The 72089-nt window shown below is 39.6% G+C and overlaps 1 protein-coding gene across 1 annotated transcript; it reads left to right on the top strand.

Annotated features, from left to right (window-relative positions):
- The first annotated feature begins 63309 nt into the window (after window positions 1-63309).
- Window positions 63310-66681, top strand: SMIM30 (small integral membrane protein 30). The gene is made up of 2 exons (XM_058804702.1): window positions 63310-63448; window positions 64229-66681. The coding sequence occupies exon 2, from the start codon at window positions 64289-64291 to the stop codon at window positions 64472-64474; it is 186 nt and encodes a 61-aa protein (XP_058660685.1). The 5' UTR covers window positions 63310-63448; window positions 64229-64288; the 3' UTR covers window positions 64475-66681.
- The last annotated feature ends 5408 nt before the right edge of the window (window positions 66682-72089 follow it).

The following is a 72089-nucleotide window of genomic DNA, read 5'->3' as shown; positions in this document are numbered from 1 at the left end:
CCCCATCCACCTCAACAGAAAAATTTCTGTGATAAAGCTGTTTGTCATACTTGTTGCTTTGTCACAGTATAGCTCCATTTAAAGCAGCACAAAATAAGAAAATGAAAATGACAAAATGTACTGAAAGGATTCACAATGTGTGCTGCTGTGTAAGTCTGGGCTGCAATTACAGAGTTTTATGAGAACATAAAACCAGTTCAGGGTCACCATAATAATGATGCTGCCAGTTCTTTAATTGCTCTGCTTTTCATCGGTTCAGAAAGGAGTTGAATTAGACCCTCATGTTGCATCATGAGGCAAAGCCACTGGACCTTGTGTTACATCAATTAACACAAATAAACTCTCCCTGGAGAGTCAGGAGTCACTGAAGTGCTGAGAGCCTTCAGTGCCACCATGGCCCCTGGGAGAATTTTGCTCCCTTTGGCCCATGTGGTGCCACTTCTCAGTGCTGCCTGCACGGCTCCCTCCTCTCCTTCCTGGCTTCAGGCGAGGACAAGCAGAGGTCCTGAGCAATTGCTAGGATGTTCCAGTCCTGCTTTGTGGATTGGCCATGCCCTGGGGCCAGAAGTGCTGTGTCATTTTGTAGCTCACCTTAGAAACATCTATCTCCAAGAAGGTTAAGGCAGCTGCAACTCAACATAATTTCCAAGGCAAATTACCCGAGGAAAGGAAACATCTACAGCCTTACTTGATCTGAATAGCACAAATGTAAAAGCTCTTGAATGCTAAAAAGGTTTTGCAACATTTTAAAGAATTGCTCATCGGAAAAGCAACTTTGGAAAACTTTTTCTTGCAAAATAAAGGCTCTCCACTGCCAGCATTCTGACAGTTTAAGTGTGCTTCTTCTCATGGTAGTTTATTGCTAGTGGCACTAATGGCTGCTGATCCACCAGTCAATATGCACATCACGTTTCCCTTTGGCAGTGGCAGCCACATAAAAGTTTGGCTCATGTATGAATTTTTATGTTACAGAGAAACGAGCTACTGTATACCTGCCTTATTCTTCATCTCGTAAAGCCAATGTGCAAAACACATGTAAGCAATATCCAGTACTGCATATTAATCAATGACCAAAGCTGACATAGAGAGCTATTTTCTTCCTTAATATTTTATATGAAATCACTATGAAGAAAATAGCTTACTAATCAAATAACATTTTCTATCACCCAGAGAAGAAATAAAAAGTGTCTTAATCTCTACTCCATCTATTGAAAATTTAAGATACTTGCCCTTAATTCTCCAAATACTTTTCTAACCCAGCAGTGAATATCTGCATCACAACATACCTATTCATGCTTTTTTTCAGGCCATTGCAGGTCCTTCATTGAGCTCTATAAGTCCTATGTCTTGCCACAAGTACCTGTCCCACTCTGAGTCCAAGGCTGCAGTACTCTTGCCCTGCTGTCACTGTGGTAAGAGGGCAGACACAGATTTCCATAATTCCATTCATTCCATGAACACAGCAGTCCAACTTGATACTGCCAAACTCAGGAGTCTGACCAAAATAATATTTTGATTTTCAGCAAACACACACTAACTTCAAGGAAGTGTAAGGGAAACTGGAGCCATTACATGTAGGTAGGTATTCATCTTTTTCTTCTTTGATCATTAGAATAAGTAATAATTTAATATTTATTATGGTCTTGTACCACAGAACATGAAATAATTTATATGATTAACTGATAAAGAAATTATAGACAAAAGAAGTATTCAGAGATGAGTAGAACACACTTTCCTAACTGAAAATCTACCTCATATGCTTCAGTGATGGAAAATACGTCTTATTATCCCTGCTTTTGGCTACCATAGCAAAAGTCAGAAGATTTAAATATAATCTACTACCCATTAAGGAAAAAGTGTAATAATAATCACTCAACCCAGGTGACCAGCAGAGTGAAATTTTGCAATTCAAGTTTTAATCACTTTTCCCTTTTTCACTTCTCCATGCTGTCCTAGTTCATGTCACCCCAAGCCTCTAATCCATCTGGCCTATAGGTGAACCTATCACTGCCATCCATCATTTGTGACAATTTCATAAAAGTTGTGGTATATATAGGAAGAGCAAGAGAAACCAACATAAGTGAACTCTGGTTGTGTTTCCTTACTGAAGAATCAAGAATAACTTAATTACTGACTCTTCCTGCTTTCTAAATAGAACAAAAAGAAACAAATGAGAAACATTAATTTTCTTTTTCTTCAAAGACACATTCTTCAGCAAAGTAAATTCCTTGTTGGATCAACAGCTTGGAATGAAGAACAAAAATGGTGTTTGCAATACTTAATTGCCACCAGGAATTCTTGTTTGGTGAATTCCACAATTTTTTCTCTTGTGTGTTTTCCCAGATTTCAGTGAGGAGTGACTTCAAATGCATAAATCTAAAAAAAACAAAACAAAAAAATGCAAAAACCCAAACAATCAAAAACATACAAAGAGAAAAACAAAATAAAACAAAACAAAACTAAAAAAAAAGAAGAAGAAGAAGAAGAGAAGGTGCCACTTCATTCCCCAGTCTTCTCACTTTATATTCTCCAGCCCCTCTAAGCTGGCCATCAATGCCACTATCAGTGAAAGTGAGAACCACAGGGCTGCTGATGCTAGCATCTCTGTGTCAATTGCTGAAATATCCAGTGCCCTTGGGATAAGAATATTTCTCCATTAATGCCACTGTTAAGGGTCCTCCTCAAAGAGCCATTGACACAAAAATGAGAGTGCTCTTCCTAAAGTCAATAAAAAAAATGCAGCATATGGGAAAATTAGGTATTTGCAAGAACAGAGAGGCACATTTAAAATATGATTTAACCCCTTGGGTATCCAGCATAAGTACTGCACCTGTGAAGAAAAGCAAGAATTGAGATTCATCTGAATATATATAATATCCCAGTACTTGTCAAAAATTTTGCATAGAAATGTGTGCACCTGAGGTTCTGTTTATGTAAACTCTTCAAGATGTACAGTTCTGAAAAAAATGTAGGGATTAATCTTCCATGGAGATCTCTAGATTTCATGGTCTTTACTACAATGGTCATAGCTTCTTGTCTATCTAGTACTTCAACCCAGTATCTCAAAATCACAACCTGTATTAAAAAAAAAAGAAGAAACACCCTAAAATACTGATGCTGTTGGCTATCTTCCTGTGATAATGTGATAATGTCCCCAGTTTTCATTTTCTAAATCACCACTAACAGGGTTGAATAGTCACTTGGAGGATAACCTCATCTCAGGTCATTTTCTTTCACTAGAAACCTTCAGGATGGAGGAGTGGAAAAATATAGCAAGGAACTTCTTCAGTCTGCAGGTGAGAGGTAGGTGGAGTTGCCATTACCTAAATCCACAGAGATTAAAGTATACTTGTTACCTATTAATGGATAGCAAGTAATTATGCTACAGTTCATTGACCATGAGAAAAATCTGATTTTGGAAAAAAGCAAAATTATTTCCAAGTTCCCCCAGCAATATAGGTTTACAGCTGTGACGAATTGCCTGTCTATCTGAGCATTCTCTTAAATCAATCAGTGGTTCTTTCACTTATTTTGAACATTGATATAAATCAAAGCACAACTGCTTTATCTACATCTCATCCTGCAGACACAATGTTGATAAACACAATATACAGTCTGGACCAAATAACACTGATTCCTTCTTCCCATTCTCACTCTTCCCAGAGAAAATAATAAAATGTTGGCTCCTGCACTACAAATACTAAATACAAAGAGATGGATTAAGAAAGAAAGTCTTTGCCAGTATGCCTTTATAATTTATTAAGTAAGGCATGCTTTGATCTAGAATACTGAATAACAATAATGCATTTACAAACATCATAATTTTTTATGAATGAAATGTATATAATAGAAAGTAATGGAAAATGTCATTATACAATGCATTATGAATTTGCAAAAAGACATTACATGAGGGATAAACATAAAATTAAATTGAGTGATAAGCTGCATGATGAAATTTAAGTTAAACTTAGATCCTCTAAACAAAGGAAATTAGTATACATCATGAGCTGAATATTTTAATATGAATTTAGTAAGAAAATTTATTAGGGATAGAGAAAAAAATATTTTTTACTCTTGATAATGTAATTGTTATATCTATTTTTTAAAGAGTTCTTAGAGAAAAAAAAAGCCTAAAATTAATGTCACAAATTATGAATCGGAAATCAAACTGAAAAAGGGGGGTAGGTTCAAATTTTATATTATGAAGGAATTCTTTCCAGTGAGAGTGGTGAGACAGTGGACCAGGTTGCCCAGAGAAATTGTGGAGCTCTGGAAGTGTTCAAGGTCAGGTTGGATAGGGTCCTGGGCAACCTGGTCTAGGGCCTGGCATCCCTCCTCATGGCAGAGGGGCTGGAACTGCATGATGTGAAAGGTCCCTTCTGACTCTATACCATTTTAGGATTCCATAAATCCAAATTCTACTTTACAAATAAAAGCACTGGTAGTACCATTTCTTTCTCTGCAAGCCATCCTTAAACTAGTTGTTTCTGTGAAGAAATTTTCTTTTGTGTGTATTGTCCTGTAGTTTTTTCCAAGATTTCCAGCACATTCCTCTGAAACATTTAGAATAGGCCAGTACTGGAAACAAGATATAGGTCTTGATAGCCTGTTCCTTCTTGACAATTGATCTGTGCTGCATCACTGTCTATCAGGGCATGGGACAGCACTGGAAAGTACATCATGAACACAGGATGTATTTAGCCCTTGCTGACATTCCATCCATATCCTCTGCAGCTGTTTCTGCAACCGCCTATAACACAAACCTGCTATATCACACCCCTTAATTGCTTCTGCATGGGTCAAAATTATAATTATATGTGGCTAGTATGAACTAAAGTCTTATGAAAAAGTTCTCACAGTGAAGGGGGGACAGGTAACAAAACTCAGACAGGAGTCTCAGATCTGTTGCTTGGGCTTATCTATACTTTGTTTAAATATTTAAGAACTCCTGGATTAAGTGAGAAGCAATGGATGTGTAAAAAATGTTATGATCAATAACAAATGAAAGTAGAAGTCTCTCAGATAGGAATAATTGCAGCACTGGAACCTATATGGAAAAACAATTACTGTTTAGACATACTTATATTAATAAACTTTCTCAGTGATATCCAGGAAAACAATTATTTTTCAAAAATAAAAAATATAAGTTGCTGACTGGAATTCTCCAGTTCTAAAATAAACTAAACTTTCAAAATCAATTATTACTCACCCGTTACTTTGCAATCCAGATGCCTTAGGGAAATGGAATACATGCTGTTCTGATAAATCAGGTAATAACTGCAGGACTGGCAGATCTGATGGAAGCTATCATGATTAGCTTTATCTATGTTTTCTTGTTTATTACAGCCATTTGCTTCTTCAAGAAAATACCCCTGTCTGCCTGCAGCATAGCTTAGAGCTACAATAAAAGTAATCTGGTTTTCCTCACCATACACAAGCAGACTAACTCAACAGTCATTACACAGAACAGGCACGGAGAACAGTAACTCAGAATGTCCCATCAACAATGTCACATTCTCAGTTCCTGTAAATCCTTTTGAAAAGGATTTCTACAGCCAAAAATAGCCAGTTCGGGGCTTATGGAACCCTTTGAAGCCACATCCTGGTAGTTTATACTGATTTCTAACCTATCAATAATTGGTAGCTCAGTTACTGCAGAGCCAGTGCTCAACAAGCATTTACAATGGCACTGTGTTATTTCATTTACGGTACCCCAGGCTAGAATTCTGACAAAACTCACGGGAGAAAAACAAAGCAGAAAGTTCTTGAAGATCCTACTGATACCACCATCAGGAAGCAGGTGAGGCTCATTATCCATTGCAGTCCTGTGGATCTGAAAGCAGCACTGGGGAATGGCAAAGAGACCACAGGTACCTTTGCAAGGACTCCATCACCTACACAGGGTGCCCAACATTCAAAGGGACCTAAGATTTACTCACTCTACCTCTTCTCATTCTGTTTGATTGAGGCAGTCATTAAGCCCCTTGTTGTCAACCTTTTATCATCAAGATGCAGAGAGGATCCCGTGCTGCCTCTCTTTCCTTGCATCCCCCCACCCCAGCTGGTGCAGAGCATCCTGTGATCCCAAACCTCCAAAAATCATAGAATACTTCTTCAATGCCTTTTTTCCTGGAAATCTCTGATCAGTTCTACACTTTAACTTTCCTTTCCAGTTGTCATAGTCTAAACATTATGAGATAGTTCATTGTTTTACATAATTCAATAGCCATAAATAATTAGCATTTTTGTATGACCAAATTTTGCTTCTATTAATCATATTTCAGAAGGACATTCTGCATAGTTTTTTATTTGAGACTGAAAACTCCCATTTTTTCCCAAGAAATGTATTAAGCATTTTCTTCAATATGCAAGATAACTCATTATAAAATATTTTTTACTCTGTAACATGATTTCAGAAGTAATAAGCCACAAATGGATACTGACTGTTGCAGTCTAGTTTCTGCTGGATTGACTTCCACTCATTTGAATAACCTTGATTCCTACTGAAGCCAAATGGAGATTCCAATGTTAAAACCCTTGAAAAATTAGGCCACATCTAAGAGTGTTGATATTCTCCAATCCTTCCTGTCCTTGCTTGCTTCTTAATTCACAAAGGGTAGAGCAATATCTTTGAACACACTCTGTAGATTTTCTGGTGATTAGTTCCCCAATCACAGTGTTTCCTCTGGTTATATGTCAACCATGGACTACATCTGAAGTGTTAGTACAGGGGTGTCAAGGAATAGAAATATGTGGCAGCATTTGGCATCCATAAAAATCAGTTTATGGATGGTGTTTTGACCTTTGTTGAATTCCAGGTGCCCCCAAAGGCATGGTGTCACTCCCCTCCAGCTGAACAGGGGAGAAAAAAAGAATTAAAAGGTTCCTGGGACAGGATAAGGATGGGGGAAAATCATCCATTGATTACTGTCACAGGCAAAACAGACTTGACTTAGGCAATTAACTGAACTTATTACCAATCTAATCAGAGAAGAATCATGGGAAGTTTAAAAAAAAATCTTAAAAATACCTTCTCCCTCCCCTTTCTCCTTCTTGGACTCAGCTTTATGCTTTATTCCCAGTTCTCTACCTGCAAACCCTGCAGAGGTGCATTCATTATTTACAATATTTACCTTCTTGAGCAACCACTACACCTGCTGAAGCCCTGCTTCCCACATGCTGCTGGGAAGTACAGATTAAAATCTTTAAAGTCTTTAGGGCTTTTACCTTTGCTTCTGCATGCAACATTTTACTTTAGTAAACATTTTATCTCAACCTATGTGTTGTTTTCCATCTTATTTTCTTTCTTCTGCTCAGCTGAATAGGAAGAGTGGTAGAGCATCTTGGTGAGGACTTGGCATCCAATCAAAGCCAATCCTCCACAGTCCTTTTTGCTGCCCAACACGAGGTGAGACCATGGCAGTTTTATATTAAACATGCTATAGGTAACTATCAAGTAGAATGTACATGGAGTTTGTCAGCTGCAGAGCTTATTTCTTTATTTTGCTGAGTTTGGGAACATATTAGTTCAAGCAATGGCTCTGTGCTTTGCCCTTACATTGAAAGCCTTGCTGTGTTGGGGGAGCTATCTCGGGGAGGTGCTGAGTGAACACATCTCTCTCTGTACTCAGAATGGACATTGATGGTTTTTTTAATGCAGGTTCCCATGATCCTTGTTCATATTCTTAGCATATTACAGGGCTTGTGGAATATGGTGTCGTCCTGGTATAAGACAAAACAAATGTTGGGTGAGAAGATATTGAAATGTGTCCTGAAGTGGGCAGTCTGTGGGTGGCAGAGTGCGAGGGAGGATTTGGGCAGATTCCTAGGGTGGTTATCACCTCCCTTTACCTAGGACTTAACACCTGGACAGATGCTCAACCCTGACAAATTGACCTGACAACTGCTAGAAGGGTGCCTTGCCTAGCCCAGTGAAAGTCAGCAGCCTCCAGCCCTGCACTGGGGCCTGGCCTGTGCCAGTTCAGAGCTCTCAAGGCACCGTGGCTGAGGCAGGAACCCAAACTGCCTTTGAGGACACTATGGCTGAGATAGGGATGGAAACAAGAACAACTGCAGCAGCTGCTAAAAACAGAGCAGGAGGAGAATCAGGAAAGGAAGGATCTGATCAAGCCAGTCATTCAATAAAGAAATTGAATAAAGTAGTGAGACAATTCAAAGAGAAAGTCGGTAATTATCCAGTCCCTGACTTAATCAGAATTCTCTGACTATTTATAGCAGCAAAGCTGGAAATTGCTTGAACAACTACAATGTTTCGGTAATTGTCTCATAATCTCACTTGCAAAGTGTTAAAATAACTCAGCTAAATAGTAATTTTTATGTCTTATTTTGTTATTCTATCTTTCTATCTTCATATATGACATGGCTGCCAGAACAACATGTGAAAATAAATAGTCTCTGTCAAATATACCTTCAAATCTTATTATCAAATTTAGAGCAAAATACTACAATGCCTGAGGAGACTAGTATAAAACACACACTTCAACTTTTTTTTTACTTTTTTAATGAACTAAATTTTTATACACTATTTGCCTGAAGACAGAGAGAGGATTGATGTCAGTCATTCTCAGATGTGGTGTAACACTTCAAATATCTTTTGCTGAAATGCTTTTACATCTTTTGAAGTAATGTTCATCTGATACATATGAACTCTGGACAGCACTGCAGCATCCAATAAGGCCTGTGAAAAGCCAGAGAAATGCACTACTGCAAAAGTTGCATCTGTGCTGGCATTGTATAAAAAAGGAAGTATGAGAACTCTGCATTGATAATGAGTACAGAACCCCTGAATATCAGCAGTCAGTAGTTAATAAAAATTCAGAGTTTTGTTTTCAGTCCAGTGGAGGCTGGATGACAGAAGAAGTTATGACAGCAGGAAGAGAAGCTGTCAAAGGAGCACCAATGTGTAATGAGAGAAGACATTTCAGAAAATAGAATATGCCTCCATTTCTGCTTGTCAAGATTCATTGGGGCTGAATAGGTCTGAACTCGCTGCTCAAAATGGACAGTGCACACTGATGACTAGTAGCAACCAGCCGTTCTTCAGCTGCAAATTCACCTCGGAATGGAATGCATGGCCAAGCACTTCCAGAGCCCTGTGTCTGGTTGCATAAGACTCTCCTTAGAATCTCCTTTCATGGTGATTAACATGATTGTCAAGCATTTACCAGTGCTGGCACTGTGGCCCATTTACAATGGAAATGGAAAATGTTTATTATTGAAAAAAAATTTCTCCCATTTTTATAGCATGTGCTCAAAAAGGAGTTAGTGCTTCCTTTTTTTTGGCTTGCAAAATTGATGTGTCCCTTGGAGTAAATTCATTATTGGTAAAATATGGAAACATGCCAAGAAATACACAGAACAGTTCCTAAGACTAGAGAGCTATAGACTATTACATGTGTCAGGAAAGTCCCATTTGAGGTAAATATAGTGTAAATACAATTTAGTTTTCATTGTGTCTTTCAAGTAAAAATCAAGAAAATACATGTTTTTTTCTCTATGTTCCTTTAAGAGACCTGTCTCTGGTGAATCACAGCTAGAGATTCTTGGAAGCTGAATGTCTACAAATTAGTGTATATGATGCTTTTTTTCTGCAAGGAAACCTCCAAGGCCAATTGTTCTAATGTGCTGAATGAAGTTTTACAGACACACCACAAAGATGCCTGTCCTAAATACCCTGATACAAAATACTTCCTTCCCAAATCTCACATGCAGACCTTAAAATGCTGTTGTCTTAGCTAAAATTGTTTACAATCTGAGTCCTGCTACAAAAACTAATGAGAGATATAGAGTAAAGCTCATGCCATTTTTGTTGTTGACAAAGCTCTATGGCCTACACTGCGTCTTGTCTCCACCATGAGCGAGCAGAGAGCAAATCCCTCTGCATTAGGTCAGAACTGCACCAGATCAGCTTCTGACCCTGTTAGTTCAGTGCTCCCACACAGATTTACAAAGGCCTCTGCAGACCTGCATGTGATTTTGCATTTGGCAGCTAAAGGTGGTCCCTCAGCTTGATTAAAAGACATACTGCAACACCATTGAATCCCAGCATGGCCATTTTCCACCCCGCAGAGAGAAACAAGACATAGAAGCAGCCCAAGCAGCCTGGGAACTCCACAGAATTCTCCTTTCTAACAAGAGGAAAAGGAGATGGTAGGCTTATAAACTGCAAAGACTGGGTGAATATTTGGGTAGCCATATGCTCTCTTTCATCAGTGATAAATGAACATAATTCATGCAACTACTTTGTTTGGGGGAGGAATGTTTGGGAAACTTTGGATGTGAATCATATTACAGAATAAGCAAAAGGCTCCAAGAGAGTCAGCAGTGAATAATAAAGCAGAAGACAGCAAGTTCAGAAAATAAACTGTTGGAGGTCAGCATATATCTCCTATAAAGCCTAAACCTGCTCAGGAAAATCTCCAAAGCTCTACATGGGCTGGTCCTAGAGAAGGCCAGACACTCCAAAATGAAGTTACATGGTGAAGTCTGAATCCCATCCCTCTGAGAGATTCAGGACTCTGTAATAACAGGCACAGCCCAGCCATATCCTTAGCTCAGGCTGTAAAGGAAATTGTGAAGTTGTGAGAAAGAGACCTCAGAAGATATGCAGAGCAGCAGCAAAAAAGATAAGGAAGCTAAAACTGTACACACAGGGATAGTGAGACAGGTTGTTAGCATTTCAAGGAGGAAAGTTCAACAGGAAAAATATGAACTCTAGAAGGTACAAAATCCTAAAGGAATACCCAGGGATTTGAAGAGAAGCAGCTCATCATCTCTGAGAATGCACTCCAGTGAGTAGGAAGTCCAGCCTGTAATCATTACCATCTTGTACTTTTGTTAGCCACTAAATAATGATTCTATACTTGTAAGTATATCCTGTTTGCAGCCTCTTTGCATATGGTAAGAGGTGCCTGACCTGGAAAATCACAACTGACAAAAAGAATATGAGCAATTAAAAAAAACCCTAGAATGAGGAGTAGGCAAAACTGAAAACAAAGTAAGTAAAATATGACCATGAATAAGCCATGGATGCGTGCCTACAGCCTATTTAGCAAATGCTACCAAGAGAGAGATTGCTGTGACTCCCTGCTGTGCATGTTCTCCGCAATACATGATATTTATTTAAAAATAAGTATGCCCCATCAGGAGGTGGATTTCCAATGAGTACAATAATACCAAATAAAATCAGCATTGCATTTCAGCTTTTCATATACATGAATCTGACATTAGCTATGCCTGCGCTGCATTTGCAGATTGACATCATGGTATCTTGTACTGTACTAACTAGCCTGAATGTGGAAGTTTAACTTCAGCAGAAAAGAAGGGCCTTTTTTCCAGCAAAAGCTGACAGATTCTGCCATGTCCATCTACTGAGTACCATGATACTGCAGCTGCACTTCTGCTAATGTTTGAATAAAGCCTACATTGCTGCAGCCACACTGCAAATAAATTATTTTGCTCAAAGAGGGGACCAAGACTACCAAAAAGAGCCACTTAAATGAAGCATGGAATGTAGCTGAGAATGCTGCTGATCAACAGAGGTTTGTAGAAAAGGATTTAGGAGACAGACTGCTGGCACACTAGGGATGGACCCCAAGGAATGAGTGCCACAGTGACACTGAGAGAGACTCAGACACCACTCAGACCTTCCCAGACCTGTGGCAGAGGAAGGAGTCAGGCTCTTTTCTGAAAAGGGGTAGCATAAACCTTGGGTTCTAAGAAAAACACTTCACAGAATCATGATGTCAAGAAGAAAATAATAACAATCAACAAATCTTATTGTTAAAAGAAACTATACAAGTAAGATGAAGAACAAAGAAAATTCAGAAAATAGCTAGAAAGAGTACTGAAGCCACACTACTTGAAACTTGGCCAGATGGTAGGATTTCATTAAAAAAAAAAAAAAAAAAAAAAAACAAAACCAAAAAAACAACAACAACAAAAAAACAAACAAACAAAAAAAACCCCCAAAAAATAAATAAACCAAGCAAACCCCAGTATAGCTACTTTGTTTTTAATAGCTTTCCCATTTTCCCTTCACCATTAAGCTACTTGGATTGATTCTGCACAATGATTAGCCACAGCTCTTTCATTTTCATCTTTGGACCTGGTGTGGTTTCAACAGCGGTCTCCAAATGCTTTCCAGCCAAAGATGGGATCCAGTACTCCCTCCTTGTTATCTTTGAAAAGTCAGCCCACTCTGGCACTGGTTTTCTAAATTTCCATGTTTTTATCTAGTCCTTTCTCTTATCTTGTAGATTATAACCTGCTGACCTCTTCAGCTAGTTGGAAAGAATGATGAGATGCTCCAAAAAAAGTAAATGTATTGTTTTTGTGATAATCTTTGTCTGGCACTTTATACTAAGAAAGAATTTAATTAATAATAACACAGTTTTCTCTATTAAAAAAAAACTTATTTGCTGAGGCAAGAGTTTTATTTTGTTTGGCAAGCAGGAAGAAATACAGCAGTTTAAATTTGGGTTCTCATTACATAAGAAGGTTTTTAGATGAACTATGTTTTATGTTTTTCTATTTTCTACAGTTTTCTGTTATTCCTCACTCACTGTTTCAATTCTTGTTAAGCTGTCATTTAGCATTTCTTCCCTCTGGAATGACAGCAGGACATGCTACTTACACTGGCTAGACAGATGCCTACCCCAGAGAGTGAGTATATCAGTATCTGGGCTGCACAGCCTGTACCAACATGGTGTGTATTCCTGACATTAGATCTTTGGCATTAATGTGTGTCAGTGACAAGCTCGTTAGCAAATCAGGTGGTGCAAAAGTTATGCAATGAAAAAACCAAAGAGCTAATTTTACCCCCTGAAAATAAATTAAAACTATTTCTGGTTACTGTATAAATTGTTGTCTGGTAATTAAAATCAAAAAAAGTTCTGCAGATATTTATATTGTTAAAATTTTCTTATAAACCTAGAATTACTGAAAAATACTACAGTTTAGCCTTATTTTGAACAATATTTAACAGGTGCCCAAGAATTGCCATTGATGTGCTTAGAGCACCAGCATAAATACAACTTCTGCTGTGGGAGGGGATGCCTTCATAAGGTTTCATGTTTCCAGAGTCTTAGAGGAACATTTTTCAGGACTTTGAAACTTTGAAAAGATGAAATTAAGCTGCTTACACCAGCATTCAAGCCATACAAGAAGAATGAAGTCTCTTTGCCAGTGCTCAAGCTGCAGGAGTGGCTGCAGGGGTGGCTGCACCCTGAGCTTTTTCATCCTAACCTGTTTCCCTCATAAATGCAGACATTGTTATTATGCATTATGGGCCCTCATTTCCCACTTTCACTCCTGCATTCAGTGTCAGCACAGCAATATCTTAACCAAGACTTGACATTTCTCAAAGGAAAGGAAGAAGACAATCATCCCAAGCCCTCTTGAAGGAGTGTTTTGACCAAGTGCACATAATTATACAAGATATAAAATAATTTAAAGCAAAGGGTTCAATATCACACTCAGAGTAACTTTGGATTAGGTGGCATTCCATAATATGCAGTAATTTTTGTATATAAATACAATAATATAAAATAAATACAGGTTGCAACTGATCCACCACCAGTTTGGTTGAAATCACCACACTTATGCAGAGATGGGATTATATCCATCTGATACACCATTAAAAAAGTTTACATGTAGATATCTGCAACTATGTTGGACTTGTAAATATTACCCTTTATAGAGGGGAAAGAGGCTCTTCTGCACTGTGATTCCACCCATCCTAAAGTATGCTTACAAAATACATCAGAAAACTTGCAAGTGCATCTATTTCTCTACTGACTATTATGGGAGTTAAGGCTGACTACATCAAAAACAGTGAATCCCACCCTGGTGTCTGGACACCTCAGTCAATGGAGAATTATTGAGGTTAATTTGCATGATGGTTTTGGGGTTGTTTTTTTGCATTTCCCCTTGGAGAGCAGACCGCTTCAGTTTTTTTGCTTGCTTATGCCATGGTCAACCAGCACTATCTGTGCCATGGAAAAACACACTGTCCTATCTTACTGCCAGTTGGAGAACGTGTGAATGGAACATCTTCAGACTTCAGAGTACACTGTAATGTGAATTTCAAACAGCAAAGATCTGGCACAGTTCTCATTTCATCCTAGTTGGTTCTCTCCTCCTGAGGTTCAGGTAGGTTGTCAGCCTTCAAATAGGATGAGATCCATTTAAAAACTGTGGCATTGCAGGTGTCAGAAAAATTGCAGATTCTACTTGAAACCAACATTTTTAATTACATTTGGCATTCCCATGCATATTACTGTCACTTCTCCACCACTGATGGCAATAGGCTAGGGAATGTTCAGCATAATTAAAAGCTTTCATTTCTAACACATTCTGTGACTTCTGTGTACTTTCAAACCTTAGGAGTCCTGTACTGAGCAAAGTGGAAGGGAAGCTATTGGAGTCCTGACACCTCAAACACCACATAGAAAGTAAGATCCTGCCCAGGTACTGCCAAAAAGTGTCTGCCAAAACGAATCATCAGGAAGCAGCTGGTTTTATTCTGTCACCTTGCTACAGAGCCAGAGCCTTCTTCTAGTAGTAGCTGCTTCATTGATCACACTTAGTTTTGAAACCAGGCCTGAAGGAGAGGTAATGATGTTGGTGCTGGTCTCCACATTCTTCAGAATAGCACTGTGGCACTCTAGAATGTGGAAAATGCATTTTAGGCTCTCTTCCAGGTGACAGATTTCAAACTTCTCCAGAAGATGAAAACAACAATAGGTTAAAATTGCTGATTCCCCTCTTCTGCCAAAGCAAAATCAGTATAGAAAGAAGGAATCAATAGTCTTGGTACCAAAAGTTGATCAAATAAGGAAGGTGTCAGCACTGTGATTTTGTGATCAGGGCACTCATTTAAGATAGGGTAGGAATGAGTGGTCCTGCTCCCTATTCCCAGAAAAAGTTGTGCAGCTGGCAATCAGGTGGAAAAACTGGCATGATCCAGAGTGAAGAGTGTTGAACTTTTCATCCTCCCTTCTGAATTACCTCATTCAGAAGAAAGGAAATCAGCAGCAAAGGTTTTCAAGGCTCTTCTAGATCAACTTGAGAAAAAACTCTCCCAAGCATATACATGAAGAGTACAAATTCCTTCCTCCACCCTCTTAAAAAGCACACACATCCATCTCCTACAATACAATCCTTCTCTCAGAGCAAAGCTTCAGATCCTGAGGATATATATTGCAATATATTGTGTCAGGTGCTAACTCTTCCAGCTCCACAGGGCACCTAAAGGAGAATTCACTTATTGTTGCTGAAAATGAGTTGTAACATAAGCACCATGTCTGATTCCTTCCTGAAGCAATTTAGATGATCTCTTAGGTCAAATGGCACGGTGGTATTACTCACAAGTTCTTCTTACAATGAATTAGGGAAAAGGACAAATTGGAATGACAGTGCAACACATGCCTCCTGTCCCATGATGTGACCTCCACGCAGCAACATTTTAGAGCACCCTTAACTTCAATATCCCATCCATAGCAGTACATCCAGTGTAGAACAACCACACATTTTGCCTCTAGCATTTCTATGACAGTGAGTCAAAGATCACCTGATATCATACATATTGTAAAGAAAACCTGGATTTTGGTCTGAAGAATGGTACTAAAAATTAATGAAGGCATTTCAGAAGATTTAACCATTGGATCGCTAGACATTTATTGAGTTTCTCTTAAATCGGTATGTGGAAAAAAAGTTCCCCCTGTGTCACTGGTGTGCAAGCCTGGGAACATCACATTTTCTACTTCCTCTTCAGTCATGTTTATTTTAATAAATTGCAGTGGTTCTGCCACCACTGAAGGAGAAGTCCAAAATCAGAAGAGTAATTTATCTTTATTAGGAGATACAAATAAGAGTACCCAACTTATTGTTGGCTGTTCACTCTTCCAAAGGAGTTGCACAACAGCAACTCAGGACTAGCCTGAAAGTTTACAAAGCAGTGATCCAGAGTTAAGCAATTGGAACATAATTTTGAATGAACTTTGCATCCTGTGATTAAAGGCCTCAGATAAAAAAAATGCTTACAGTAAGATATTGTCTGCAAAGTTATGAGTCACAAAAAAAAAAAAAAAAGAATAAATAGCCAGTTGTCTGGAAAGACATTTAACAAAGTTACAAAGGAATAATGCAGAACAGTTTATCAGACTGTTTTGTGTAAGTAAGCTTTTAAAAGTCTTGTGCATCATCAAGATAAAATTAGACTATTGTGGACATTTCTAAGTGCATGGAATACAAATCTCTCCAGCACATAAAAAACCAAGCAGAACTAAGCAGTTTGGTGCAATAAATGCTGTCATATGTCTGCTATCCTAATAATGTAATGGTTCACATGCTATCACTTAGAAGTGAAATGACCAAACAAATTTGTTCCTCAATGCTTTAGAAAGATCTATTTTATAAGCATAAGTGATTTTTATTCACCTTATGTCTATATCAACAAATCTAGACAGATAGTCACAGACTTTTTGTTTCATCTGCTTTGGGAAACTGTTGTCATGGCATACTAAGAGTTCTGATTGTTCACTGGTGCTTTACTGGATGCTTTAATCTCTTCCAGTAAAAGTTCTCCATTTCTAAAGGAGAACAGTAAGTGGTGGCATTTGTCATCCAAACATCATATTTGATTGGCTGTTATTTTAGCAGGCAAATCTTTCTGCAAAGAAAAGTGGCGGGGAGCAGTGTTGCCCTTGGTGTACTGCCTTAACAGCAGCAGACTCTGAAACCCTGACTCAAGATTCTGAAGATGTTGAGTGGCCACTGACTCCTGAACTAGCTGCTGAGATCCACAAGTCTCTGCCCAGAGTGGAAATATGGTTGTGCAGTTATGAATGTCACAATCCAGTTCGTGCCAATCTAGTTTCACGTGAAGAATGGCAAACATGGGTGTTAAATTCCTCCTATAGATGTTCCCTAGGCTCAGAAAGCAGCAGGCTTCAGCTACGTAAATCAGCAGTACAGAAAATGCTGGTCGAGTATCTGACATTAATTCAATAGCCCGAGGCTGCTTTCCTGAAGCAGAAGAAGCATTAACAAAACACGGGATTGCATCTGCAAGGTATTTCAGGCAGCTTCTGTCCACATTCAGAACATTAGCACATGGCAGAGAGATTTCATGTGTTTGTTGGTTAGAAGGGGAACTACAACAGACCTTCACAAAATGTCTAGCCTTTCTACATGCTTACATCCCATGTTTTTATGGAATTTATAATGAAATGTGTAGTTTATGGGGTTTATGCACAGCAGTGAGATGAGCTTGATTTGTGTATTTTAAAACTTCATAATTTTTTTTAGGTTTTGTTTTCAGCTGCATTTGTTTTGTTTAGGTGATGTGAACCATGTTTGAAATTGCTTTTATGTCTGACACCGCCAACTTCATTTAGATAGTAAAGGACTAAGTCTGATGCGAGTAGTTACTATTCTCTGGTAAGAAATGCAATTATTTTCAATAACATGTTCAAAAATTTTAATAACATATATTTCCAATAACAGAATAACTCAAACAAGCAATAATCTAGAGGTTTACACAAAGTTCTGTGGAGTTTTCTTTTTATTTTGTCTTTTGAATTAAATTAATAATGTTTACTTCTAACAGTCAGTTTAAGAACCAAAAAAACTTCTTCAGTAATGTAAAGCCTTTAACAAGTCCATTTTTGAAAAGGAGTGGCCTTTTCTACCAAAATGGTTAAAAAATAACACACCTCAGACACTGCAGAGCTTTTTGACATTCATATTGAATTTTCGGTTTCAAAGACTTTAATCCAAAAATGAAAAGTAACTGAAGGCTTATTCGGGGTTTGCAGAGAAAGCATGAGAAAGTTCAAGGATGAGCAAGATGGTAATTCACTATATAACGAGAAGAAAGAGCAAACCAAGTTTATTAGTGAGGTTATTAAACAAAGTAGAGTGAATGCCTGAGGACAGGTCCTGCACCTCCATAGGGATCCTGTCTCATTCCCCCCTCCCTTACTACTGCCAGTTCCTCTTCCATCAAGAAAGACAGCGATATTTTCACCATGGGCAGCAATGCTTGCACTCCTTTCTTCAGTGTAACTTTTCTCATCTCTTAAACCGACCACATCTTCTTGCTTTACTACTGGGATGTGCTAAGCACATACAATGAGCAGAATATGCCAAAGATCTCATTTCCTTTAACACTTAAACACCACTGTTGCTTCAAGATTCCAAAACGTTATAACTTTCATTGCCAAGCTGTGTTCTAATTTGCAATGCACATGAAACACTCACAGCAGGTTGGCCATACAGTCAGGTAGACCCTTTTTCCTTCCTTTTGTAGCAGGGAAGACATCAGGTGCCCCAGTTCAGATTCACTTCCCTGATTGTAGAACATGACCTCATTAGAGATGAGCTTTGGTGTGGCATCTCACTTGCCAGTGTCAGTCCAGGAGGGCAAGAGGACTGTCTGAGGTAAAGCCTCCTGCAGATTTCTTGGAAATGAAAAATATCTTAAATGGCCATAAAAAAGCATGTTTAAGCAGCTGGATGCATACTTCCACTGAGGAGTCCATTGGAGACTGACATCTAAATCACAGTTTGGTAGGACAGTGAGATCACATGGTAGGGCACCTGCTAAAACTAATGTTATGCATATTAGAGTCACAAACTTATCCCCATTCTTATTTAGGGGCTGAAACCTTGCAACATTAAGGAAATTAGGAGATATTATCACCTCTATTATGTATGAAGTGAACAGGATTAAGGGCTGGGCTTTGATTTCATGCTGGAGCAGTGCGTTTCTGAAAGACAAGCACCATGGTCTAGAGAGGGCACTCCAGCCTCAGGGCTCGGGTAATTATCCAATATTTTAGGACAGTACAGGACACTGCATAAGCAGAAATCTTTTGCCTGTCTAGCAGTTGTGGATATCCTGAAATTTTTCTCATAGTTATCATTAAAAGTGTTTGCTTCATTTCTACAGTGTTGCTCTTTGGACTGTTGTTGAATCAATGGTGTTTTGACATAGTTGCTAAGCTTCTGAGTGTGTTTAAGTATTAAACCCCTTGTTGCCCATGGTGTCCAGGCACTGGCCATGGGTGCTGCAGAGCAGCATCTGTGAGGAGAGGCCAGGGCTGCTCCAGGTGGGACACAGCTGGTTCCAGATGGTTCCTGCCCACCCACCCCAGGCAGGGCACAGCACAGCCCCCTGGGCACGATGGTGGTGGTGCCTCAGGGAAACAGATCCAAGAAAGGGCACAATGCCTGATGAAACAGAGTGAGACACAGCCTTGCTAACAACCAGGTCAGAGACCCATGTTTGAGAAGTAGGTGAAGAACTACATTGACAAGGATTTAAATTAATCTGCCCCAAGTCTGTTTTGTCTGTGACAGCAATTGTTGTGATCTCCTTACCCTCTCAACCCAAGGGCTTTTATTTTATTTTGTTTTCCCTGTCCTGTTGAGGAGGTGCAGTGACAGAGTGCCCAGGTGGGCATCTGGCAGTCAGATCAGGTCTGCCCAGCACATGTCTGTAGTGAGTGGTAGTTACACTGACTGCATTTAGGAACTTGATCGCAGCAGAGATTTGATGAAAGCTCAACAGAGCAGCTGCAAGTCCCCAGATCATACTGGTTACTTGTAGTTGTTTAAAATGATTGTCGTAGATCTATTTTCATGCACATGCATCAGGTTCCTCTAGTTTGACGTATATTCATGGCCCCACCTTCCACAAAACAGTTTCACCTGCACCATGCCAGCTGCTAGCTCTGCAGTGCCCTGTAGTTGTCTCTGCTCCCTAGGCATGGTACTCACAGCCACTTGGTTCCTATGCCCCACTTTTGCTTCTGTCCTCCAGCCCCCAGCTCCCTTTCCTACCCTAGATGAGCTCTTCTTCCCCAGCTATTCTGCACTGCAGCCAGGCAGACCTGTGCACAGGGTCTTTGACCAGTCAGAGCCCAAATTGAACAAAAAACTCTTCAGATCACGTATCAGCCTGTGTAGGCCTTTAAATGGATGTTTGCCAGCGTGGGCTTTTATTCTGATGCCATTCCTCTACTCTAGCCCTGCTTTTTATGATATTTTTAAGAGCTTAATGTCTTCAAGACTTCATTTCAGTAAAATTTTGGGGAAATTGGCCAGTCACTTCAAATATATTTGTGGTAGGGGAAATGACTTGCAGAGAGAGACAGAACAATCACAAAAAAAAAAAAAGGAAAGCAGGCTAACAGTCTATTGAGCTATAAGTCTTTTCAATTTTAATGCAGAGGAAAAATCTGCAAAGGCTTCAGAGACAACAGGTGCCATCTACAGCATTTCATCTTGATCTAAACAGCGTGAAATTGTATATTTGTACCTGTGACTCCTGCCATCTGCCCCTGAGATCAGGCTGAAGCATTATATGCTGGGACTGCATATTACATTGTGAAACATTACATGCAGCAACCTTCAGTCTCCAGGGGCCACACTTCCGTTATTAAAGATGAAAGTGGCAACAATCTTCACCATTTGATTTCTGGCATAGAAACTTCTCCCTGTGCAAGGGATTAACAGGATTTCTAAAAATTATTTTCTATAGCTGTTATGTATGTATTATGTCAACTTGGTGGAATCATTTTCTTAAGGAAGAATGGAACTATGCATTAAAACCATGTTGAAAGAACAAATTCAAAAGTAATTTTAGAATTACTTTTGAATGCCCATAAAAGGAGAAGTGCCTTTTATGCTGGGTGGGTAAATAATAACCTTTCCAAGAAGACTGCCTTGGGAATATATTAAAATATGCAGCTGGCATCTCAGTGCTTCCTCCTCCACATTTGAGCCAAGAAACTATCTGTGCCCTTTAGCCAACTCATCATGCATATCTGAGAAAGTGTCTTTCTTCCTTCTGAAATTTGAAAGCAAGATTACGAATATGAACGTGCTGTCTTTTTATTGACATTCCATTTCTATTAAATACTGTCTGCAAATATTAGTGGGAGAGAAGTTCTTCCACTGGTAGGGAATTGAACTAAGATCCTCACTTTGTCCAAACTCCCTCAGGCTAGTCACAGAATCACAGACCCATTCAGGCTGTGCAGGAGCTCAATGCTCTGTGCTCAATGCTCATTAGCAGCAGGATGTACCAGCTCTGGAGAAGCTGGGTGGGTAGCAGAGCTGCATGGCTCTGCTCTCCAGGCTGGCACAGATGGCTCCACAAACCATCCTTTGTGCTGCACAGTCATATCCTGAGAACCCCTGTCAACAGAAGAGGGAAAAACAGTCCCCTTTGGAAACTGGTTACAAGTCAGAAATCCAGCCTTTCTTAATGCAGAAATGTGTTCCATTCATACTGCTGTATGCATGCAAAATGCAGGACAGTCTTTTATATGGTGACTTGACAGATGTCACAAAAGTGCAAAATGGTGATTTGCCTTAATAGTCCTGCAAACTGCCACAGAATTTATAAAGTGAGATCTAGACCCAAAGGAACACAACAGTTCTACGGGATTTCAACATTTCAAAGATACCAACACAGCTATATGTATACTCTAATTTGCACTTTCCCTAATTGTTTCGATTTTTTCTTCCCCATCTGTCCCCATCATATTTTCTGAAAAATCTCTTTGCCCAGGATTCTTCTTCTGGGAAGCCGAGAAGCCTCAGAGAAAAATGGAAACAATAATTTTCTGATGTGTTTCTCCTGTGTTTTGCTGCTTTTTAATGTGGTTTGGACACTGTTTACCAATAGGTGGTTGTTTGATTGGTTTCATGTGAATTGTTTTGACTTAATGACCAATCATGGTCAGGCTGTGTCAGGACTCTGGAAGGAGTCACAAGTTTTTCATTAGTATCTTTTAGCCTTCTGTCTCTATTCTTTCTGTATTTTTTAGTATAGTTTAGTATTCTTTAATATAATATCATAAATAATAAATTAGCCTTCTAAGAACATGGAGTCAGATTCTCAATTCCTCCTCCATCTGGGGAACCCAGAAAATATCACACCTATCAGAATTAAAGTTTCCCCCTTTGAGAGCTGGTAGGACCTTAAAGAAATTAGAAAATATCACAGAAAATTTTTAGAGTTTGCTTAATGCCCATTAAGTGATTTATATGTTTCCTACCTTGAGTTTAGAAATGGGAGCTGAGACTGAAAGGCCAATTTTATCACACATTAAACATTCACTGTGTTGGGAGGTAGTCTGTTCCTTTCATTTCACTGGCAAAAAGGAGAGCAAGTCCCTTGAGATTCCTAAAGCAGGCCTGGGCTAGTAAACAACCTCAGAGAGGTGAAATGAAATTAAATTAAAGTAAAAGTGAATTCTATCCAAGAGTGCTCCATCTTCACCCACATACTTTGCAGTCAGAAAACCTAGCCAGTGTGAGCAAAGCAGTGAACCATTATTTTTTAAGACATGCTAGAAATTTTCTTCCTGTTTTCTCTTCCCCCCAACATATGAGCAGAGGAGGATGCACAATGATGCACAATGCCTCTGCTTTTGTGGTGCTTCAACCGGTGCCAATTGTCTTACACAGGGCTGTGTCTAAAGACACAGACATGCCAGAATGGCTAGCAACAAACATCAGCATTGTAGTCAGGCATAAGAACATTAAACTAACTGAAAACACCATGATGGCTTCACTGACTGAGATGAAAAAAATATGAACTATGCCTAAAAATTAATTTAGTTTGCAAAACATATTTTAATGTAACAAGACCATTATAGGCACTGCATTGTGTTGGCTATCACACAGGGAAGGTATTTAAAATATTATTTTCATCTTCATCCTTTTAAACCTTCACATATGGACTCCACTTGCACTGTTTATAATAATTTTGATCCTCAGGAAAAGCTCTACTTAGATACGACTGCAAATAAGGCATAGGAGCAAGCAATTCCCCAGCAGTTCAAAACGTTTTTTCTCTCTGTCCTCCCCACTCCAAAATCTCTTCAGATTATGTGTAGAAATGGAATGCAGAGTGTCTTGTGGTATGGACTCTCATTTAATCTAAAAAGCTAACACCTGCGGATTTTGGCTAATAAAGCACTCTACTTTTGCCAAAATATCTGATCTCTTAGTACCCTTCTTGAGACAGATGTAGAGCCTCCAGTAGCGTTTGAGTGCTTCAGATGTATGAGACCATGAATTCTTTAAAGTGTACAGATTCCTCCAATTTGAATGAGTTAATTAGATACACTTAAGGAATTGGAGTACAACAGGACTACAGGTGAAATAAAAAGGTAAAGAGGCTACAATATGAATGGTGTACGACAGGCTGGGTTCTTTGAAGGTTCAAATGCAAGAATGGAGAATGTGCACTTCTGCTCTCTATAAATTTGAGAAAACTAATTTAATATTTACCTACCTATTTTAGCTTCTGCTGCACATAAATGACTATATATTATTCATAATATTTCCTTCATTTTGATTTGATCTTCCCACTCGACTCCTAATAAGTCTTGGTTTTAATTAGGCCAGTTACATCTTGTAAAGTAATGGAGGCACAACTTTAAAACTATGAATTCCAAACAGTAAATGCAGCCTCACATGAAGAAACTCATCACGAAAAATAATTTGACAATAATGTTCAAAGCTTTGCATTTCTGTAATGTGATAAGTGAGAATAATTTCCTCTTGCTGTAATTCTTATAGGACACAATGTTCATTTAATACAAAATTTAATACAGCAGAATGTGCTCATGAAATGCGAAAAGATTAGAAAAAGTTATGCAGCATGCATTTCAATGCAACTTGTCCCAAACATCTATTTTAGTTATTGCAGACCACCTGTTAACTAAATACCTCATGTGACTAGACAAAGTAAAATGTATCTGCTGTGGCTGTGCCATTTTGAATATTAAGGAAGAATAACACTTGTCATTTACATCATTAATTTGACAGAAGATAGTAGTCCAATTTGCTGATAGCTGGTATATATCACTAGGACAGGATTCACTGCTGAATTGTCATTTGTCATTTAAAGACACAATAGTTATTACATTTCTTGTTTAAGCATTTGAGGGGTACCCTAATGATGTGTAAGTAACACCTAATCAACACATTGAGATTCATAATGATTCACCACAAACAAATATGCTTCAAATAAGTAATTTATTTGCAAAGACACTCCATGCAAACTAAGACTAGTGAGCTCAGTCCACATTCCAAGGTAATCTTGTTTCAGTTGAATAAACAAGGATCCAGACATGAATAAATAGAATTCATGAATAATAACAATTAACAAACAGTATTCATTATCTAATCATCTACAAGTTGATGAAATGCAGCTAGATCTCTAAACTGCAAATTGTGAAAATTACAGAATGACAGAATAGTTAGTGTTGGAAGGGATTTCTGGGGATCCTCTAGTCCAATCCCTCTGACAAGGCAGGGTCACTAAGAGCAGCTTACACAGGTGGGTTTTGAATGTCTGCAGGGAGGAAGACTCCACAATCCCCCTGGGCAGCTCATTCCAGGGCTCTGCCAACCTCAGCACAAAGTTGTTACTCATGCCAAGGTGGAACTTCATGTGTTTTAGCTTATGGCCACTACTCCTCATCCCGTCACTGAGCACAAATAAAAAGAGTCTAGAACCATCCTCTTGACACCTGCCTTTGAGATATTTGCATGCCACAGTGTTCTCTAGACTAAACAGGCCCAGCTCCTACAGTGTCTCCTTATAAGAGAGATGCTCCAGACCCCAAATGATCTTTGTGATCTCTTGGGCACCCCTTCCAGTAGCTCCTTGTCTTATACTGAGGAGCCCAGAACTGAACACAGCACTCCAGATGCACCCCACTAGGGGTAAATAGAGGGGCAGGATCACCTCCCTCGACCTGCTGGCAATGCTCTTCCTAATGCACCCCAGGATACCATCAGACCTCCCTACAATTTGGCAAAAACATTGGTCAAAATGACAAGTGCCAACATTTGTCAGATTCAGTAGAGTTGAAATTTTGAATTGTCTTTTTCTATATTACAAAGTCTGTATAATTCCATGGTTTACTCACAAAATACTTATCTTTAAAAATTAATAAGAGCATGCTATGTACTGAATGCATTCATTATTGATTTATTTAATAACTTTTTTTCAAAGCAAGAATTACATTTGTAAGTGTGCAAACATGAAACAAGACGTGATTATGTGAAAACACCAAGGTTTGGAAGATCATCCTAACTGGATTAAAGAAACAGAAATGTCTGATGTGAGATAAATCTTTTTCAGTATCAATTTCCATTGCTGACAGATCTTACTTAGTTTCAAAACTGTTTCCTACTTCCATATCACTGCATGAAACCGTCAATTAATTTTGAAATTTTCCTTCTTCCATTTTTAATTACATGAAATAAAACTATCAATATGCTACCTATCACTCAGTAATTGGAACTGTTAACATTTTAAAGTTTGCTTGTGAAATTACTGTATAATTACTTCTTACTCTAGCAGAAGAATTTAAATATGTTCCTCTGTGAATCTGCAACAAGTCAGAAACTTTGACACAATAGTGTGTAGCTACTGCAAAGTTTGAATACATATGAAATAATTTTCTTTACCTCTGTGCTCCAAAGTTGTTTCTCCAGTTAAGATTTTGACTGAGCATTGCATGATTCCCTCCCTCTCATACCTTTTCCCAGTCCAGAACCACAGCATTTCCTGACTGTCCCTCATTTATAACTGTTATGAGTTTGATAGAAGTCTCTGAGGCTGTAGTGGTTTGACCCTGGCTGGATGCCAGGCATCTATCAGAGCTGCTCTACCACTCCCCTCCACAACTGGATGATGTTGTCTCAACCCAAACGATTCATGGGTTGAGACAACATCTGGGAGAGAGATCACCCACCAAATACTGTCATGGGTAAAACAGACTCAAGGATATAAATTAAATTCATTACTAAAAAATCAGAACAGAATAATGCGAATTAAAATACATTTAAAAAAAACTTTCCCCCCCATCCTTCCCAGTTCTACCTCCTCCTCACAGCTGCACAGGCAGACAAGGAATGGGGATTACAGTCAGTTCATCACATGTAGTTTCTGCCACCCCTCAGGAGGAGTCCTGTCCCTGCTCCAGTGTGGGGGCTGTCCCACAGAAGACAGTTCTCCATGAACGTCTCCAACATGAGTCCATCCCACAGGCAAGAGTCCTCTCCAAACTGCTCCACTGTGCCTCACTCTTCCCCAGGATGCAATCCTTCAGGCACAGCCTGCTCCAGTGTGAGTCCCCCATCAGGCCACAAGTCCTGCCAGGAACCTGCTGCAGCACGGGCTCCTCTCTCCTGGGTCTGCCAGGAGCCTGTTCCAGCACAGGCCTCCCACAGATTCACAGCCTCCTTTCAGGCACCCACCTGCTCTGCTCTGGGTCCTCCACAGTCTGCAGGTGGATCTCTGCATCCCCATTCTCTGCAGGAGAATCAGCTCTGGGACTTGGAGCAGCTCCTCCCCCTGACCTTGGTGTCTGCAGGGCTATTCCTCTCACATATTCACTTCACTGTTCTCTGGTCTCAGTTAAATCTGTGCAATAGTTTGGGGGTTGTTTTCTTCTTAATTTTGTTATCACAGAGATGTAGCACTAATTCAGATTGCCTTGCCCTTGGCCAGCACGGGGTCTGTCTTGGAGCTGGCTGGCATTGGGTGAAGCTTCTGGAAGCTTCCTACAGAAGCCACCCCTGTAGCATTCCCACTTCCAAAACTTGGTCATTTGAATCCAGCACAGAGACATTGCTTCAAGCCCTTCAAATATGCTTCAAGATATTCCAAAGTTTGCCGAGATTTGGCATATCTGAGCATCCTTACTCCTTCATGAATTGAAAAGCCTGATTTAAAAGTCCCCCAGAGACTTATTATCACTGGTAATCACTGACACAATAAACCAGAAGCTTTCAAGGAACCATTTGGGTCAGTCATATTGCTTTGTGCACAGCACCTGGGGAATCTTTAACGTATCACTTATTGACATAATTCAGAACCATGTCAGATTACTCAGGCTGTGCTTAAGGAGCATTAAGACAATAAACCTGTGCAAAATCCTAAGCTCAGCCTTTTAAAAATCCTTATTGAATTTTTTCAGCTAAAATTACTGAGTGACCAGTTCTTTGTGTGAAGTGACTTGTTTTAAAGCATGTGCCTGCCACAACATAATCCTGAATGCCACTCTGGCACCATCTGGAGACCGAGAACTGTGTCACTTCAGGAGTAGCTAAAAGATATCCAATGATTTTGTGTCCCTTATTTGTCATCTAGAAGAGCCCTAAGGATACCATAAATAACGTGCCAAGGCTTAGGAGCACAAATCAGCTATCAGTGACTTGACAAACCTCTGTCTTTCTCCACAATTTCTCCATAGTCTTACATTCAAATCCTGCTCAGATTTTGGCCAGCACACGGCTCATGCAAGGCCAGTTGCATGTGCCCTGCAATGGCACTGGGACCAATGCCATTAGGTCAAAACAATGACAACACATAGGCACGACATGGCTGGCAGAAGGACTACAGCCATTACACAGCCACTGTCACCTGCAGCTTGCTGTGTCCTGTAGCCACAATCCTTGCACATTGATTTACTGGCACTTTTCTTCAGAACCTGCTAACTCGGTGCCTCGGTTTGAAAAAAGACAGGTGTCAGCTATGGAAGGCAGGAGCTTCTCTTGAAATGGAAAATGTAAACCCCCTCCCTCCAAATTATTATAAATTTGAAATGAAGGGGCTCTCAGGCCAAGATATTGGAGTAGGAATAGTAGTTCTTTATTAGGAAAAATAAAAATAAAATTGCAGTAATACAAAACAACACTGACAGAGTCAGAATACGACCTGACACCCTGTTGGTCAGGGAGTTGATAGCAGTCCAATTAAATGGTGGCTCCAGTCCTCCTGGAGTGACGGATGTGGTTCTGTTGAAACAATGATCCTGTAGAAAGAGTGTAAGTTTCCTCTGAAGGTCCAGCAATGGTGTAGATGGGCCTGGTCTTCCTCTGGGAATCCAGTGGAAAAAAGGCTGATCCTCTGGGAAGCCAGTGGGAAAGGCTGCCTGTGGTATTCCAGATCTGATTCTATCTAGGTAGGAATGCTTGGCTCCTCCCCCTGGGTGGAGCATCTCACAGTGCAATGATGTAAATTTACCAGTCATGCAGTGACACTCAATGACCCCTCAACAGAAAATATTTCCTGGAGGGAGGATTGGTTTGTGGGAGAGATAAAGAAAACTGCCCCACCTGGTTCTAACGGATGGCAATAGAACACACACCTCCAGCCACATCTTGCTTTTGTAACTCAAAGAAATTGGACATACCAAACTTTCCAGCTTGAAGGTGTAAATATTTCAGCTTGCACAAGGAGTTTTTGAAGCAGCCAGAGAGCTGATAACTGCAGCTGGAGAGCTGGGGCTTTCATGCTTTCTGGTGTGATATAAGGGATGTTTCATTGTGATGGAAGAGGAAGAATGAGCACTCTCACCATCAGCTAGATTATTGTTTTGCCTACAGGTGCACAAGCTACAAGTTGTGAGCTGCAAGTAGTAAGTTAGTAATAGTAAATTAGAAACTTCAATAACTAAGTGATGATTAGTGAACTCAGTTTACACTAGTGTCGATGAAGATGACTGAGCCCCTGTAGGCTGTGTTGGTTTTCTCTTCTAATGAGCTCATACAATAGTTTATTTCACAGAACACCTCACCTGTAGATTTGAGAGATCCAGACAGACCATGACAGTAGTTATCTTGCAGGGTTTAACTGCCCATGCTCAAGTTCTGCCCTGACCTGCTGTAGCCACATAACCTGGGATTCCAGTTTTGCAGAAGAGACCCAAGTGAATCTTGCTCGATCTCCAACTCCTTGATACAAAACTGGTTGGACACCTGGAGGCTAGATAGCAACTGACAGTAGTTAAGTGTCAAACACAGAAGGTTGTATAGAAGTTCCACTGTAGTTGTTATGGCTTTAGTATTAACCAACATTTTCATCAAGAGTCTGAAGATTAAATAGAATGGCTTCCTATGCTGTTTCTATTCCATTATTATGATTGTATTTCTGAAAGATAAAGCTAAAAGGGGCTGCACATATCTAGGTTAATATTATTAGAGTTCAAATATCCTTAACAAAAAAGAAATTAACTAATGAAAAACAGGAAAGAATTCACCAGAAATAAATGCAAATTCCTATTTTTAGCAATAATTGACTACACAAATGTAGGATGTACAGCATTTGAATTTGATATCAGATCTTCAAAAACAGATTTTAGGAATTACAACAGATCACAAACTGAACATCAGTGAATAATGGATAATGTCCTACCCACAAGATAAAAACACCCAGCCATGCAAAGATTTATAATTAGGAATATGTGAAGACAAGAGAAATAGCCCCCTTGTTCTGTCTAACATGGACTAAGTTTCAGCTTGAATATGGGATCCAGGACACAGAATTTCAAGAAAGTGGTAGCAAACTAAGCATAAAACATAAAGAGTCAATTAAAACAGAAAACTGTGGTTATTTAGTCAAAGTTACAACTAACTTGGAGATGGCTTATCCTGCAGCAATAAATATTCATCGTGGACACTAGGAAAATCTTACTAACAATTCAGGAGCAAAGCCCTTGAACCGGTTGCATATTCTGAAGGGGATATTTCGAACAGGGGATATTCTGAAGTCTTCTCTACTGGAAGCATATTAAAAACTGTTACAATAAATTCCTTTGTCACAAAAGATATGATATATATTACAGTGCCCATACTGGATGTGGAAGGCGTTCTAGCCTATTCCAAATATTAGAAATAAAGTACCACAAGGCTGCAAGGAAAAATTGTAATTTTGATTATTCTTGTTCTTGTCATTGCCATTTATTTGTATTTAAAAAGCAGCATTCATCATGATGATGTTTGCTCAATTTTCATCCATTTATGATCTTTTTCCAAAGTCTATTTCTTCTCGTAATGAAGCAGGATTTTTTTTAAATCGTGACAAAATCTAAAGATTAACAGATAGTTAAGTAGGCTGTCTTTACATGTAACAGGAAGACTTTCAAAAACAAATCAATAAACATGTATCAGATTCAATATTTAATCTCTCAACAAGAGAACAAGTATATTTTATGTTCTTGTACCCTTAAAGTTGTACATCAATATTATTAGGTTATATATTGTGCATATTCTCAGTATGGTTTCCTCAGCAACTATATTTTGGGTATCTTTGCTATGGCAACCAAAGATGATTGCTTATTTTACTGTTTCAATTAATAATCCATGGCCTGAACCATTAAAGCAATAGTTAGATAATACATCTACAAAAGGCTAAATAAACATGTGTTACACAAGTGCAAGTTTTCTGAAAGAGTTATTACTCTGGTGTAGGAATAATACATACATACATCACTAATTAGACTCTGCATTTCAATGCTTAAAATAGAAACACTGGGCTCAGTTCTAGCCTTATACAGAGGAGGGCACAATAATGGGTTTTACAACATAAGTGACAATCATCTATTATGCAAGAATCACATTATGTCAGAATCAACTTCTTTTGTATGAAGGCAGGAGAATGAATTTCCCAGTATGCCCTTCTGCTCCAGTCTTGCCCTCAACTGCATGAGAACAAATCTATTAAGTCAAAGGAGTCTCTCTGTAAATTGAAATTGAATTTCTGACTTAAAACGCAGAAAATTGAAAGAGAATTGGGCCTTTGTCAGTTTAGTTTGTAGAATTTCTAATCACACTTAGCTTATCGTTATGTAATGGGCAATGTTTCCATAAGACTTCATAAAATGGGTGACAAAATATTCTCAATCAAGAGCATTTTGCACTTCAGGATGGTAAGCACAAAAGCTGAATACATCTCTAAGTAAACATGTTTTTCTGTCTTTAAACAAATATAAAGAGTATCTAGATGATCTTAATAATTTTGCAATTTCCACTTATATAAGAATTATTTTATATATATATAATTTTGTAGCTCTCCACATTTCAGCACACTGTCATCTGACTATGAAGTGGCTCACAGATTTAATTATAAACACAAGTATATAAGCCTGGTTTATGTTACCAGTCTGGACTTGAACATTGCTTTCATAAACCACATTTACACAACAACTACACAACTTACATCAGCAATGCTCATATATTGCATGCAAGTCAAATCATCCTCTCCTAGAAGTAAATGGTCAATCTATGTAATTTACCTTATGCATGGCCTGAGAATTAAAGCAGCATAAATTTGGGAACTTATGCAAGTCTAAATATATGGTCATACTATAATAATTCCATCATTCTTTGATATACACAATCAAGAACTCCTGAGGTAACAGAAGCCAACAAGAAAACACCAGGGAAATATTTCAAATTACCTAAAGAGTGTCCATCTAGGAAGACATCACATCCAACAGCCCAGCTGACGCCCCTTTACACCAACACACAGAGCATTGCTGATAAAAATGGATAATGAGAAAGCTGAGGTACTCAACAACTTTCTTGCCTCAGTCTTCAATAACAGCCTCTCTTCCCATGCTTCTGGAGTGGATGGACAGTGGGATGGGGACTGGGGAAGCAAAGTCCCTCCCTGTAAGTAAATATCAGGTCCATGTCCACCTGAAGAACCTGAATGTGCATAAGTCTATAGGATCTTCTGAGATGCATCCCAGAGTCCTGAGGGAATTGGCTGATGTGGTTGCCATGCTACTCTCCATCATATTTGAAAAGTCATGGCAGTCAGGTGAAGTCTCAGGTGACTGGAAAAAGGAGAAGCATTGTGTCCACCTTGAAAAGGGTAGGATGAAGGACCCTGAGAACATTCCATCTGTCAGCCTCCCCTCTGTGCCTGGGAGAGTCATGGAACAGATCCTCCTAGAAGCTGTGTTAAGGCACATGAGGGACAAAGAGGTGATTCAAGACACTAGCACAGTTTCTCCAAGAGCAAGTCCTCCCTTACCAACCTAGTTGGCTTCTATGATGGAGTGACTACACCAGTGAACAAGGGAAGGGATGCCAGCTGTCATTTATCTGGGCTTTTGTAAAGCTTTTGCCACAGCCCCCCACAATGTCCTCTCTAAACTGGAGAGAGATGGATTTGATGGGTGGACTGTTAGATGAATAATAAGTTTTTTGGACTTCAAATCCAGAGGACATTGGTCAATGGCTCAGAGTCCCAATGGCCATCAGTGACAAGTGGTGTCCCTCAGGGGTCAGCACTGGGACCAGTGTTATTTAATAACTTCATTAATGACCCAGACAAAGGGCACAAGTGCATCCTTGGCAAATTTTCAGATGACACCAAGCTGGGAGGTGCAGTTGACACACCTGAAGGATGGGATGCCATCCAGAGGGACCTGGACAAGCTCAGGAAGAGAGCTGGTGGGAATGCCATGAGTTTTAACAGGACCAAGGGCAAGGTGCTGCAGCTGGGTCAGGGCAATCCCTGTATCACCACAGGCTGGGGGATGAACAGATGCAGAGCAGCCCTGCCAAGAAGGACTTGGGGTGCATGAGAGGCTGCACTGAGCAGGCAAAGTGCCCTCCCAGCCCAGAAAGCCAATTGCAGCCTGGGCTGCACCAAGAGAGCGTGGCCAGCTGGGCAAGGGAGGGGATTCTGCCCCTTCTCTATTCTGGTGAGACCCACTTGGAGTGCTGCATCTGGGGCCATCCCAGGAAGAGCATCAATCTGTTGGAACAAGTCCAAGTGAGTCCACCACAGTGCTTGCAGCACCTCTCCAGTGGGGAAAGGCTGGGAGAATTGGGATTTTTCAGCCTGGAAAAGAGAAGGCTTTGGGGTAACCTCATATGGGGATCCATTCCAGTACCTGAAGGGAACATAACAAGAAAGATGGAGAAGGACTTTTTACAAGAACGTGTAGTTACAGAACAAGGGGCAATGTCTTCAAACTGAAAGAGAGTAATTAGCTGTTAGGAAGAAATTCTTTACTATGAGGATAGTGAGGCACTGGGACAGGTTGCCCAGAGAAGCAATAGATGCCTCATCCCAGTAAGAGTTTAAGGCCAGGCTGGATGGGGCTTTGAGTAACTTAGTCTAGTGGAAGGTGCTCCTGCCCAGAGTAGGGTGATTGGAACTGGATGATTTGTAAGGTGTCTTCCAATTCAAGCCTTTCTATGAGTCTATGACTGGCCATGTTATGATGTTATAATGTGATATGTTCTGACTGTGCACTTGGTGAAGAGGCAACAAATGCATACAATGGATAATGTTATTTCTTGTAGAGAGCTAAGTTCTGAAGACAACATCCCCATGAAAAACCAATGGGAAAACATAAGTAATTTAGCCACACAGCCTTTTTATTTTCCATCTTGGCCACATTGTCTTGTGCCTCAATCTATCCACAGAAATATCTTTCTTACCTCAAAACATGTAAAATCTCAAGCTATATTTGTGGTACAATAGTATCTGAAAGTTTGATGTAGTTCCATAAATAACTATATTATTCTCCATGTCATTCAATATTTAACTGTTTCCCAGCTCATTTTGATGGGAATCCATGATTAACAAAGATAACCCTATCCATATAAACCAGGGCTTCATAGTTTTAATGATCTTTGATGCTCAGATCCTAATGGAAATACTTCAGTTATTCCATTTATTTGAAGAACTGAATAATCCTAAAACAGCCACTCTCACCCAGTGGTTTTTACAGCAACTTTGCTAGCTGATGCTCTTTTTGACAATTACTCTGTTTCTTTTTAAAGAAGGTCAAACCATAGCCATAATTTTCTTAAGAAAACACAAGGATTTCTGAAGAGAACATTACCTCCTGAGTAATCTAAATTAAGGTGGAAATACAAATCAAAATCCTCACATGCAGGCGCAGAAGCACCCACTGAATTTTCAAAGTACAAGACCTATGTGTACTGTTCAGGAATGAATATAGATGTTTTCACTGGTTCACAGCACCATCACATTAAATGTCAAGATGACCTTATTGTTTTTGATCAAATATTCTAAGTGCTCTAAAATCCATATGCTGCCCTAGATTTCCTTGAAAATCTCCAGACCTTAAGATATTCAGACAAGAACGTCTGAGCAGCCCACAATACAGTCAAATACCACAGTTAAAAAAAAAAAAAGTGCATTCATAATTTTTTCCTACATAACCTGAAAAAACGTATCTTTGTCTCAAACTAGTATGTTGAGCTTTTTTTGGGGAAAACATTTCTTACAGCTTTTTTCATGGCTAAATTCTGAATATCTACAAATTCCAGGTAAAGCTTAGTTAAAAAAGCATTTTCTGTGGGCAATTGGCTTTTTTAAAGGAAGCCTGGTGATTCTACTGCTGCATGACTCCTGTTAATGTGCATTAATCACAGACTATCTGTCAGATTCTGAATCTGGATCCCCAAAAGTCTGTTTACTAGGAACAAGCAATTCTCCATCTGTAGCAGTACATCTCTTCCAAGACTAGTACTTCTGATCTAAAACATGATGGGTAAGATTCATTTGCTATAATTTTAGGTATTTAAAAATTTGGACATCACAGTATGAGCTATTTTCCCAATGACCAGTGGACAGAAAAAGACATTCATAAAAAGATGTTTTCTCTTATCTCAAGAAAAATGTCTGGAAATTGTCGAATAACTTCTTTAGAAGCTCATTTCCTCACTTTTGAGTAACTGATGGCAGAGTCAAACTGATGCATCATTTTGGCACTGGTGAGTTGAAGAGAAACAGAAGGCCCAGGTCAGAGGAAGATGGAGGAAACCAGAGGATGGCACAGTCCTTACGTAGGGAGTTATGCCTCACAGACAAAACAGAAGTGTTGTCAAGTGAGATGCAGCTGCAATGGATTTGGAGAAAGAATCAACATCAAACAGTGAATTTTCTTCTCCAGATGTCATTCTCAATAAAATGGTAATCCAAGATTAGAACTTCTCCTGGATACCAGTGTCCTATTCTGGTTTTTTTGCAGATACCAATACAACAGTAGACACTGTCCTATACTTAAATAGTTTAATCTTATTTTCATTGCACTTTCCTTGATATTTTATCAAGAAATTACTCCATCTATTTCAAGATGAAAATTTTCCCACTTTTAATTGTAAATTAATTTAATCTTTCTTAATTAAAAACCCTCACCAAATTGTAAATGGTTTGTTTCACTGAAATGCTTGGACCAGAATTATAATTAAATCACCAAAGTCATAAAAATCCAAAAGGAAGCTCTCCCAAAAAGTACCATATTAGAACCATTAAAGAAAAAGGAAAGGAATAGGAGGCATCTTAGCAACAAATGTAGCAGATGAAGACCTCCTACACATAGTGGTTACATTATTTTGAAATTAATTTCAACACTTTTAGATATTTCAGCATTAAATATTACCAATTCTAATTTTATTTTTCCCATTAAATAGTGTAACTGACTTCTATAATCAGTTCCAAGAGAAATACATACATGTGGTTTGAGACTGAGCTCTTTGCATAATGCATGCATTTGTGTTGGTTTTCACACTCTAGTAATTATCAAGCAACTTGCCAACATTAACCTCACTTCTTGCCAAAAGCCCTGTTCTAGTAGTAATCAATCAACACTTGCACAAGAGCAGATTAAGTTCTACAGAAACATTCAAAATATGACACAAAGTATAGGAATATACTTGTGAGGAAATTGCAGACACTGTTTTCATACTTAACTGCATGATTCCTTTCCTGTTTTACCTTTCTAAATGTGACAATGGTAAAAATAATGCCTTGAATTCTGCATTAACAAAAAAAGAAAATATTAAATTATAATAGATGATAAGCAGGCAATTAGGCCTTTGAAATCAATTCCTTCAGTGTGAGGAGGTGGGCAAAAATCAGCAAATGCTTACCAGGCAACAAAAAAATGTCACCAGTTGAAGGATGACCTCTTTATGGCTATAGACATTTGGGCTTACCAAAAGTAAAAGATGTCTCTGTCTTAGAGAGAAAATGCTAAGGAAGAAGATACAAAAAAATTAGGTCACCAGCTTTCAAATTAACTATTGGACAAAAGAGCACTGAGCTGAACTGTGAAGAGTATAGTTTTTAATGGAGATCCTATACTAAGAAGCCCAGACAAAGACACCCACAGCCTTGAAACAAAATGCCTGTGTCTTTTGAATACTGAGCATTTCTTTCAGATAAGAGTATAGAAACCATATATCAACAGTTATCATCCTGCAGGGAAAAAAAATAAATGCAAGAAATAGACTAGGAGGGTTGTGATTTTTTTTCTGGTTTTATTGCCAGATAATGACTAGCCACTAGAAAATTCAGAAAACCTGACATAACTTGTATAGCAACTTATTTAAGTGTGCTGATGATATTATGCAGAGAAGCAACAGCTTGCTCATATTCAGGACTGATTCAGCTTAAGAAGAAAAGCTTAAGCAAGAAGCAAGAACCAGGTTGTGGCTATTTGATTTACCTGACAACATGAAACATGAGAAGTACGATGGGGAAGCTCTCAAACAAATACTAAAACACAGGGTAAATATGAGCATTCAAAAGCATATGTATACAAACTTCAGAGACTGAGGAACAACAAAGGAAATGCAGAAAATTCTACTAAGTTCAAGAGATATATCTATCTGGTTTGAAATAGACACAGTTCCTGAAGACTCATGGTAGTACAAGGAAACAAATTTTAAAACTTTTTCAGCTTCTAACAGAGCACACCAGTAGTGGTATCTATGTCAGAGCTGCACAGCTGAGGCACACACCTTCAGCAGCTGTAAATTACTCTGAAAAAATAGCCCTATTATTGCCTCTTTCTGTGTTCTGAATTGAACAGTAGCAATGAATGAGACTGAAAGAAGATCACTGTAATATTGTGATTGTTGAAATGAAATCTATTTCTTGTACTCAGTCTTAAGCTATTACAAGCACAGTGGGAGGAAATCAAGCTGTTCCATTGAGAAAATTGGTACTGAGGATCTGGGATCCCTTCAGTGGTTATAACACTCCTGTTAAAGAATGAGGTGACTCCTGGCCATGGTCAGCCTCAACTTCTGCCACCAAAACATATTTCTGGGAGCAGATTGTCACTCTTATGATCTGCAGATAGAATGTGTGTGTATCACCTGAGTAACAAGTGCAGATGTATTGGCTTTTCCTAGAACATCTGCAACTTGTGACTTTTTTGGCTGGACATTCAACATGTGGTTGCCTACAAGTATGTCCATGCCACATATGCCAAGTATGTCCAGCAAAATGCTCTTTGTGTGTCTTGCTGCTGTAACTGCTTCTTCTAGTGCCATATCTGAGCCAAGCTTCAGCCTCTTTGACATGCAGCAGCTCTTGTATCACATAGTATGTGAATCCAAACTAATTTGCTTCTGAGCAAAGCTAATGTTGCATACAGGTGCAAACAACTATGCCAGAATTCTCAAATATTCGCTGTCCTGTGTGAACTAAGAGAAAATTTTTTTCTCTCTCATAAAAACATTTCAGAAGGAAATAAAATATTTATCCATCTTACTGCATCATTTAAGAAGTTAAAGGGCAGCATGATACCTTAAACCACATCAGGTCACGAGGGAAACAATCTTGTCTTTGCATTTTTTTTAAAGCAAGAAACTTTCCTAATACTTCTTTATCCTATTTCTGTCCCCACCATAAGATAGTACACAACCAGAACCACAGTAAATGTTCCCAGAGATGGTGTCTGGAGAACAAGAGCAGAGGGTTTTGTGGGGGCCTCTTATAGACAGTTTTCATGATCATCTTCAGATTGCTCTTACCTAGCCATATCTTCAACATTCAGTATTTATTATGACTGAAGAAAAATGTGCCTGTACAGCTTTGCTCTCTGCATGTGTCTATATTCCTGCTCAGCAAGGCACTGATGTAAGGACCACTACTGCCTGGAAAACCCAGGAAAAGTTTTACACATCCCCTTCCTTCACACAGGGACTTGGCCCTGTCAATTTCTGTCACCAGCCTGTTCTGCCCATGCTGCACCCTCCAGCCCTTCCTGCTATGATGTGATGAACACAAGCAGGGATCCAGGGAAGTCAGTTTCTTCTCCAGGCAGGAAAAGAAGGCCCTTTTTCTTTAGCAAAACTAACATTTTTAGTTAGGCAAAGCCAACACAAGACAGAGAAGAATCAGGCCTAGATTTGTGCTTATCCACTTGTCTGAAACCCTACATTAGAAAATAGTTTTATTGTTGAGCATAGCAAATGCAGACTTCTACAGAAGTACAAAATATTACATTAATATATAATTTCTACCATATTCTTTGAAAAATAGCATGGAAAATGTCATTTCTAATATCCTCCAAGAAGCATTTCTTCTTAGGAAAAAACTGTACTTTAGGTAGCTTAAAAATAAGAGTAGCAGTACTGAAAACATGCTCAGAGCACCCCTCCAGACCTGCTAATAGACATGCAAAAGAAGCACTGCTGCCCTTGCAGATAGCCATAGCAGAAAGACAGGCTGCATAAGGCCTTGAGCAACCTGGTCTAGTGGAAGATGCCCCTGTCCATGGCAGTGGAAATCAGGACTAGATAATCCTTCCAAACCCTTAACATTTGATGATTTGATGGTTAGCGTTGGGAAATGTCTCTGCAGTGGCTTATGCAAGAGAGACCCACCCGCAAATCTTCTAACAAGGAAATATACAGGAAATGCAAATCCAAATTATTCATTTTGTGCATTTGTTTTACCAGAATTAAATTAGAACACAGATAAAAGCATCTCACCACCACACAGCTATTTAGTGTGCAGTGATACCTTTGACATGCAATTTGTCTTTCAGAGGGGGAAAGATTATTCAGACTGACATACCTTTGTGTTTCCTTTCAGATCTGAGGTAGTAGAGTCGACAGCAATGTTCCTGGGTGTCACAATCTGGCTGCAATCATCGAGCTGCCCACTTCCAGAGAGGCGAAAATTTACCATGTTGACATATTCTTACTGGCAGTGTAGCTGCTTCATCTCATGTAGAAGGAACATACTGCCATGTTAGGTTTTGACAGGTCTCCAGAAAAATAAATGCACTTTGCTGGCAATTCCTCTGCAGAGACACTATGATACTTTAGCCCACTTTCATGAAGACCAACAGAAAAAATTCCATTATTATTAACAATATGATCAGCATTATATGGATTTTCATTATAATACTTTCTTGTTATTAGACTTTTAGAGAAGTTTTTAAATTAAAAATATTTCTTTTAAGAGTATCTAATCTCTAGCAAGAAATTAGGGCCACAAATTTGAAGATCTAATGACTAACATTTTCTCTCAACCATTAGTTCCTTCCTCTCTGTCAGGAGCTGACTGGAAGACGTTTTGACATTGTTGCTCACTCTGTAGAAGACACTGTCATTTGAAACCTTAAGTCTAGCCTGTTGCAGCATATGACCTGTTAACCTGACAGAAGCTAAATAAATTCAATCTCCTTTGTCCTCATGCTGGCATCAGAACTGGTGTGATGTTAAAAAGAAATGATCATTTATTCTTAACACAAACATATTCTCTCTTGCAAAAGAAATTCATTCTAGTTCAGCATGGGTTTCTAGTTACCAAAGTAAACAGGATGTTGCCATAATTGGGGGATAAATATCCTGCCCTGCTGCATGTCCTCGCCTCACTTGGTTGTTGTTTGTGATGTTTTCCTCTGGCTCCCAAGGCAACTGTTTGTCCTGAGTTATCCCTGGTGTGATCTCTTACATACTTCAAGTTTGCTGTACCACCTGTGCTCCACTATTGGTTACTGAACATGTCTGACTCTTTGGTGTTGTAGATGAAAGAATACATTGGCTGTAAAGAACAATAATATGTGGACTACATAAAAAACAGTGACCAAACATTACCAGTTAATTATCTAAAGCTATTTTAAGGGCTTGTAGGTATATATTTTGCATACTACCTAGGCATAAATATCACTCTATGGTACAGAAGCAAAAACAGCACAGGGGATACAGGGACTGTCACAGCATACCCAAAAACTTGGTGGTGTTGCCAGAATCAGAATAGCCCAGAGGCAGCCTTCATGGTGAGAATGAGGTGTGTTTTTGCAGTGACTGAGCGGTATTGGACCATTCAAAAATCTCAACACAGTGAGGTGAAATAGGAAATAAACCTCTTAGACTGGTAGCACCCACATATCTTTTTTTCTTACTTAAAAAAAATCCCCATTTGTTCAAATAATGGTGGTTGAAATAATTCCCTTCAATCATGTTTCCTACTTGATGCTGCTCATACCATGCAGGCTCATAATTCCCATGGGATAGTACTGAATATGTGGTACTTTTGTGAGATTATGTTCAAAGACAATCTTCACTTCTTGAACTATCCATACCAAGGAAAAACACCATATCTATGTAATACTACCAGCTAGAGCAGCAAGGCCTTGGGGCACTTCTCATGGGTTAAAGAACCGGGATGGGTTTATCATAGCCCAGAATGGGAGCAGAAAAGCCTGTGGTAGGACAGAGATAAAGTACATTGGTTTGCAACATACCCAGCAGAGAGGAGTTAAGACCTAACCAGAGAAAACAAATCTGATCAATCAGTTTGGGATTTTCAGGAACATAAACCTTCAAGTTATCCTAGCAAGGCAGTGAACAGAATGGAATTTGTGATTCCAAATTCTAGCCACTTATCTTGTAAATGCTGCCTGGCATGTTATAGAATCATAGAATTTTTAAGGTTGGGAAAGACCTCTAAGATCATTGAGGCCAACTCTTAACCAGCCCTGCTAAATCCTCCTCTAAACTCCATCCTGAAGTACCACATCTGCATGTCTTTTAAATACCTTCAGGGATGGTGACTTCTTCCCTGCCAGCTCATCTTTCAGCACATGGGGAGAGTCTGCTCATGTGTCTTGAAGATTTTATTCTGGAAGAATGCCCAGCCTTCCTGGACTCCTTTGCCCTTCAGGACTGCCTCCCAAGGTACTCTCACAACTAGTGAGATCTCCTAAACAAGCCCAAGTCTGCCCTCCTAAATTCTACAAGAATCAAAAATTATCATTTAGTGTTCACTGTGCCAAAACAATGTCCAGCCATCAAAGCATCCAGAAGTCCATTAGGGGATCCAACCCCCCCCCCCTCCCCAAAAAATTTTAAGTTCATGAGTCCAGAGTCCTGCACTGTTTTTTTAAATGACTTGGAATCCAAACTCCTGAATCAAACCACTTGGCTTCCTCTGCAGTGATGCCAAGATGATTTTTTGCCTTTTCTTTTATATACCTCTTATATATCCTCAATATTCTTAACATGCATACTTGTAATTCCTTAAGTCTATTAACTTAGCATAACTCTAGTATTTTGTTAGGCTGAGAGACCAAACTTCCCAAAGGCCTCATAGCAAGAGGCCAGAAGACCCTACGCTATCTTGGGAAACCAAGGTTCTCTCTAGAACCTATCCCATAAACTAAAAATTTGGCCCATCCAGGAAGAAATTCCTCAAATGAAGGAATACCACATCATTCATCCAGGCCTCCAATTGGAATATCTTTATTATATATCCTAATTTGTAAGGTCTATAAATTATATACGCAATATATCTTACATGTGCACTGTGGCACGTCCCACCTTGATGAAGTGGTGTACCAATAAGGATCCTTATTAAAACACCAAAGTAAAAACCCCTTATCCCTTAACTGTGTCTGACACTCAATTTTTTTAAGACCATAAAAAGGCATCAGCAGTATGCAGGAGACCTGCAAACTAAGAACAGGACCCTTCCTAGGAAATTAACCAAGGAAGGAAGATCTAGCTCAGTGCCAGCCCTTTCACATGACTTGTGTTTAATTTGTTTAACACAGGTGTAATATATAAATGTGTTCTAGTCTGGTTGCTGTCTCCAGACCCACTCCAGAGTGAGAACTGCTGGTGGAATCAGCCAGGAGTGCCGAAGGCAGCCTTACCATCCCAGAGCAGTCAGCAGAAACCAGACCATGGCATGTGGTGGTGGTTGGGTACACAGCTTTGAACTTTTCCTTACAAATGCAGGGGAAAGCCAGGCATAGGCAAAAGATAGTTTGAAAAATACTACCTTAGTACAATTCAAATATAACCCCCCACTGAACAACAATTCACAACCTAGGACCCTTGTGTGTGCTTTCAAAAAATAGTCTGTAGGAAATTTAAATTGCAAATGAAGCTACTCTAATCTTAGCTTCTTTAAATACCTTACTACACGGCTCCTTCAGGGTGACAGATTACTAGATTTAGATTTCTTTCAAGTTAGTCTCATGACAACCATTTGGGAGATAATATAATCTCCATTTCTCTGCTACTCTGAGGTAGGCTTTGGCTGTTTGATGCACACTAAAGATAGCTTTGTTCCAGCTCCGTGATACTCTGCCCCACAGAAACTCAGTTACCCCTTCATTCTTAGTTCAGGGTCTGTGTGTGTGTTTGCCTATTAACAATAACAAAAAACCCCTTCAAATCACCAACATCACACAAACTATGGCCTAGCATATAGTCATTTTTCATCCACATGGACAATTACAGCATTTCTAGTGACTAAACCTTTCTGGCAGAGTGATTGAGATTTCTCATGCAGGGAAAATATTGTCTAGAGCTAAAGTGTATTACAAACTATTTACTGGTTAATCACCACACAGTAAAGTTCTTGATACAATTTCTCAGTAGAAGTATATTAAATTCAGCTGAAGCAATTAAGGGAAAGAGATAATGCTCTGTGCTCTAATAGTATTTTATTTAAGTGTTTACTATTGCTAAATTTTGTTCAGACATATAATCTCAAGCTACATATTTCAAGCCCACAAATCTCATGCCAGAATTACTAGGGAAAAATGTTCTCTGTTATTCCACATTTTGGTAGGTACAGTGGGATTAAGTTGAAGAGCAGAGTTCTAAATTGAACCACAACTATTCTCAATGATGTAAATAATACAGTATTTCAGAACTAAACTCACAAAGGAAAAATTCAAAACCTGCTAGATAACAGTGTAAAAAATTCCTGTATCAATGTCAACATCTAGAAATTGACCTTTTCCTTTGAAAATCTCTTTTAAATAGTCTGATAAAAAACCCCTGATATTCATATTCTTAAAGTAAAATTAATGATCTACGCACAAACCCCAGTATTGCTTCCATACCATGGAAATAAACCTGAACTGATGAATACTGTCAAATAAAATATCCACAGCTATGTTGCCACAATGGACATTTCTAAGAGGGCATGAGACTGCACCTGAGGATGACTGCAAGAGCAGTATAAATTACCTTTATATCATTTCCTACTCCTACAGATTTTGTCAGAAAAATTAATATATCTTACACTGCATTCTGTACTTGCTGTAGCCTGTCTCAGGAATGAATTATCACCAAATTTTAATGCTTCAATACTGTGCATTTTTATTCTCATTATATTCTCCCTTTTTTTCTCAATCTTGTGAGAAAAATTATAATAATAAAGAGAAAATAGCAGAACATTTATCCATTTATCCATTCCCTTGACATCCTTAATATTGTAACCAGAACAGAAAATTATATGAAAATGATTTGTTCTTATACTAAATATAGGCACAAGGAAAGAAATACGTTTAAAATTAATCAGTCCCCTGAAGAATATGAATCCCTGGTCCATCTTCAGTGCCCTAAAATGTACTTCTACATTGAGCATTGTCATCAATTAAAGCTACAGTCAGTATTAGACATTGACATCGGCTACTGTGATGTGGACTGCAGTGAAGTAAGCCTGCAATTGGACATGATATCATTTTGGTACAGTGAGGCATAGAGAAAAGAAAGACAAGCACTAGATCTCTGAAATGTTTTATAGAAGCACAGATGTTAGGAAATCTGAACTCTGCAAGTCCTTGTCTCTAAACTGAAAAGGATTACATTTCTGCTAAACATGCAGAATATGCTATATATAATGTTATTTGGTCACTCCTTTTTTTTTAATAACAGAATGAGATACAAATATATAAATTGTCATTTTCTTGGTATAAAACATTTCCATACCAAGGAAGAAAATAAATCCATCAAACGGTGTCTTAGAGTACCATTTCATAAGTACAATCCATCTTAAAGTACACATATATTTCTTTAAATACACATACATCATTACAATGTCTATACACACAGATAGACATACAAACACAGATGGTAATGATATTCCAAGTAAAAGCAGCCAAACAACTTTTTGCAAGTGAGCTTAGGATAAGCTTGCAGCTAAGTAAGTTGTCAAAACTGTCTTCTTTCTTTACCAAGGAAGAAGTGTAAAGAAAATTATTGTGGATGCCTGCAGAACACGTGTATCCTCAATAGCAGTGACCATGACCAATGGTCACTGAGATTCATATTGCACCTCTTTTGGACATGACTAGTTCACCTGATCCTCCCAGTGTCAGGTCTGTCCCTTAGGGTGCTCTACTATCATGCAGTCAAGAGCAATTCCTGTCCCAAAGAGATCATCGACTGCCTCAGTAACAAATGGGAGAAGAAGCTGAGGCACAAAAACTTGCCATAGGGATGGAAAAAAAACCAGTGACAAAGAATATGATTTGAGTTTCATGACTGGCATGCCAATATCCTTTCTAGGAGTCATTCACCAATCTGAAAAGCAAGACAATTTAATGACTCGAGCTGATGTGAAGATTTTAATTTTGATATTGGTGGAATACATCCAAATGCACCCAATATTTCAACTGCCTTTAATTTATATGTCATAAAGCTCATCTAAAGAAGTCTAAACATTTTACAGACTACAATTACATGTATTTAACTACATACTTGAATCTGAAATCAAGTTCAGATTAGAAGCAGTGTAAATTGAGGGGCTGTGAATTCCATCATGGGATAGAAAACCCAGAACCCCTGGGTGATGCTGGGAGGGATGCTACAGCTTCTTTCCCTCTGCTGATAAATCTGTATATCTTTCCTGTCCCTATACTCTCTTGGTAATATCTCACTGTGTTTTAAAGGACTGCTATTTACTAATAATTCATTCTTTTGCCCACAGTATCTTCCAATGAATTATAACAACATGAAAACATGTTCTTATATCTGAGAGAATGACTAGTAAACTAGTGTGTTAATAAATTCATCTTGATGAGTACCCACTAAAACAAAGGCACCCCCTAGTTTTAAGGTAACACAACACAAACATGCTAGCTTATCATTCTTTTTGATCAGATAAAAAACTAGTCTTGTGTAACAATCAAAATGAACCTTTGGTTTAATTTTTAGTCAGCATAAGGATTTATCATATGCTATAATTGGCCTCCTTCTTATATTAAATGCATAATTTTTGCTTAAAAAGAAATTTCTTTTATTTATTTTAAAAAGAGAAGTTCCTTCTTGGCACTAAATTATATCATCTAATCCAACTTAGAATTTAGGAAATTCATAATAAATTAACTCATTATTACTCTGAAATGCACTTCTGTGGATATACACTGAAAATCCTATTGTTGACAGGAAGCAATTAACTGCAATCCTTAGCAGACTCTTGGGGTACCTAGAAGTTCACATTATTTGGAAAACTAATAACTAGATCTGTTAGCTCTGTATCTGATTGTAGGTAAGCTTTACTACTTTAAAAGTCAAATGAGATCATCATTATCCCTGAAAAGCAAGTAAATTATTTTCTTATTCATAATACAGTGATACTATTACGGTACTGCATTCAAGGTCTTTTTCTAATTCTGCACTCAGTAGTGAACACAAAGGAAGTAGAAATCTACCAGTATGAAGAAAGAAAATAGAAAAGTATGGTCAAAGTCCATGAAGCTGTTAGATCTTGTGGGCAAGGAAAGCAGTTATTTTCAAAGATCATGAATTATGGAAACATGGGTCACATGGCTTAAAATCATAGGGAAAGAAATCACAGTTAAAAGTCTCCTATTTTCTTATTTGAATTTTTGATGAACAAACTGCAAATTACTGCTTTCAAGAGTTCTTTTCTGTGTCAAAACCTTCACAGAAGTATTTCTGCTGGAAGAATTTCTGAAATTTCAAGAAATTTTATGTATCTGATGTGTTGGCAACACATAAGAGCAGCAAATCTGGGAAATCTGAAAATTAAGGACAATATAAATGAATTAAATTGAATATCTGAATTTAAAAGAGCAAGCCTATGGAATTAAGATAAATTTTTTTAAATATATGAGCTTGAAGAAGAAACTCAGTGCAATGTAAAGAAATACCTTTGCATTTACCACAACAAGTAAAAAGGTATCAACTCCTTATTCAATCATCTGAAATGACAGGAGACTTGAAAAAAGTGGCAAGAATAACAAGATTTCAGATCAAAGAAGATAAAAACAGATTTGTGCTTGTAAATTGACAAAAATAATTTACTGAAGTTTATGTAATAGTCAATAACCAGGGATATCAATGCAAGGCTCTTAAATACCTAGCAGCATCAATTATTAGTAGCTGTTGAATTCAGAAACGTAGTAGGACATGAGAATTACATTTTTGTCCACTCGGGTACTGCTTAATTCTGCTAAACACCAAGAAGAACCAATTTAAAGACAGCTATGCACATCTCCCACAGGACAGCCTCTGGATGTAAGCTATTAAGTTCCACAAGAAGTATGTAAATGAGCACTGGAATGAATTTTGGGGTTAGGAAACATGCAAGATTAAGAAAAGATTTAATAAGTATGAAAGCCTCAGAGAAAACATCTGTAGTAAGTACAGAGAAATTCCGTCAGCCTTGATGGGTGATCACTATGATGAGTGAAGAAGACATGAGGTACATTCTCCATGAATGTGAGTTCCCCTTTCTTAGAACTTTGCAAACTGTTTAAATACCTACTTCTTTCTATATGCTTTAGAGACCTCCTGCAGTTACCATCATTTTGCCTGAAACAAGTCAGGGCCTCTTAGTAGGACCTTTCTCTGTTTTTCTGCTGTGAAACCAATAAATAGTATTTTCCTGCACATTATTAATATTAACAAGAAATGTGCTCTTAGAGGAAAGTGGTGCAGTGCAATAATGAGAACAGAGAGGGATCTTTCAAGAGCACAGTTTCAGCATGCCAGGAGCCCATCCTGCTAAACATGTTCTCCAACATAAGGGGACTTTTGGTACGACTTCTTGCTACTTCCACTACTGGCCATGGTGGCAAACTGCTGGCATCTCCTCTTCAGTTCTCCTCCAGACACAATCACACACTAAGTCTTCCTGCTTCTCCATAGCCTGATGCCTAGAAAATTTACAGCTGTATATCATAATTTTTACACAATCATTTACTTAACCTCCAGTTTCATGCTCCGGGCTATCACAATCTGTTTTGAGGGCAGTTTATCTGGACACCTTCAGTTTGGCGCTATCTTTGCAAGTAATTATATATAATATAATGAATAGCTATTAGGCATTAGTATGCTTACCAACCCAAAGTCTTTGCAGGTGGGGAGGGCTCATTCTCTGCAGCTGACTGGAAGGGGTCCCAGGTGTTGCAGAGCTGCTGTGCCCCACCAGCTCCATTGGGACTGATAACAATGATGACATAACTCAATTACTCTGATTCCTAGGCTAACTTTTGACCAAACTTCTTGTTTTTTTCCTTTAAGATTTTACACCTTCTCTTGTTGTGTTTTCCTCTTGAATGCTTCAGCTGCTAACAATCCTGACTCAACAATTTCTTTTTTGTCTCTAAGTTTACCTTCTGACCATTCTGCATAATATCTGACAGGTCTTCCTCAGCAGCAAGAGCAAAGGTGAGCATGCTCAAAGCATGAGCAGCATGATGCAGTGGGGCTGTATGAGAACTAGGACTTGGAACTTGTGACACAGGTCCAGGACCACTGGGTTCATCTGGGTGCACAGCCCTTGCTATTCTTTACCAAGCGTTTGATCCTCACTCCCACATTCTTAGGAAAAGATTCTCTTTGCCTCTCCCAGAGCTGACCTAAAGCCACATGCAGACTGAACAGAGTGTAGATCCCCACCCATTACCAGGTCCAGCTCAGGGTCAATCATCTGAGATGTCAAAGTCCTAACAAAAAAAATTTTAAAATAGAGTGAGACCTATTGTTAGTTCTGGGGCAGAGATTGGGTCTTTTAAGGCCCAGATTCTTTGTGAGGGAGCTTTGATGTGCTACTCAAAGCTTTTTTTTATGTTCACAGCCCACTGTACTGAGGGACCAAAGTGCAGGCAGAGAGTGGACATGGTATAGGAAGCATGGCAAGCTTTTAGCACTATGATACTTCACAGCTGGTGTTTAATACAGCCGTTTGCTTGACCACCTGTGACAGAACACATCACTGGCCAGATGCTGCCTTCTTCTGCAGCACAGCTGGGACAGGGTTGGTAAGCTTTTTCTCTGTTCTAACAGAAATTTATACAGTCCAGGGATCTTAACATGCATGACTGACTATTCATTCCCTTCAGTGGTCATGGGAGCTTCATTTATTCATGCCTGACCAGGAAAGGAGAGTCTGCACATTAATCACTGACTCAGGAGTTATTTCAGGTAGACATGATGGAAGGTTATAACACATGATGTAGCAAAGCTGCATTTGCCAGGCTTGGGTACAGTGCTGGAAAAGTGCTCTGAAACACAGGAAGCACCCAAGCACTCCTCTCCTATTATAACCATACTGAGAGAGAAGGAGTGAGCAACCATTGATCAGTCTGGTTATTTTTTGCTCAAGTGCATAGACAGTGCATAACCTTTTGACTACCAGCAGTGATAAAATCAGGCCACACAATTTTGCATCACCTCTACCTACAGTTTATAATATCAAAGAAATAGGACTCATATTTTATCAAATTTGTCCGATGTATCTATCAAATATTTATTCTGAGGCATTTACAACTCTGAAAGTCTAGCTAATGGCCTTAGAAAGTCTAGCTAATGGCCAGCAAGTGTCAAGTCTTGTTGCACAAGTGTTAGGCATTTGGGAAGATGTTGGCTTGGAGATGGGCACCTAAGACTTTTCAGTAGAAAATACAATTGTTTTTTTATGATGGACCCTGCATAAAGGGCGTTTTCACCTGAGGGAAGATGCAAAAATGGTTTAAACTGCTAAACAAAAGCAAATTTTCATTCTGTGTTTTGGAATGAATTAAGTAAATATTACAGAATGCTAGGGTATTTCATAGTAATCTAAAACTACCACTGTGCCTGCTCCAACAGAAAAGATTCACAAGAGTTTCTTGCAAGAACCACTAATGTTCCTTTTCTAGATGTCTGTAGTGGTAAGCTGAAAGTGCAATTACAAAAACACCACATAATGTATATGACATTGTGGTATCAATAAAAAGTTTGAGAATTTGCACAAGTTAACGAAAAGACTCATCTGCCTGGGTGTACAATGACAGTAAATACACCACAAACTTATCCAGAGGGACACTTGATGAAGACCTGTTACCACAAAATCATTAAAATGAAGGGCTGAAGTTACTGCCATGATATCTAACTAGTTCAGATTTTTCAAGCTTTTATACTGATTGGCAAAAATATAGGTATTCTTATTACATTTCCCCACAATACCTACAAGTGCAATTCAGTGAGAATTTTTTTGCTGTCAAATCTGCTTTTGCCAGACATGCTATATCTGACAGCAGTGTCTGACAATGGGCTTATAGCTCAAAGGACATTTTAGGCATTTTAAAACTATATATGTGACTACCTATAGGACATTGAGTCCATGTTAATTCTCAATACAGAACAAAACATGTTAAAACAATAAACCAGCATCGAGGTGGTTGGTATTTCTGTCTTGGGTGATACAGAATAATAGGGATGCCAGATACTGAGTCCTGATCATGTCTTCTAGGGTCTCCTTAGGTTAGTGATGACTTGCTGGTTTTGGATGTGCTTTCCTGTACTCCTTAGGAAGGGAATGCCATTGAAATTCCTTTTCCATCAAGTCTAAGGACTTACTCAGTGTCTTTTGGTTTCTGATCTGGGTATCCAGAGAAGCTGTACATAGATCCTGAAGACCTGCTGGTACATGTGTCATCAATACATGCCAGTTTTCTGTTGTTCTTTCTGGTGCTTCTGCATTTCCATTCACCATGCACTCATATCAGTCTTCATGGTTCTTTATAATTCCTTTCACAGATAATATAATCACAAAATTATATCAATGAATCATCTGCTGACAGCCCCTGACACTTTGCTAAACAAAAACAAAACCCCTGCACAGTAAGAAAACAATGTCAGAGTTTCTGCAGGATAAGAAAAAGACAAAATTTGGTTTAAAAAAGACCTATCAGTACTGTAGGAGCTGCCACCACTTCCTGAAAAGAAGACAGTTCATCTCTGGGATAAGAAACTAATCACCAGCATATGTTTTTCAGGAGATTGACCCAAGGCTTACGCAAGATTTTTCTCAAAAAATATGAGAGATGGAAAAAAGTGTTTAGGAGACTGGGGAAAAGGAAGTACTATGAAATGTGCCAGAAAGGGCCACAGATAGGGACTAATAACATCAAACTGGTCATGGCATAAATGGGTATCTGAACCTGCCAATCTCAAAAGCAGTTATGCTAAGAGACCACAGACTTGTTCATCCAGGAGCAACTCAAAGATTAAATAAAACATGGTCAGCATAGTATTTGTTTGGTGGTATCTTAATTTATTTACAATGGCATGACATATTACTGCTATTTTTAATACTAATCATCAGCAGGAAGAGGAAAAAATGACACTGGACAATACTGCTTTCAGAGACTGAGCTTCCCAGGCAGAACGTCTGTGAGCATCACAGCAGAGCCCTTGAAGCTCCACACTGCCTACTGAATCAAACATGGGCTAAGCCTGACCCCTGGCAGGATCCCCAGCACTGCACAGCCACAAGCAGAGGATAATACATGTTTCTTCAACAGTGCCCAGCTCTGAGACATTCTTGGTCATGCCTGCAACCTGATACCCAGACATCCAAGCCCCCTGCTACTCGTGCCAGGTCACCCTGATGCATAATGCCATGCTGACATAGCCTTGTCCCTGTGCTTCAGGGGGTGAGGAGAGGCCAGAGACCTGCTCTATGAGATCCTCAGAAGCTATGCAAAACTTGATTCCAGAGGAAAAAGTTTGGGTGCAAGCAAAGCAGCTAACCCCTCTGAATTAACCCACTCATTTTTGACTGAAACACTCAATTGTGCGTCTTTCTATATTTAAGGATGCTTTGCCTTCCTAAGAGGCAGAGCAGCTTGGCAGCCAGGACACTCCTGCCTTATGTCAAACATGCAAGTTTGAGCTCCTACTTTGAACGGGGCCCAAGTAAAGATTTGAAGCTGAACCTGTTGGGCTGCTCCCACAGTGCACTATTGTGTATGCACACTGGCATTTATGCACCTGGTTCTTGGGCTGTGGTGAATGCTACATCCAGCTGATCTGCACCTTGAGCTCAGCCACAGTCTGGGGCTGCACTTCCACAGGGCTGTGGTGAATGCTATATCCAGCTGATCTGCACCTTGAGCTCAGCCACAGTCTGGGGCTGCACTTCCACAGGGCTGTGGTGAATGCTACATCCAGCTGATCTGCACCTTGAGCTCAGCCACAGTCTGGGGCTGCACTTCCACAGTGGAGAGAGATCCCTACAGCCACGCTGAGGATCCCTTTCTTGGAGCTGCCAGTTATCTCTTGAACAATCAACAGGAAGCTTGTTAACCATGTAGCAGCGTCAACTAACAGATGGTTCTGCACATGCCTGGTGGCAAGATTATAGACACCGGTTAAGAGATTGATGACAGTGGTATCACATGGAGATACACTCAGAAAATAAGTCCTCTTGATGAATTATACCTATAATTGCCAGGGTTATGACTACAGGGCTTTCAGGGTAAGATAATGTGAATTGTCTACTGCTTTTTCATCAATAAATTTCAACTGCTAAATTGATACAGCCACCAATACTTTAATTCAGATTCAGTTACTCATCATCTGATGTAACAACTGAAACACTGAAAGCAACACTGACTTCAGTTCAGTAACTCATAGAAAGAGTAAGCATATAGCAAAAAAAAAGGTGCTATGCCAAATTTCCTTATATGATCACAGGGAGGATTATACATTTATCCTCTCGTTACTCATCATAAGGCCTATTGCATCCAAAGGCTAGATAATATGCTTTTCTGTAATACTGCTTCTTCAGAGAAGTATGACTTGCTGCATCTTATCAGCTTGGAAATGTCAATTGGAGGAAGTGAACCAAAGAAATCAAGACCATTTATTCTACTTCAGAATGAGCCTAAACTCAGAGCAGGTGCCTAAAAAACCTGTTAGAAAGAAAACTAGTAATAAGTACATTCAATTTACAGGAATAAGTTACTTTTCTAGTATCAGTTAAATGGAGGAAAAGAATTTGTGTTTAATTTCTTCAACACATTAACTCCAGCTGCACACAAAGCACTGGAGACTAATCTCTCTATTAGTCACTCACTGGGGTTTACAATGCTAACAACTAGTAATACTTTTCCTACCACAAACTGACATTAAGGGCTTATCATTCATCCTTCATGCAGACAGCATGAAAATTGACACTCCACAGAGATATTATAAATAAAGCCAAACACTACAGGATTATTAAATAGTTCAGGTAACTTTCCTCATCTTCCAAAGAGACATTTTTGCACACTATAATATTCTACAAATATATTATTGTCACAATGACTTGCTCTTGAGTTTTTTAGAGCAAGCACAGAGAAAAAAGTGTTCCTGTGCAATCTGAAGGACTACAATGCAGAAAACTTTCAGTAACAGTCATTGACCTTTCGCTGTAGAAAACTGTCAGAGCAGTGAAACTAAGAATGAGGATTATTTTCAGTGGCTGCTGGGGTGTTATACAGCCTTTCATGTGTATACTAATTCAAATCCTGCCTGGACCACTATTCTTCTTTCAGCCACACTCAGCTGACAATTACTCTGCTACAGTAAAATGATCACCATCAGGTTTCTTCTGAAGAAAGCAAACAAAGAAATAAACAAAAAGTTAACTCTTAGCCTCTCTCTTCTGTTCTCCAATATAATCCTAGTTTTGTGAGACTTGCCCAGAGAGCCTCAGCATCAAAGCACAAGGTACCTGTTCGAGTTGCAATTCAAGTTACAGAACTGACCAGAAATTATTGCTTTACAGCAATAAATTTAGATGACACCCATATGGCTTCACATCTGAAAACTCACCTAAACAAATCTTCTGTTTTCTTTCCCATAGTATGAAGAATACAACCACTATGTGCAGCTCCAGCACAATCTTCTATCCATCAATACTTTCCACCAGCATTTCCACGTCAATTGGCCTTGACATAGCTTTCTTTCTAAATCAAAATCAAACATTTCCACTCTATACCTCCTGTTAAAATATCAGTCCATGCTCCTATCATCTCTCTCTGTGACCCATACAATCTTCTTCTTTATGGCCTCCCCACCATCTGCATAAATCTTTTCTCATGCATTGAAAATAATAAAATAAGCAGGAAACAAAAGGACAATATTCTTAATGAAAGCAATGTCTAAACCAATCTGCATACAGCTATTGTGTTCCAAAACACACAGCCTAATGGATATAGGCTTTCCAATTTCCTGCAATCATGGATAAATAAGAGAGGCTGCATTACTACAAGCTAGGAAGAGAAAGTGTGACTTATCTCAAATTGGACTGGAAATCATAAAAGAGTCAGAATAAATTTTGAATCACTCAGTGCTTGACACTTCCAGAAGATGACAGATACAGAAAAAAGAAGACCCCAGACACTATGAATATGAGCAATTAACATCACCTATTAAATATTTTCAAGATATTCTGCAATAACAACAAATAGGCAATCATTTAGTTTATCATAGGTTTATCATTTAGTCAAAAGCATTAGAATGTAGATGCTCAGACAAAATTGGATTCAAATTCAGTAATCTTCTGTCATTCCTTTTTTTAGGAGTTAACTCTCTACATCCTCAGGAAGCATTACATAATAAAACCTATTTTCAAATGGTCTTTATTGTGGCTGCCTTTTCTACATGTTTGCATGTAATCACAAAGTTTGTCTGAAAGGCCTCTGTTTGCAGGTATGCAATGGTACATAACACTGAGGCATAAAGCTCAGCTCCTATACACTGAAAATCCAACCTTAACACCTGGAAAAGTATTATAAAATAGCAGCATACTAGTCAAAGGGATTTAGTGCCTTCTCTGTTTGCTGGGATACACATTCAGGGCTTGATCTGGCAAGGTCCTAAATGTGCTGCTTCTGACACTGTGAGCAATCAAGCACGTGAGTAAATTTTAACAGCTGACTCATTTCGTTGACTCTCTGTGCTCCATGTACATGCATTGGGTGGCATGTGACTGATGAAGAGCTTCATGGAATGTCAGCCAAAATGTGCAGACTCTCATACTGCTCAGACTAAGGGGGAAGTTAAACATCCCAAACACTTCAAGACAATACATGTATTTATGCACAAACATACACATAAATATGTTCATATACATATAAACACAATTTTCTGTATGTATTCCATACATTTATATTTTCATGGTATTGCGTATTTTGTCTAAGAAGTGACAAAGTTTGAGTCTTGTCCTGCTGATACTGATGAGTTTGCAGCCACAGATGAAATCTTTGCAGACCATATTTCTGGACGCTTCTGAAGAGAAGTAACACATCCTTAATGCATAAAATGTGTAATTTTCCCTAGTACTGCTCTAGAGTTACACAAAACAGCAAATATTCCTCTAAGTGAAGTAGCCTTGATCCCATTTGAATTTGAGAATTAGTAAAATCAAATGTTTTGCAATTAAGGATGGTACAAATAAATTCTGAAATAGTGACAGAAGTAAATATCTATATTACATATAGTTTTACAGCTTCCATCACATCTTTGTGATCTTTGAATCTCCACTGGATCATAAGGCCAGTCAGCACAGAAAAGATTGAACTCTAATGGCAAAAGACATTTCCTCAGACATTCATGGGCACTGTGGTTTTGGCAGGAAATTTCATACATCCTGACAGAGATGGTGCATTTTCACAAAAGTATTTTCCTTTTCTGTTTCCACATAAATCTGTGGAAGTGGCCACCAGCTACAATGGGAACAGAAGTGGGGAGAAAAAAAGAAGGCACAGGATCCTTCCCTGACTTTGCTGTTGAACTTTTGCAAGAATTCCATAATTAATTTCATCTTTCCATGTCTTGATATCTCAGATGTTAGCTGGGGATAATTGTCTGCTGTTCTTCATAACACACCACAAAATCCATACAGGAAAGCTAATATTTAAACAACACCCAAACTGTACTAAATCTATAAAAAAAAAAATTTATTACTTTGGCTAGAGAGTTTGGATTGAGTGCTCTAATACTAATCTGGCTATCATTATTATTGTATTATTTTTATGTATATTATTACAAACATACACATCTATATAGCTTCCATATTTCACGGGTCTTAGGGTTTTATCACCATGGTCACTGAAGTAATTAAGGTGAGATTTATCCGTTTTAATTACATGTATTTAGAACTTTATTTCTCAGTGTACACATCCCCAGTGGTATTTCTTATGGCATGAATTTTCAGACTGGTAATAGAAGCTAAATAAATTTTCCCTTAAAAGTTTGTGTAACTTGTGAAACATAAAGGCATTATACAGTTATATTTTTCTGAATCATGGTGTTTTTTGAAAGAATAGCTGTGTATGTAGTTCAACAATGAAACTCAAACTGTTTTACTAATGAAAAAGGAGCAGGCTATCAAAAGCAGATAGTTGGTTCATTCAATGTGCCTCTCATGAGTGATGCCACTTCCCTTTTGACTAGCAGTTAAATAACCCAGACTTTGCATTCTACAAAGTATTTATAGGACCTTCTGTGATAAAGATATAGGAAATACATTCCACAAAGAAAATAGAACTTCTTAGCTTGCAACAGCAAAACTTCAGCATTTAGCAAACAATTTTATGTAGCTCCTAGGACAAATTACTTTTGATGAAATTATTTATAGGTTTTCTGATGGGCTTACCACTACCATTGGACTGCTGCACATGCATCACAAAATTAATGAAATTTTGGTAATATTGGGACAATTACTTGTTTTTAGATACAGGTGGATTCATTGGCATACTGAAGGCAATGGGAAAACTCCAGTATCAGACAATAAGACAATATTTTAGGTAGGGAATTCAAGAAACCTTAAATAAAAACATCCAAGGTGAACGTCCATATTTTAATTAGTTTCCAAAAGAGTAATCTGCACCTATGACTTCTTTCTTTAAAGAGTAGTTATAGTTTCATATTATATGTCTCAGATATTTCTATTCTTTCCCATTTTTCTTCTTTGGGCTTTGTTAATTTTTAATTCTGTGTATAAATTTAATTACTTCTTGCCTTGGATATAATTCCATAAAAATCTGTGTATCAGGACTGTTCACTCTTCATGCAAAACGGTTGAGCAGCCTGGTCCCGGACCAGGTTCTTCACAGTGGACCATGACAAAAGGGTTCTGAAAGATAAGAGTCAGTCTTAAAAGATTGTTTAGAAGAAGTGCTGAGCTGATGACCAGAAATAGTGAGCTGCATTTTTAAAGACCCATTGCAAGAACTACATAAAAGCATGTTACAACTAGTGACCCAGAACCACAGAGTATTTAATGTGTGGTTACTTTAAGAGTCGCCAAGGGGTGTATAAATTCCTCCCAAACCTCTCCACTCCTCAGACCAGTGTAGAATTTATAGAGTATAGCAACATAGTAGGGACATTGCTTTTGCCAACAGCATGCTCAGGTATTCTAGGAAAAGCATTGCCAGCAGTTACAGGGAGGTGATCCTGCCACTCAGCACTTCGAGACACAGCTGGACTGCTGGGCCCAGTCCTCTTCTCTCCAGTACAGAGTAACATGGATACAACTGGAATGAGTCCAGAAAAGGGCCAGGAAGGAGACTAAGGGTCTGAAGCATCTGGCATGTGAGGAGAAACTGAAATTAGAGGGATGCACTAGCTTGGAGAAGGCAGGCAGGTTATTAGCAATGCATACACATATATGCAGCAGTGAGTATACATACCCAAGGGGGCTTAAAGAAGAGAGAGCCAGGGTCTTTTCAGTGATGTCCAGTGACAGGATAAGAGACAATGGGTTCAAACCAAAATAAAGAAAACTCCATTTAAACATATGAAAAAACTTCTTCACCATGACAGCAGACGAAACACCAGCAGGTTACACAGAGAGGGTGTAGAGTATCCATCCCTGGAGCTATTCAAAACCAGGTGGTTGGACTAAATGATCTCCAGAGATGCCTTTCACAGTCAGCAGTTCTGCGATTCTCCTTCCCTAGGTAAGGAATTTTGGCATGTAGCACAGCTCCTCCTGAATTTTGTCCCTTCATCTGACAAAGATACACCACCTTCAGCCTAACTGCAATTTCTTGTTTTCCCAAACCATCTTCTAATTTCAGCGAACATTTCTTGGGGCACTAATCTTGAATAAAACATATTTTAGCATGCAAATATGAGGGACAATTTGTATAATGTCAGTTTTTTCATTTATAACATGCTTAGATTTAGATGGCTCAAACTCCATAAGAAGGTAAACTTTATTTCTAATAATACCTAAAGATGGGGGGGGAAAAGCCATCACTGTGGATATTTTCCTCTAAACAGGTATCCAAATGTTGATTAGATCTAGATTTGAAACGTATGATTACACAAGTTTATGATGTTAAAATCAATTTATTTTTCAAGAAACTTCTACTTAGGACAACCATATGCACAGAAGTCAAGAAAGCATCTGACAGCATAGCTTGGAAAAAAAAAAGATGTACTATAGAAAACAACATGATGTAGATGACAGCTGCTACTCCCCCTTTAACTCTTATTCAACCTCTCTTATGTTAAATAGTATCTTCTTTTTATTTACCATTCCATACTAACAAAGTTGTCATCACCAGGCCCTCTGAAGATGAACTGCTTCTGCTGTATACATTTTCCTGGCTAATATTGTAACATACATTTTTCTCAAAAAGAAACAGGCAAACAATATAAAATATTCAAACTGCTTGTGAAAGCACTCTTGAAGAATTAATTACTCTTGTAAGCTATCCCAATAGCTTACAAGAGTAGAAACACTGAAATCAGGAAGACTAGATTCAGACTACTTTCTCAAGGCTGGAGGTAGTTTGGATGCATCACTCTTGCCATTGTCAGCCTCTACTTTTGTTATGCTTCTACAAAAGCCCAAGAAATTTGCTTCTTACAATCCACAAAAAGCATGACAGTGTTCATAACAATCACAGGGAATCCCCAGATTTGCCACTATTGATGAGTAGCTCTCACATTGCCCTGAGGAGTTCAGTGGGGAAGTCAATCAATGGGTGTTTAACTCTGGCTGGCATGCTCTGCACTCACTCCTGCAGTCTGGCTGCTCCTGCCTCCTGCCAGCACCAACTCCAGAGCTTTTTATATTGCAGGGCTGGCAGCTGCCTGCATGTCTCTCTGCTCCAGCCAGCGCTGCACAGAGACATCTCTCAAGTGCTGGCAAGAGAGCTCAAAGAGATTCCAGCAGGCAGAGGAGATCCCCTGCCAGGCTAAAGGACTGAGGGAAAAGGAATCACTGGGCTTTTTAATCCTTTTTTTTATGTCTGTATAAAGGACAGCAGGAAGTAGGTGACCCCAAAGGAAAGAATTTTCTATCAAAAAACAGCACCATTCTTTCTGTAAGCCTTTCTGTGCTCTCAGAAAGAAGCAACTTTTCCTTCTTGAAGGGATCAGAAGGGGGTGACAAAGAAAAGGAGAAGTTAACCTCCTGACAATGATAATAGGTTAAGCCAGTATGAAGGAAGCTTATGCTGCAAAGATCTTCTAGGACTGAGAAGAAATTGTCTTTGGTTCAGCAAAAGAAGAAATGCAACACCAGAGGATTAAAAAGAGAAGGAACACAGGAAAAATGAGAGACCAGAGAGACGCCCCTTTGCAGCAGCACTTTGAATAAACAAAGCTGCAGGGGTCACAAGGAGAGACAGGACATGACTAAGCCACACAGGCAGAGAGAACTGTTAGTAGGCCTGTGCTACATGCATTAAAACTTCAACACAATCGAGTGGGAATAAAAAGACAGAAGATGAAAACATGAGTCATGGATGATATTCAAAACTATTTCTCAATAGGAGCATCCAGGGCACAATCTCTAGACAGTGAAAAACTGAAAAAACCACAGATGGAAGCCTAGCACATCCCCAGCAGCAGAAGAAAGAGGAACCAGCACTAAAGATTCAAAAAACAAAAGAGGAAATGGGAAAGGACTTTTTTTTGGAAGTGCACTGGGGTTTTTTTAAGTGTTTGCTGGATTTGGGAAGAGGAATGAGAGTTTCTAAAGCAGTCCATCAGTCAGAGCCAATGATGAAACACAGGCCTTTATGTCAAAGTTGGGAAGTGGAGATATCCATGTGATATCTGATGGAGGAAGGATTGAGCCATAATGAAGGAGATGTAGGATTAGAGAAGTTCTGAACAGCATGTTTGGAGAGGTTAGAGATGACAGGAATAAAACAGATTAAATGATAGGAAGGGACTCCAGTGGGTGTTTTTATGACAGGGATGATTTGTGACTATCTACCTTTATTTGAGAGGAAACTTAAGGACTTGGAGAAATAGAAAGGAAAAAAGGCAGGATGAAGTAGACACACAGGATAGGAGGGGAAGGGATAATAAGAGAGAAAGTAAGGGAAACAATGAAATCAACATCTCTGTGACAGCAGACCAAGAAGTAAATATGGAAAAGGTTAATGATAGAAGTAATTAATTCTGTATTTAAACTCTGGATTTTTTTCTGTAGAAGAAAATGAGGTGGTTGCAGTAGAGCCTATTTGTTCAAAGAAGGAGAAAGACACTGTGAAGTCCAAATGAAGAAAGTAATGTTTTTTTAATAGAAAAAGTGGATGTAGATCTATGACTGAAGTGAAAAGATGAGGACATAGTGATAGTCAGCTAAAATGTCAGATTAAGTATCATCAGAGAAAAGTAGCTCAAGGGTGGACATGTGCATGCAGAAGTGATAATCACCGCCCCATAGTCAGCATCTTATCTATAACCAGAGTTAGCCTTTTTCATTACAGCAGTGGAACTGATGTCCAAAAATTATTCAGGAAGCTTCTCAGACATGCTCATTTCAGCCAGGGTAGAGTTAATTTTCTTCATAGTGGCTGGTATGGGGCTGTGTTTTGGATTTGTGCTTTACACAGTGCTGATAATGTAGGGATGTGTTTGTTGTTTCTGAGCAGGGCTTACACAGAGCCAAGGCCTCCTCTGCTTTTCATACTGCCACACTGGCAAGGGGGCTCAGGGTCCATGGGAGCTTGGGAGGTGACACAGCCAGAGCAGGTGACCCCAACTGACCGAGGGGACATTCCAGACCATATGACATCGTGCTCAGTTCGTAAAGGGGAGGGAGAAGGAGGAAGATGACAGGTTAGAGTGATGGCATTTTTCTGGCTAAGTGTAGTGGGTTGAGCTTGGCTGGGTGTCAGATGAACCCCAAGCCACTCTATCACTCCCTCTAGCAGCTTCCCACAGAGGCCATCCCTGTAGCCCTCTGCTACCAAAGCTTGGCCATGCAAACCCAGTGCACCAAGTAAGTGTTATGTGTGAAGGGGTCCTCCTCTCCTGGGGATGGCTGAACACCTGCCTGCCCGTGGGAAGCAGTGAATTAACCCCTCATTTCGCTTTGTCTGGGAGCGCAGATTTTGTGTTCCCTATTAAATTGTCTTTATCTCAACCCATCAGTTTTCTGGCTTTTACCCTTCTGATTCTCTCCCCCAAGCCTGCTGGTGGGGCAGGGAGCCACTGGCCATGTGGGGCTTGTGGAGTGAAAGTATGGCATCAGGTCAGCATGGTCATGCAATAAACAAATGTCTCTCAACAAACTAGATGAACCAAAAAGGAGGAAGAAAAAAACCAACCCAAAAACCCTACAAATACCCCCTTCAGGGTGTAGCTGATTATAACTTTTCCTGCTCCAGAAAGTACACTTTATTTTCAATTTTCAGTCTCACAATATACCTACCTCCTTAGCCTTGTGCTCAAAATTTACAAAGCTTTAGCTTGTCAGCTCTGGGAATTCTCTGACTTTCCTCTGAATATTAGTTACATAATAGCTTGAGCAAAGCAATCAAAGCAGTGATAGGTCAAAAGGAAGATTTGCCTGAGGTGATGTAGGAAGTTGATGGCAGAGCTTGAAGCTGAATACACATTTCTCTGCTATTCCGACAGCACAAAAACCAACAGAGCCTCCTTGACTGTTTGGATTTTGTTGGCTTCTTTCCAAAGAAGCACTGTTTCTGAAGCCAAAGCTACAAAATGCAATGGCATTGAAAGAGGTAATAGGCCAAAGAGGTAACCCCAAATGGCACTGTTTTCTAGCTCTCAATGACACTTCCATGTTACTAATAAATGATATATCTTACAATCAATATTTTCTACATGCATGCTGTACTTTGCGCCATTTCATGCCTGTGAATGCGTTCAGTTCTTGAGATACTAAGAGGAGTGTGCTAAGCCCAGTCTTTCTCTTGGATTTTGCACTCCTCAGTTTCAAAATAGTTAGCTCCAAAAATGCCACAGCTTTTAGGTACTGACATTTCTAGTTACAAAAGGTAGACTTGAAAGCAATTGCTCAATCCCTCTGTGAGTGTTTCGTGGGACTAAATGACAACTACTGAAAATTTTAGTTGGTAAGTGGTGGCGACAACAAATACAGCACTGGAATTTAGAGGGATGAATTCAACATTTTTTTGACATTGCAGAACAGTGTAATATTCACTTGTCAACAGTGCAGGATGCAGTAAATAGACTAAGCAAGGAACTAAGAGGGCCAGGACTCCAAGACCCACTCTTCTGGGGTGACAGCAGTGATTGACATGACACATCCTCCACTTCAATTGCATCCTTCAGGTTCTTTAGGGGTTATGATTTATCTGTGACTGATTAGGGAATGGGCTAGGCACCATGGTCTTACTCCTCTCCATGCTATAATATTCCCAGAAATTTCCAGATTTTTCTCCCATGAGTTTATTGGGCATCAGCTTATTGAGAAAATGCCTTCAGAACTGAACATGAAGAATCAAGTATTTAAGAACTGGAAAACTGTGAAATAGGCATTTAATTAATAAAAAGGATGGTTATGAGTTATACAGCTATTCATTATTATTTGCATTATCAGACTCTAGGCACTGCTGCTCAGAAAGATGATGCTTTCATGGTACTTGGAATAAAGGAGCAAAAAGATGTTTTTATCCCTGGAAATTTATCGTTTATGACAACTGATGGATCCTGACTGATAAGGAAAAGAAGGAATCATTAATAAAGGAATTATCATTGGCATAATAGTAACATCCCAACTCAGATGTGTGAAGTTCCTATAGCCATGAGGAATGGCTGCTCAAAAGCAATTATAGTGAAATTTTATAAGGCAGAGGCAAAGCTGTATGTAAGTTGAATGCCCTATCTGGATCTCCATTTCTCTTTAAAGAAACTGTTTTGCTAAAGAGAAGTGTTTATAAAAGTTGCTTTGTTTACAGAAGTCATAGGGAACATTGTGAGGACATGGGTTCTCAGTCATGAGTTAAGGCTTGTCGTAATGAATTACAAATTCTATACTGATTTTGACATTAATGTAGCACAGTTTCTTTGGGTTATTTCTCTGCACTCCAAAGAGACATACTAGGAACTTATAATAATTGCTCACTGGTCTTTTATCTAAACTTAGGCACAAACCTTTGCCACTGAAAAATAAGACTGGGCTCTGCTTAGGAACTACCTAGTGCAACAAAAAAGCCTAATATGCAATTTCTACAAGCAGCCTTATCCAAAGGATAAATAAGATAAAAACTGGGACAAGCTAAGATCTTGGGGAGTGCTCTCACTTAATTACCTCTCAACACTTCCCTTAGGTTTTTTGCTTGTTTGTTTTACAAGGGCACAGGCTGCTCTCTACCATATAAAGCTGCTTCAACTGCTTTATCAGAGTAGGAATTGGTTATGATGGCACATACTAGGACTGTTATCACAAGGGCCTAAATCTGAAATGATGCAAACTCATGGTGACTTCTACTCTTTTATTCGCAGGAAAAGGATCAGACAACCCAAATCGGTGTGTTTCTATCCTTCCAGGTCAATGGAGCCGCAATGAGGGCAGCTGGCCGCTGCTCTCTGCTGACATTCTCTCGGTCCCGTTTATCGCACCTCGGGCACTCCGGGGCTCCGGCAGGGAGCCGCCCTGGGGAGCAGCACCCCCGGCCGGGGCTCTCGGGCCCCGCCGCATCCCTCCAGGCCCAGGTCGGCCTGGCGAGCACCGCTCCCGGGGCCACCGGCGGGGCCTGGGGCCGCCCGGGCTGCTGGGGGCGGCTGTGCCCCCGAGCCGCCCCCGGGAATCGCGGCGGGCGCAGCGGGCGGGCGTCGCAGCGGGAGCGGAGCGGAGCCGAGCGGAGATGGCCCGGCCGGGTCACGCCCGCCCCCGGCCACGCCACCGCCCCTTCCTGTCATGGCCGCGGCCAGGCAGTGGCAGCGCGGCGGGGCGGCGCGGGCCGGCGCCTTCGGCTGCTGAGCGCCCCGCGGGCGGCGCGGAGCGGGGACGGCCCCAGGCCGGAGCCGGCGGCAGGAGGTGACTGAGGGGCACCGTGCGGGCAGGGCCTGCCGGGGGCTGCCCAGGGAGCGGCCGCCCCCCAGCCCCGCGGCGGCGGGACGGGAACCGCGGGCGCCCCGGGGCTGGCGGGGTCCGGCACTGGCTCCGCCGGAGTGCGAGCCGGGCAGCCGCTTATTCGAGTGTCCCGCCGCGGTTTTTTGTCCTGTGCACCTCGCGAACGAGCCATCCCCGCGGGAAGAGCTGTTGCGGAGAGGGCGGTCCGGGCTGGTCCCGGCGCGCTCCTTGGGAGCGCCTCTCCAAGTTGTAGAACCACGACGGACGTTTGTCCCGCAGTGAGGGTGAGCGCGGTGGCACTGCCCCAGAGGTTAAATTCACGGCTTCCCCAGTGTACCGCAGTCGGGCCATGCTCATGGATCCCGAGGATGGCCGGTGTTAGGAAGTGTGGGGGAGTGATGGGCAGCAGCCATCAGGCCCTAAACACCTGGTGGAACAGGCCCGCGTAGCAACGCACCGGGTAAGCTGGCTCTGGTAGCTGCAGGTAGGAGAGCCTGTTCTGACTTTACCTCTCGGTAAGTCTTCAAAAGATTAGTTTCCACAGAGTTACATAACAAGATAGCAAATCCACTGTGGCTGTCTCATGATAATAAGTAATTTACTTGGGTGATTAGGAAGATAAAACCTTAATTTCATGAGCTCCACACAGATACCTGTAATGCATCAATCAGTTGGCTATTGGCAAGACAAATCCAGGGGAGGAGGAAGAAAAATCATGTAACATTCCTTTTGTTTTCCTTGTAGATACCAGTGAAGTACCTGCTGTCCACCACTTTCTTCATTTAACTTCCCCTTGAGGTCAGCATGCCTTCAACCGAGAACACCTCCAGACTTTTGCTGGTCCTCGTGTCGCTGCTGCTGGTGCTGCCCGTAGTGGAAGCCCTGGACACAGGAGATACCATTGCCTTCCTGCTCGGCCTCGCTGTCAGTGTGGTCGGGTTCTGCGCCTGCCTTGGCTTGTACGCAAGGAGAAGGAATGGGCAGCAGTGACTTCAAGAAAATGCTCAGATGAAGTGAATTTCTGAACACAGCTTGGGGTTGGGTGTGACTGAGATTTGGTTCTGGAAAACTTTCCAAAAAAATGTAGTAAATGTTTCTGCAAACCCCTCTTACTGTTCAGTACAACAGAGTGAAGATGGTACAAGGCTGTACTAGTAAAAGGGATTTGTATGATCTGTTCTCATTACAAAAAGATAATTTTAAATTATGATTAACTATTGCCTTAGAGAAGGGTAAAAACTGTTTGAATGGGGAAGTAAAACTACAGAGAGGCTCACAGTAAGAGTTTATAAATTTAGCATGTGAGGGAGGCCCTCAACAAGTTCCATAATTGTGGTTTCAATATTAAATCAGGAGGAAGCAGCTATTAATCTTCCAGTCAAGATGACAAGAGTTTTGAAATTTGTCCTAACCAGCTAGCTAGCGAGCAGACTGCTCTAACTTGTGTGCTCACGGTCACGTTCTCTGTAATGACAGTTAACACCTAACAGCTCACTTCTGCTGTCACATGGATGAGACTTAAGAGAACTAAGGAAACATGAAAGGCTTTTTTTTTTCCTTTTAGAATATTTTTAGAGTATTTTTATTTTAGAATATGCCACTCCTGTAGCCTGTATTCTTATTATCAAGTAGATATACCTAAGAATGAGATCGCCATTTTTAATTAACATGTATTTCACAGAAAAGTACATGTAAGGCTATGTAAATCAGATTAGGAATATGGGCTTTGTCTCTTGTTTATTTTTGTACTCAGCTTTTTTCTAGGCAAACCAGGTTTAAGGCTTAGTTCATTTGGTGTTAGCACTTTTTTCTGCAAAACTGAAGACTTAACTATTTTGATGAGGAATTCTGTGTATTTCTGCATTAGAAGGTTATTAGAACTCTAACAAGAGCATTGTGCACATGTTTCTTTTACAATGTAGAAAGAACTCGATAAAATTCTGGGTTTAATCAATTAGTCCATTGTTCTTGTGGATTCCTTGTGACAAACCTATGTTGCTAGCTAAACATTTAGGCTTCTCTAACTGATACATATGACTTCCACAAAAGATTGGGATCAAAACCAAAGTAAAAAATCCTGGTGCAAAATGGGAGGTGTAAATAGTCTTATTGTATTCATGTTCAGTCAGATTATGTGGTATATGGTTGAAAGACAGTAATGTGTCTGTTTCTGTAAGTACCAAAGGTGAAATGGCTCAGCCAAGAATGTCTGACACAAGTCTCTCTGACTTGTTGGTGTGTTTTAGCTTGAGCCAAGAGCACACTCTGTAGCAGCAGCGGAATAAGGAGCACAGGAGGATGAGCTCTCCACAGCTCAAAGAATTTCCTTCTGATCTTGTGCTGTGGACACTGCCACTCTCTGCTAGAAATCTCGGCTTTTATCTTTCAGAGTTATGTGTTTTGATTTTTGTATTCTTCCACTTCCTCTGTGCCTCTGTTCAGTAGAGCACAAAGCAATGGCTATGGGCAGGTCTTATGTAAGTAATTGGGTGGCAGATCATGTTCTCCAGATCATGATTTCTGCATGCCAGTTTTGGAAGAAAGGGACAGAAGGCACAATTACTATGTAGAAATGAAATGTACAGCCCTAAGAGGACCTTCAGACAGAAGTATCACCTTTGAAAGCTGCTTAGCAGCAGTAAATGATCCTGTTCGTGATAATTCAACTGGGTGGGTGCAAGCACAGATTGAAGTGTGATCTTTGATGTTCCAGCTTAGCTAAACAAAAAGAAAAAGAAAAACCAAAAAAAACCTAAAATAACCAATAAAACCCCCCACAAAATTGCTACTCAATTCACTTTAGAGTTCCCAAAGTTAAAAAATACTGCCATTTTTTCAGTAAAATATTAGGTATTGCTCTTTCAATAGAATACATTTTAACACAAGCAGATTTTCACGGACTCCTTTATCTCTACCTTAGAAAACATCCATGGCAATAGTTTCACAGAATTGGGCTACAGTTTTTCACTGCAGGAGAACAAAATTGTAACAGAGTTAATTATCTCAGGCAATAGGGATATGAGACATTGTATTATTTGCCCAAAGCTGTATGTACTTCACTGAAAGATGTTTGCACAGCATAATGGCTTTGTTTCCTGGGTTCTGATAGGAGCTTTATTGTTAAAGACTTGCATTTGTTAACTACTTGAGTGTAAAATCAGATACCCCTGTTTTTCCTCTGTCTTAATAAACTTTGATGTATGATTTGTCAACAGCTTGATGGAGTAATTCCTATGAAAAGGAAAACTGAGATGACACAAGTGACTGTAACTGTTGGAATTCCTTCTGCTGACTATTATTTTGATACCTACTTTTGCTTACATTAGATTACTTTATGAGTGAAAGTATTGTAAGGTATGATTTCAGTTAACATTTGTGCAGTGATGTACTTCTCATGGTCCTACTACTTGTTTATCCCATTTCAGTAACTGTTACTTTAAAGCACTTCAGGGAGCTGGTCCCCTTAGTTTGACACAGTCAGCTTGTAGTTGCAAAGAATCCTGTTTGTCTGGTACATGGAAAACTTGAAGTGTTTGTTTTTCCTTTTAGTTATGAGTTTTCAACATATTGTAGGCAGTTGCCTTTATATCAGAAAAGCTATTTATGTCAGTTTTCTTGCTGGAGACACTAGGGTATAAAAGACCATTTTCTGTTGGTTTGTTTTTGGGGTGGGTTTTTTTGTTTGGTTTTTTTGGGGTTTTTTTTAATGAAATATTATGTTCTATTGCTTTAGTTATTTGAAGTTTTTTTAAGAGCTAGTTTTATCCCAGCATTTTGTGAAAATGGGATTCTAGCTCTTTCAGGATTTCAGCTACTGCACAAATCAGTTCACTTTGTGCACTAAGCTAGTGCTATTAGTAGCTGTTTTCAGAGCAGAAAGTAGAAGCAGCCTGACAATGTTCACCTCTTAACAAACACAACCTACTCTGATTAAAAAAACCTGCAGGACAAGAAAGAGTAGCTTTTGACTGCTATAATTTCCATGTGCTTTAACAATAGTGTAGCTAAAACACTGCCATCCTAAAACATTTTACAGTCCATGTGCAGTCTCTGTGAATGGACAGAAGGCCTTCACTTCTGACATACCTTCAAGTGCTGCCCACCAGCTAGGCCTTACCATTCTGCTGTGAGCAGCAGTACCTGGGGCTGCAGTACAAAGGTTTCACACAGTTCCTAATGCACTTCCTTCTCTAGGTGTGTCAGCGCTGGTAAACCTCTTTCTCCTACTCAGATAAATCCTGCTGCTCCTGCTGCTGGTTTAATACTGTTGTGAGGCCTGGCAGTTGTATGACATCTTGCATTTGAGGACCTTTATATGTTTAGAGGTATTAATACTTGCCTCCCAATTGTATCCTTGGAGCAAGGTAGAAGGAGAATCACTGTCTCACGATGGAGTCACAGGAAGCAGTTGGCATCTCCAGGATACTCACAGAGTTTTCTGGAGTGTGTTGTGCTTGTGGTTCTCAGCCACTATGCCTTTCCATGGAAGCTGTCCCTGGACTAGCCCAGGCTCTTGTGTACTGACTAGACACAATTAGACACAGTCTGAAGCCCTGGTTCCTCTTTGCATGGTGCTCTTTACATAACCTGTGTGAGAGGGGGAGTTCACTGTTTATAGCAAGATAAACATTGCTAAATGGATGAACCGATTTACACTAAATAGTAAATGCACTAATTATTATGCTACAGAAGTAACCTTTCCATGCATTTCTGCATCTGATGAAAGGTTTAGTGTAATCATGAGATTGTTAGGAGTAGTGGAAAGGAGAGCTTGAGTCTGGTGTCCTCCCAACTTACACTTGAACAAACAGTAAATGATCTGAAGTCAACAGGAAGTATCTGTTGTTCACCAGATGAAAAAAGTGAGACTACTAATTCAGAACCAAATGCAGCGCAACATATTGGGCAAGATCTGATGTGACTACTGATGCACAGGACCCAAACTATTTTAATTCCTGCCAAAATCAATGTTCAGACCTTTCAAGTGACAAGTTTTTAATACATTAGACAATTACTACATTGCTAAATGTTCAGTTCTTAAGGAACGTAATCAGTTTTTAAATTACAAAGATTTTCAGTTCACATGAATACACAGTAACACCAACTGCTACATTTGGAAAAAAAGTTTTCCAGCAAGCAACCTGAATTTACATACCAGGCACGATATGGTAAATAACATAAAAGTACATCTTTCTTTGGACTAAAATTAAAAGAACAATAAAATTATTATATAAAATTATATAGGCATTCAAAATATTTCCAAACCTTGTACTGTTTCCTCAGCTCAGTTTCTCTGTAATGGAACTTGAAAATGTGTGGGAAGCTTTGTCACATTGAGGTACAGGCATACTAGACATTCAGCAGAGCCCTTTGTTTCTGAGTTATTCATCTGATCAGATCAAACCAGAGATTTTCATGAAAAAGATAAAACCAAATGTCCCTTTAGTATGCTAAGCAAAGAGACCCATATAATCATAGAATCATAGAGTGCTAAGGGGTTGGAACGGCCCTTAAACACCATCTCGTCCCAACAGTCCCTGCCATATGGGCAGGGACACCTCCCACCAAACCAGGCTGCTCAAGGCCTTTTCCAACCTGGCCTTGAACACTGCCAGGGCTGGAGCATCCACACCCTCCCTGGGCAATCTGTTTCAGTGTCTCACCACCATCACAATTACAATTTCTTCCTAATATCTAACCTAAATTTCCCCTCTTTCAGTTTGTACCCATTACTCACTGTCTTGTCACTACAGTTCCTGATGAAGTGTCCATCTCTGGCTTCCCTTTAGGCCCCCCTCAGATATTGGAAGGTTGCTATGAGGTATCTGTGCAACCTTCTCTTCTCCAGGCTGAACATCCCCAACTTTCTCAGTCTGTCTTTTAGGGGAAGTGCTCCAGTCATGAGCTTCATGGCCCTCCTCTGGACTTGGTCCAAGAGTTCCATGCCCTTCTTCTGCTGGGAGCACCAGGACTGTACCTGGTAGTCCAGGTAGGGTCTCACAAGAGCAGAGTAGAACAGGAGAATCACCTCCTTCACCTGCTGGCCACGCTCCTCTTGATACAGCCCAGGACACAGATGGTTTTGTGGGCTGCGAGTGCACACTGCTGGCTCATGTAGAGTTTTTTATCAGCCATCACTCCCCAAGTCTTTCTCTGCAGGGCTGCTCTCAATCACCTCTCCACTCAGCCTGTAGGTGCATCTGGGATTGCCCTGAACAGGTGCAGGACCTTGCACTTGGCCTTGTTGAACTTCATGAGATGAGGTTCACATGGGACCACCACTCGAGTCTGTTGAGGTCCCTCTGGAAGGCACCCCTTCCTCTGGTGGGTCATCTGCATGACACAGATTGGTGCCATCTGCAAATTTGCTGAAGGTGCATTACACAGCATATGTGGAGGCCTGAAAGCAGAGTGCCCTCCTTTAGACCTAGGAGCTGCAAACATTAGAGGCAGGAAAGAGAGAATTGTGTCCACAAGCACACTGATGCAGAAAAATAGATGTTGCTGCTGGGTTGGGTTGAAGTTTGTGTTCTGCTTCAGTCTTCCTGTATTGGCTGTGTTCCTCCTCACTAGTCATTGTCTCAGAAATTTCAACTGGAACCAACAGTACTGGCAGCTTTCTCAGCTGCCCTTCATTCAAAGCACTAAAATTTTACATACATCTTCATACTGCTATGCTCCACTTGGCCAGTATAAAAGCATGAAAATTACCTTCTTTTCCTGAACAGAGCTAAAACACTGCAGAGGAACACAGTTCTGTAAAACTTAGAAGAGAAGCGTCTGTCTTTTTCCTCTGTTTTTCCGTTCTTCTGTTTGTGCAGCTGATTATACACACTGTGATAGTGCTAATAATAAATAATTCCATGTCATTCCCTACCCTCTCACAGAAAAGCAACCATCCTAAAACATGACTGATTTTAATGTCAGCTAATTAAGGTGAAAAAATGGTCACTTTATCAAAATCTGTTCACTTTCCAGTTCATGAGTTACCTGTGAAATGAGAATGTCTTTAGTTCTAGAACTTTTCAAGGACATTTTTTCCAACACATTTCTGAACTGATATGGTTATGGAAATTACATGCTCAATACCTGCACTTATTTCTCAGTCTTTAGCCTAACGATTGTTCTTAGGTCCCATGGTATCACTTTTACATTTTATTTTTTATCTTCTCAAATGACCTGGAAGATCAGCAGAAGTCATGTTGACTCATTTTTCCTCAACAGCATGTATTTATTTCAGCATCTGAGTGGAAAGCAAGGAACATTTAAGCTTTTCAGAACGGTGATCTTTTCAGAAACACCATTTGTGATCAAATTCCAAAAGTGTAATCCAGTATTTGCAGACAGTATATAATCTATAAAGTGGTATATATCTACTAAAAAAAGAGAAGGGTTTTTTTTTTTCATAAAAAGTAATAATAAAAAAAATAAAATTAAGGATGTTGATTGTATACATGGAGCAGTAGCCAATAACAAACCACTATTCAGCACTAGATGTCACACAGACATCTTTCATCCTATGATATTTGCAGAATACAATACACTATTGCAGAAAAAACCCATAAATCACAAAACTATATTTTATATTAAAAATAAAATAGTGTTTTTCAGAGAACAAGTGCATATTATTTGTAATAATTATGGCTCTATAATTATGGCAAGTCTCAATGAAGTCAGCCCAAAAAAATTTATTGTCTTAAATTGAATTCAAGCTCTTCTGAAGGGGTGACCATACACCTTCTGAATCCCACACAACTTTGCCACAACCATCCCCCATGCCAGGGCTATGGCAGCAGGCTGTCCTGATGCACAGGATGCTGGCTAACCTCAAATCCTGCCTAGGAAGTGACAGGGAGCTGTGTCTCCCTGGGTGCCAAATGCATGCCCAGGCCACTGCCGCCCTCTTGCTCCATAGATTCATCTCCTACTGTGAAGAAAGCCAAATAGGTGATGAGCTATTTGTTTAAACTTTCAGGAATAGCTGTGTGCCTGATAGATCTTTAACCTTCCAAGCAAGATTTCACATTTCAAAATTTAATATTGTTGGTACAAAAACCCAGTATATAACCCTTTAAAATACAGCATCCATGTGGGCTGAGGTGAATACATATAGGAGAAGTAGAAAAGCAGAGGACACTGTCAGATGAAAGGATATTCCAAATTGTCCATCCAAAAAAAAAAAGGGAAAACAGAAATCATCTTTGGGAGGAGTCTGAGCCAAGGAATGTACAAGGTGACCTCCAGAGGTCCTTTCCAACCTAATTTACTGTGTGATTCTATGAAATCCTAGTTGTAAATGGGAGGCATAAACAGAAGCTCAATTCATTCGTTTCTTCATTGCAAACAAGGATATATTTGTGGTGAACAAATCTAATCACAGTGTGAGCCCATGGGGAACCTGACTGCAAAAGCTGTGAGGCTGTTCAGTCATCATGTAAGACCACAGGGAAACCAGATGTACCAGGATTCTCCCACTGTGTCTAGTGAAACTCAATCCCTGAGGCATTAAAAGGTTATGGAAAAAAGGGAGAAAATGCAACACATGTACACTAATCCTCTTTTTGGAGTGGGATTTTTAGAGATGGGTTTATGGGGCTAGTACTGT

This window comes from Ammospiza caudacuta, chromosome 5 (assembly GCF_027887145.1).
Source record: "Ammospiza caudacuta isolate bAmmCau1 chromosome 5, bAmmCau1.pri, whole genome shotgun sequence".
Classification (NCBI taxonomy): domain Eukaryota; kingdom Metazoa; phylum Chordata; class Aves; order Passeriformes; family Passerellidae; genus Ammospiza; species Ammospiza caudacuta.
This window is presented reverse-complemented; position numbering and strand designations above follow the sequence as displayed.

Coding starts and splice junctions, on each gene's coding strand:
- SMIM30 (XM_058804702.1), top strand. CDS start 64,289: ATGCCTTCAACCGAGAACACCTCCAGACTTTTGCTGGTCCTCGTGTCG.